Raw genomic sequence first — 72,089 nt, forward strand, 5'->3', positions numbered from 1 at the left:
AAGATCTATCTATCCAGCTCTTGTCTCTTTCCTGGGACTCAGTCTCACATCATCAACAGTGCACTGAATATTTTAAACTGGATGTCCCATGAGCATTTCAAACATGGCCAAAACAGAACTCATTTTTTTTCCCCTCCAAACCTGCCCCTCTTCCAGATTTCCTTATTTCTCATGATGGCCCCACTCTCCTTCTACTTCATAGAGGTTTGCAACCTCAGAATTGTCCTTGACTCTTTATTCTCACTCCCAAGAGCAAATAATACCTAAGTCTGGTTGGTTCCATCTCCAAAATATCACCTACGTCCATTCCTTCCTCTCCATTCACAAGGCCACATCCCTGGTTCAGACACTCATCACCTCTCACCTAAGATTTATCTCTCAAATTATTGCAAAACCTTCTTAATTGGTCTCCCTCCTTCAAATATCTCTCTGTAGAGTATGTATACTCATAAAATGAAGAAATAGGTGATAACAAGCCTGGCACAGAGGAATGATATAGTAGTAATGGAAAATGAAGATTGTGCAGACATCTTCTGAAGCATCCTCTCCCTGTGTCTCTCTGTCTTTCTCTGTCTCTGTCTTTCTGCCTCTATCTCTCTGTCTCTCTGTCTCTGTCTCTGTCTTGCTCTCTCTGTCTCTCTCTGTGTCTCTGTCTCTGTATGTTTGTCTCTCTTTCCAAATCAGAGGAGCTATTAAATCTTTAAATCACCTCAATGATGATTTCATCCTTCAGAAGGTAAAAAAAAAAAAGAGAGACAAAAATCCATAATGAATCTGATTTTCAGTAACAGGAAGGAATTGGTTGCTTGACTGGAAATAAAGGAAACCTAGGGTTTAAATAATTACTTACTACTAGCATTTGTGAAACAGAAGAGGAAAGTCAGATTTGGATGCAGATTCAGGGGATGTCAAAAGGGGATGTTGCTGTTATTCATGAGGAAAAAAGCCCAAAATCTGAAATAGTTTTAGAGAAAAACTGTGAGGTCATTTGGTAGAGGGGAGCAAGACAGAAAAAGAGGTGTGGCTCCTTCTTGTCCAGGATCTGGAAGGTTTACATTATATAGGATTTTTACAAGGGTACCCAGACATAGTCACATGTACACAGTTGATCAGTCTTACTGAGATGGCAATTTGGAGACAAAGTTAATTGAGTTGGATATCAGTAAATGTAAACATTAAGTCAAATTTGGGCAGAAGTCAAAACATAAGTTTAGGGGGACCTGAAACAAGACCTGGATGTGGGGACCCAAGATAAGAATTTTGGGGAATGCTTCCAGGACCTGGAGGAACTCTAAATTCCTTATAACCATTTCTGGCATTCATAAAGATTTACTGAGGCTAGGGCAACATTCTGGGTTAATACAATCTCTAATCACAAAGTTAGATTTAAACAGTATAATGATTGATAAATTTTTCAAACAATATAATAATTAATAAAATAAAAGCCAGGCAAACACTCTAGATTTGAACTGCAGAGTGGGGCAGGATAAGTCAAAAGTGGATACAACATAAGAAAACAATTCCTACTAGAGCTCTCAAAAAATAAACTGCCACTAGAATATAACGGGTTCCCCTTCACTACAGATCTGCAAACAAAAGCCAGATGTTAGCCAAGTAGGCTGTTGATGACTTCAAAGTTTCCTTCTAATCCTCAGATTCTGTTATCATTGAACTCTGCTCCATTCCCAGGTCTCCCTTTTTGGCAGTGGTGACATGGTGGATATAATCGGAAACTCATCATAGAAAATGACAAACTCAAACATGCACCACCACCTCCAGGAGGACTTCTTTTCACTATTAATGACAGTGCATCTAAAGTGCCATTGATAATCAATTTATCCCTCAATAATGGAATGATTACAAGTAGAACCACATAAAAATGTAACATACCCAGACAATATTTAACCAATCCGAGACTGTAATGTATTCTATTGAACCCAAAATATAAAACACATAAAAATTCAGAAAACATGATGACACTGGTAAAATTATGGTCCCATTGGAAACCAAGTTTAATTAGTGATATCTCACTTTTCTCTGGAAAGAGAAATATTAAAGCCAGACACTTGCTTCCTGATACACATATTTACCAGATCCATACAATCTTTCACTACAATTAATTTAGGGGCTGAAACATCATCCATTGTTAGCCCACTGTAAAAAGTTAAATGAACTGAAACTTTATAATCCGAAAACCAATTTCAGAGAAACAATGAATTCCCAATACAAATTCCTTTTCTCAGTTTTTCACTCTAGTACATTATTATTATGTGAAAATTTTTCCCCTGTTCAAAGTATCAGCAATTAACTTTTTCTTCATAAATGCAGTGATGAAAAGTTACATTTTCATATTTTCCCTGCCAAAGCATGACTAGATACTTTCTCCAAACTAAATTAACCTAGGCTATAGTGGTATATACATATCTAAACAGTAGACAACATCTATGTGTCTGAACCCACACAGATTTAGCAATGAACCACAAACATTTTTTAAACTCATCATTTCCCTTAGGAGAGGGTACAAATTCCTCACACAAACATAACTAAAGTGGTGGTCAATTTATACAACGCTACTGCATCTACACAAGTTTCTAAACATCCTCTTAGGATGAAGGAAGGAAGGAAGGAAGGAAGGAAGGAAGGAAGGAAGGAAGGAAGGAAGGAAGGAAGGAAGGAAGGAAGGAAGGAAGGAAGGAAGGAAGGAAGGAAGGAAGGAAGGAAGGAAGGAAGGAAGGAAGGAAGGAAGGAAGGAAGGAAGATAAATTCATTTAAGTAGAATTTGAGGAATATTTTATAGAAGTTATTATATTCTAGGAAATAATCTTAAATCTGACATATATGTCAACATAGATTATGACCATTTCCATTGTATTTATTAAAGGATTGCTCTGAAGAAATTGATCACATTTCTTCTCTGATTCAATGCATCTCTGTGAATGCTTTTGTCAAACACTCACATTAATGACATTGTAATTTACAATGCCCTATGGTAATCATAAAAAAGTATTATATCTCCTTCCTGTGTAAAAAATACACAGCAACATTTCATATGAGAAATAATAAGTATAATTATAATTTAAAATAGAAGGGTTATGCAGAAAACATCTCTTCTGATCTATTGGATTTACTATTGCCTCCAAGGAAGCAAAATTCCATTATACACCAAAATATTTATAATAGCATTTTTTGTAATAGCAAAGAATTGAAAACAAAGTAGACGTCCACCAATTGGGGAATGGACAAACAAATTATGATAAATGAATGAAATAAAATATAATTGTTCTGCAAGAAATTATGAATATGGGGGCAGCTAGGTGGTGCAGTGGATAAAGCACTGGCTTTGGATTCAGGAGGACCTGAGTTCAAATCCGGCCTCAGACACTGGACACTTACTAGCTGTGTGACCCTGGGCAAGTCACTTAACCTTTATTGCCCCGCAAAAAAAAAAAAAGAAAAGAAATTATGAATATAATGAACACAGAAAGGGAAGTATGGATTTACAAAAAGTGATGCAGAGTGAAGTAAGCAGAGCCAAGAAAACAACATATACAATGACTACAAAAATATAAATAGAAAGATGAACCACAATATAAAAACATAAATGTTGCTAAAGAATGAAGAACAAATGTTATTCTAAAGAAGAGATGTGACAATATATTTTCACCCTACCCCTTTGCAGAGGTGGGAAATCCACAAGCATGATACATTGCACATATTTTCAAACTATTTCAATGTTTTGATCAGTTTTGTTGTTTTTTTCCTTTCAAAAATATTATTTGTCACATAGGATGGTTCCCCGTGGATAAAAGAAAGGACATTGAGGGAAACAATGGTATGGAGATGAATGACATCAACAAAAACTTTTTTTAAGAAAATGCACCCAAAAAATCTGAAGATAGGGGAAGCTAAGTGGATAAAGCAATGGATAAAGCACCGGCCCTGAATTCAGGAGGACCTGAGTTCAAATCCGACTTCAGACACTTGACACTAGCTGTGTGACCCTGGGCAAGTCACTTAACCCTCATTGCCCTGCCCTGCCCCCCAAAAAATCTGAAGATAAAATATTCTCTCCTCTCAATCTCTTACTTTTAAAATAGTTTAAGTGATGGTCTTTAAAAGAATTTTAAAAGACAAGATTTTGCCTATGAAAGAAATAAATGCAAACTTTTTAAAAGTGTCAAATATGACTTTTTTTTGTGATGCTGAAAGGAGAACACAATGTAATTTTTAAATCTTGGCTTCCTAGCTATTGTAACAACCTCTTACCCTGCATAGTTTTATATCTCTCAAGTAACCTTACACTTAAAATTTACTTACTTATTTCAGTATTGAAAAATGTTTATTCTGGGAACTAAATCAAATTTATAAAAATCCAAGTCATTCCCCAATTGAGAAATGGTCAAAGGATATGAACAGGCAGTTTTCTGATGAAGAAATCAAAGCTATCTATTCCCAAATGAAAAAATGCTCTAAATCAGTATTGATTGGAGAAATGCAAATTAAAACAATTCTGAGGTACCACCTGACACCTGTCAGATTGGCTAATATGACAAAAAGGAAAATAATAAATGTTGGAGAAGCTGTGGAAAAATTGGAACACTAATGCATTGTTGGTGGAACTGTGAACTGATCCAACCATTCTGGATAGCAATTTGGAATTATGCCCAAAGGGCTATAAAGCTGTGCATACCCTTCGACCCAGCAATACCACTTTTGGGTCTTTTTCCCAAGGAGATCATAGAAAAGGGAAAACAACCCACATGTTCAAAAATATTTATGGCTGCTCTTTTTTGTGGTGGCAAGGAATTGGAAATTGAGGTGGTGCCCATCAGTTGGGGAATGGCTGAACAAGTTGTGGTATATGAATGTATCGTATTGCAAGAAACAATGAGCAGGAGGAGTTCAGAGAAACCTGGAAGGACTTGTATGAACTGATGATGAGTGAGATGAGCAGAACCAGAAGAAAATTATACACAGTATCAACATTATGTGTTGATCAACTGTGATAGACTGAATCCTTCTCACCAATACAATGGTACAAGAAAGTTCCAGGGGACTCATGATGGAAAAGGCTCTCCAAATCCAAAAAAACAAAAACTGTGGAATATGGATGCTGATTGAACCATACTATTTCTTTTGTTTTTGGTGCTGTTTTCTATTTTGAGGTTTTTCCTTATTGCTCTGATTCTTCTCTTATAGCATGACTGATGCAGAAATGTTTAATGTTGTTATGTATATGTATATGTATGTATGTGTGTGTGTGTATATATATATATATATATGTATATGTATATGTGTGTATGTGTATATATATAAAACCTATATCAGATTGCCTGCTGTCTGGAGGAGGGGGAAAGGGAGGGGAGGGAGGGAGAAAAATCTGAAATTGGAAATCTTATGTAAACAAATGCTGAAGGCTATCTTTACATGTAACTGGAAAATAGTAAAATGCTTTTATTTTTAAAAATGTTTATTCTAATAAACATAATAAATGTTTAGCAATATTGGAAAAGAGAAGCAAGTTATTCTTTTCAGTATTGTTTTTCTTTGAGGCAGCTAGGTGGCTCAATTGATAGAGTTGTAGGTCTAGAGTCAGAAAGACTGGCCTCAGACACTAGCTCTGTGACCCTTCACAAGTCACTTGACCTCTTTTCCCCCTTAATCCACTAGAGAAGGAAATGACAAACCTCTCCAGAATCTTTGCCAAGAAAATTCCATAGATAGTATTAGTGTACTGTGGTTCACAGGGTCATGTGCTGGACATGACAGAACAACTATTTTTCTTGACAACTTTAGTCAATTAGCTACTGTTGAAAAATTAATGGACATTGAAAATTTTCATTATATAAATTCCAAATCTGTTCAAGTATATTATATTGAGACTAAATTTTAAAATGCCCTCTTGCTTATTTGACTGGTTTTTGCCTCTTTTTGTATCTCTAGTGCTTGGCACATAGTAGGTGCTTAATAAATGTGTATTGATTGTTGATTGTCATCATCATATTTCTTGATTTTTGGTATTTATTAAAGGACAGTGGTGTTCCAAGTGCTAGACTGAGTATTAACAAGGTGAACCGAATTCACAAAGGCCCTATTTTCCGAGTTGATTAGAACAGTCGGTGCTAAAATCACGTGTGGTTGGACAAATTAAACATAAGTATATTTAAAACATTGGTGATCTCCTGAAGTGTGTGCTCTTGGCTCCATAGGGATGGACATCACTTTGCTATGATGACAGAGCAAAAATTGATTCCCATGTGACCAGGGGTTCAAAGATGAAGGTCAGCTGAGCCAGAGAAAGTCACCTCCCTGGTAGACTCTAAGAGCTGGAAAAGAAATAGTCTTTCTTTTGAGTGTGTTGTTTTGGGTACTCTACTGGCTCTTTCTTTACCTTCCAGTAATGGAAGCAAAGGGTTTCTCCCCAGCAATCATGGTGTCTCTGAACACATGGCAACTGAATATGGGCTTCCTATGCAATCCTGAGACTCGACTTCACACCCTGGCTGCTTCTTCTGTTCTTCTATCTTCCCTTCCCTAAGACCAGGCCATTGGAAGCAATCCTGGAAAATGGAGGTTTTGAGCCTTGGTAATAACCTCATGAATTGGAGATGTTGGGAGTTTCTGAGTCAGTACTATGCCAGTTTCCCAAGATGGTGGGGGAAGAACTTCCTTCATGACATCACTTCTCATTGAAGGTGACTAAAATCCAGGATGCTGAAAGTAGTAATAGATGTGTTTACTGAGCATCCATCAAGATATTTTGAAGTGTCAAAACTGGAAGTGGTATCAAAATACTGCAGAGGGGTCTCAATGTTATTCTGGGGTTTTTTCCCCCTTTGGGAAGAAGGTATATACTTCAAAGAATAGTCCAACAAGCTTAATTTTATGAATTTAAATAATAAATTTCTAGAATATATTATTAAAGGTATGGGTTGGGAGAACTTGGAATGAGAAGCACTGATGACTAAAAGCCAGCATAGCATGTTCAACCAAAAAGACATGCCAAGCTAAACTCATTTCATATTCTGACAGAATTACAGGAATGAGTAGATTGGCAGAATGCCATAGACAATGTACCTGAGATTCAGCAAACCATTTGTCTTGTCAGTTGGTCTGCCTGCCACAAGTCTCTTCCAACTCCCGTCTATGCTCCTACTCAACTGTCAAAGTAATTTTTCAAGCATACTTCTATGTTACTTCCCCTATGCAGTGCAGTAAATTACAGTGGCTCCCTGTTACCTCCAGGATCAGTCATAGAATTTTCTGTTTAGAGTTCAAAGCACTTAATGACCTGGCTTCCGACCTCCCGTCTTTCCATTCTGCTTCTACCTTATACGACACCATGTACGTTTCAATCCTATGATGCAGGCCTTGCTATTGCATGAAAGACACTTCATCTCCCTCCTCAGAGAATTTTTCTCTGGCTGTTTGCCATATGTGGAATGTTCTTTCTCTTTATCTCTGCCTCCTGACTTCTTTCAAGTCCCAGCTAAAATCCCATCTTCTACTGGAAACTTTTCCCAGTCCCTCCTAATTCTCCTGCCTTCCCCTCTGTTGATTATTTCCAATCATATATACATATATATGTGTATGTATATATATACACATACATATTCACATGTGTGATAAACATACATATGATAAATAGGAATATATATAGATATTTCCATAGCCTCCCACATTTGCTTGTGGGCAGAGGTGGTCTTTTTCCTTTCTTTGTATCCTTAGTACTTAGCATATTGCCAGATATATAGTACTTAGTAAATGTTGAACTGATTGACTGGGTGGACAGGGGTAGGTGGGTAATGGGATACGGTTGTTTCAACATTTGCTAAATGCCCATTGAACCCATAGGATCCAGGAGAGTCTTAGGGCAGACGAAGCCATGGGGAGTGGCTGCTGGCTGCTTAGGACCATCTACTAACATCTTTCTATTTCTATGTAACCTTCAATAAAACGAGTGTTATCAACATGACCCCTTCCTTGTCCCCTGCAAAAAATAAAAATAAGGCAAAACACATGCATAACCTATATCAGACCGCTTCCTGTCTTGGGAGGGGGAGGAGGGAGAGGAGAGGGAGGAAGATTTGGAATTCAAAGTCTTATAAAAATGAATGTTGATAACTATCTTTACCTGTAATTGGAAAAAAAAATACTATCGACATTTCAAAAAAAAAAAAAATAAAGCAAAACAAGAGACTGTTGGACAACTGAACTCAAAGAGCAGTGATTAATGAAGTGATGTCAGAATGTATGAATCTCTGGTAGAATGCCCCAGTGATGCGTCCTGGACTCTGCTAATCAACTATTTTTTTTTTAAATCAGTAACTTGGATGAAAGAATACATGAGATTCTTGTGAAATTCATGGATTAAACAAAGCTGTTGATACACATTAGATGGTTTTTGTGTTTTGTCTTATTTTTATTTTTTTCTGGGGACAAGGAAGGAGTCGTGTTAAGAACACTCGTTTTACTTAAGGTTACACGGAAATAGAGAGATGTTAGTAGATGGTCCTAATCAGGATCCAAAAAAGATGACGTTTGCACAATGGGCAAAATCCAACCAGCTGAAATCTTATAGGATAAATGTAAAATTCATGGAATCAACATGTACCCTGCGGAGGCATGGCGGGCTGAACAAGAGTGAATGTTGTTAAATCCCACACTCCCCTTCCCTTTATAGCCTCTGGAGCTAGAGAGTAAAAGCAGAGAACCCTGGATTTTTTGAGTACTTTCTTGAGCCAGTTAGAGCTCTAAGACAAGTCTATGTGTACACGTTCAAGTTGATCCAACTGAGCACCCTACCCCACCACACCACACTTCAACATCCCTTTGTAAGAAGCTATCTAGCCTCTCCCCAGACTGCCATGTTCCCACAATGCTTTGTTCATTCATGGAAAAATCATGTCCTGAATATCCTGTCCTAAGGGTATCATGGATGGATGTCTCTGAAGAAATTTCTGAAAATAGCTTAGAAAGGAGATCATGGGAGATTACCCTGATGCCACACCTTACCCCAATGAGGTTTGCCAACATTAACATTTTTCTCATCACCTTCTTCAGCATCATATTTTTTCACATTGAAGCAGCAAAGGCAAAAGGTCTGCCAAGATGCCAAGATACGGATTAGATTTCCTAACACACTCACATTGAGGGAATCAACACTGATCTCCACCATTATTTAGGTGTAGCATTAAGATGCCTACACACCCAAAGGAGATGGACTGCCACCCATACTAATCTTTTATTGTGCTGATGATGTCAAAGGAAAAGTAGAACCACACTCCATTTCCCTGATCCATTAGATTGAATGCTTTGTAAATATAGCAGCTCTGGAATGGAGACCATGGTCTTGTATTCTCAGTCATTTGTGGGCTGTGGGGTGGATTGCATTGAGAAATGGACATTTAGACTGAGTGTTTGTTGCTAAGGTATTTCTCCAATTTTATCCTGTTTCTATTTTATGTAAATTGTCCTTTTTCAACACTATAATGTAATGGTGTATAATTAATACAATTGTATGGGATGGGAATATTCAGAGAGTAAGAAAAGTTATGTCAGAACATTAATTTTAGTAGAAATGAACCCAATACAGATTGGAAGAACTTCAATGCACGGTATTAATGGGACTGTATATACCCTTATGTATATCAAGCCACTTTGAATACTCTATCAAGGAGACATTGTCATAATCATTCAAAATTGAGCAGCCTCCCTTCTCAAGAAAAGGAGAGCTTACAAAACTATAGTCCAAATGGTAAAGGATATAGACTTACCACCAAGAATAACTTACTCAGAAGAATTGATTATAATCCTACAGGGGAGAAAATGGATCTTTAATGAAATAGAAGATTTTTCATGGTGAAAAGACTAGAACTGTGTAAAAAACGTTGAAGTGCAAATGAAGATGTCAAGAGAAACATAAAAAGGTAAAGATGAGCGAGCTATTATAAGGGATTAAATGAGAATTAAAAAATTTCCTTATAGTGCACTTTATAGTACCTGGTACATATTAAGTGCTTTATAGCTGGTCAAGTTATGTATAACACTAGACTTGTAGTCAAGAAGACCCGAGTTAAAATTCAGCCTCAGAAACTTACTGGCTATATGACCCTGGGAAAGTCACTTGATCTATTTCCTCAACTGCAAAACGAGAATAATAAAATGAATGAATAACAAACAAATAAATAACTAAATAATAGTACATATCTCTCAGGGTGGTTGTGATGATCAAATTATATTTGTAAAGTGCTTGGCACAGTGCCTGGCTATGCACTAGGTGCGATATAAATGCGATATAAATCTCCTTGCTTCCTTCTTTCTTTTCCTTCCTCCCTCCCTCCCTCCCTCTTTTCCTTCCTCCCCTCAAGCTCACATTCTAGTGGAGACAATATGCAAATATCCCTCTCCACACACGACACATATACAGGGTTAACTAGAGGTAATCTTAAAGGGAATGGGAGAAACTGGGAAAGAGCTCTTATGGAAAGTGAGATTTTGGCTGACACCTAAAAGAACCCGGAGAAGTCAGGAGGTAGTTATGAGGAGAAAGAGTATTCCAGGGATGAGGGTCAGACAGTGAAAATGCAGAGGGCAGAGAGATGGAAGGTCTTCCTAGAGCAGGACTTCTTAAACTTTTTCCACTTCCAACTCCTTTTCACCTGAGAAATTTTTACATGACCCTGGGTACATAGGTATATTAAATGGGAAAACATAACCTTTTACTGTTGCCAAATTTTTTTTCCTCCAGCTACATATATATTCTAACAGACTGAACATCTTTTCATTCATTTGTGACAGTAGATTAAAAAGAAATCAAAAATTTTCTGACATCAAAAACAACTTTAGATTTAAAAAATATCCCAAGTTTTATTTAAAACCAACCAAAATTCAGTTTGGTTTAAAAATATGTCAGCCATTCAATTTCCTTTTCCCTGGCATAACTGCATTTGTTTCATAAAAAACAAATTTTCATATGCAAAGAACTTACTTTACATTAATGGTTACATTTAACAGATTAACTGTATGGAAGGATAATTGCACAAGTGATACAAAAAGTCTCTGAGCCAGAGTTCTGACATTTTAATCACCCCTAAGTACTCTTCTTACAGATTATATGCTTTTCCCCATATCTGAAATTACCATGGGTTTACAGGGCTCTCGAAGCAATACCCAAATCCACCAGGTAGAGATATTTACGTTCAAAGAGAAACATTAGTATACAACCTCCAGAGCAAATAGTTAGGGTTCTTCTCTGTTGAAAATCAACAGAATCATTAAAGGTCTACAGATGTACTACTCCCAAGAATAGTAAGAGATCCACCATATTTATGGTGGTGTTTATTCAGTATATGCATGCTGCTTGAGTTGCTTCTCAATTTTCAAACCAATATTCCAGCTCTAAGATGTCACACTTAATTTTTTAAAAAAAGACAACAGTTTAAATTCAATAGGGCATTTTTATCTTCTGTCTTTTGTACCAGATTTCCTCTTGCCAGACAATAAATGCTTTGGTTTCATATCAAACACATGTCTATCTGCTTCTCCCTTTCTCCCCAAGCGATTCATCTTCTTCTGAGCCTTCTTCATAATGGTTTTAGCTTTCTTCACCATCTATTAAGAAAATATAATATATTTTAGGATATTCCAAACTAAGACATAATTTAGCCTTTGATATACAGGAAAAATTTCAGAGTAATGTCAAACATCGGACAGAATCCATTAAATGGTACAAGGGTACATCAGTCTTCCTCTCTTTGCAAGAGAAAACTCCCCCGAAATTGATGTACATTCTTTTTTTCCTTTTTAATTCAATAAACACCTGCTCTGTGCAAGAAATTAGAAAAACAAAGATTTTAAAATTACAGTCCCTGTTTTCAAGAAGCTCACATTCTACTGTCTAGGAAAAGGAGGGGAGAAGGGGTGGGGGAGGTGGTTTCTGACTGCTAGTGACTGGTCTGTGTTCATGAATAAGGTATTTACTCCATGAGCAATATCTGTAAAATATAAGGGGAGAGTAGGAAGGATGAAACAATCTCTCAGTTCCGGATCAGTATTAACACGATTCCTCCTCTTCCACCCTCTGATAGTCTTTCTACTGAAAGCAATAAAGATAGGGTAGAACACAGGAAGAAGGACAACAGAAGCTTTCTTCCCCACCTCAAGACCTGCCATTTAAATTTCAGCTGTCTTTCTCTTTATATTTTCTCAATCTATGATGATTCACCTATGGCGCAGCTACCGGAATTTCATATTGTATTCTATAGTGCTGTGCACAGAACTTAAATTATACTCTTTTATTCCAATTACTAAACCCAAGAAGCCTCAAATCTTGCCTTTTAAGATGCAGCTACACAACAACCAACTCATGTCTCAGGGAACAGTCAACATTTACACTGAGATCTTTTTGCTTGGATCACAAGATTGTTCAGAGCCCATAATATTACATGCAAGACCTGTAAGTCTTCAATTAAAGCTGGGTCTGTGAAGTGAATAATTCCATGCTTGGTCCAAAACACTTGCCCTGGGGGCAGCTAGGTGGCGCAGTGGATAGAACACTGGCCCTGGAGTCAAGAGGACCTGAGTTCAAATCCGGCCTCAGACGCTTAACACTTACTAGCTATGTGACCCTGGGCAAGTCACTTAACCCCAACTGCCTCACTAAAAAAACAAACAAACAAAACACTTGCCCTGTACTGCCCCAAACCTTCCCTATATTTACTTTGTTGTACACTGGTGGTGTCCTCAATTCACTCAACCCACATCTCCATTCAATGCATCATCCAAGTCTGTGGTTTCTAGCTTCATCACTCTTACAGCAAATGCTTTCTTCCCACTCAATCAGCCATAACCCTTCATCACCTCTAACCTGCACCACTGCTAGAGTATTCTAATTGATCCCTCTGCCTCAAGTCTCTCTCTACTCCAATCCATGCTCCACTTTGGTGCCAAAAGGATTTTCTCAAGTCACTCCCTTCCTCCCCTCATAAACTCCAGTGGCTTCAATAGCAAATATAAAGTCTTCTGTATGTCATTTAAAGTTCCTCAAAACCCAGTCCCCTTCCTACATTTCCAATCGCCTCCATGAGCTCTATAGACTCCTAGTAACACTGGTTTGCCAGCAATTTTTCACAGAACACCTCATCTCCCAGGCCAGAGTGTCTGCACTAGCTGGGCCCACCCCGCTGCTTTCTTCAAGACTCAGTTCAGATTTCACCTTCTCCAGGAGGATGTTCCCTTGGCATGAAGGTGGGAAGGAAATTTTGCCATCTTTCTGGACAGCTTATTCCACTTTGGGACAAATCTAATTGTCTAATCTAAAAGTTTTTCCTGACATTGAGTCCAAATTTACAACTTCCATCCACTTCATCTGGATCAGCCCTGCTGGGGCCCTCTTCCACATGACAGCCCTTCAGAAAAGGCTACTGTCACTCCCACACTGCCCAAGTTTTCTCTTTTGTACATTAAACGCGCCTGATTTCTTCAACCCTATACTGAAGGCCCTTGACAGTGACTTGTTCAAGTCACGTAGAAAAAGTTAATTCTCTTTCCACTGCATCAAAAAGCTTTGCCAGTTTACTGTCTGCTAGATCTAAAGATTTGGATTAGGTTTCTTCCATAGAAGACACAATCATTATTTATAATGAAATGTATCTTATCTATGTTTTAATAACTGTTATTTATCACACCTACAATTTTTAAAATATAGAATAAAAAGACAAGAAAGAACTCTAATTATAATTCCCAAACACTAACCTGGGAACAGATGATGAAACACATACCTCTTCCTTCAGTAGAGAGATGGGAGACTACAATTATGGACTGTGGCATATAATGTCAGCCACAGCAGTTGTGACAGTAGTGGGGATTTACTTAACTATTTTTCTTCATTAAAAGAGAGGATTCAATGGTGATGGATGTATATCAAGAAAGAACTATAGTATAAAACAAGACATCAATACGACTTTAATAAATGACACCCACCTTGGCATCTCTGAGACCAGAAACATCACGAGGTGTGCGTGAGCAACTGCGACTTCGGCTTTTAGAAGTGGGAGGAACAGACTCTTCACGTTTGCGTTTCCTAGTAACGCTCCGAGATCTTCTTGCCTGGGTGGCATAGTGGCTCTGAAATTTATAAAAACCAAAAGACAGTTTAGAATTACATATACCCAGGCATAATCCAAACCATAAATCTTTCTTCAATAACCATGGAGGAAAATGCATTTCTAAAACCACATATTAAAGTTGATGACAGAAGAACAACAACAACTAAAAAAAACCACCCACATACCCATACTTGGTCAATTATTAAATAAATGTTTCAAATACTTTTCCATGCAACAGGTAACTATTATATAACTAAGCCCAGGCCTTTTCTGGTAATTTTGAGAAGAACCCACTCTTAACTAAAATTTTTATACATTATTTCCTTTACTTCAAGATTCTCTCTCCCTCTATTTTTTTTTTGCAGGGCAATGGGTATTAAGTGACTTGCCCAGGGTCACACAGCTAGTAAGTGTCCAGTGTCTGAGGCCGGATTTGAACTCAGGTCCTCCTGAATCCAGGGCTGGTGCTCTATCCACTGCACTACCTAGCTACCCAAGATTCTCTTTTATGTGAGCTAAATCATTCCAGTGATATAAGATCACAGGACTCTGATTGGAATGAAGTTTTCACCTCACACATATGAGAAACGAATGCATATACTTTTAAGTATAGGAACACCCATTAAAATTGAAGCTGAGGTTTTGACTCAAACACTAAGGGATACTTTTGGAGCTTAGGTTGAGTTCTTTGAGACTATTCATTCAAAAAACAATCATAACCCAAGTAATTCTTGAGGATATGTATGTTGTGGGTCAGGCACTGGATAGAGACTAGTGTGTGTGTCTATACTTTTTGGGGGGGGGGGCAGTAAGGGTTAAGAGGACCTTAAAACTATCTTACTCCAACGTCCTATTTTACAGAGGATAAAACTGACTGCCCCAGGTCACACAAGAACCAAGTAATCCAACCTTATTTGATTTCCACTACACAACTTTAAAATCTGCAACACAAGCTTCCTTCCTTGTCTGCTCATAGTAGGTCCTTGAAGCAGGCTCCTCCAGAAAGAGCCTAGCAGTCAATACTAACAGTAATTAAGTATAATAAGACCAAGTGATATTCAGATTAATTAGATTTTTTGCCATCACAAAGATATTTAAGTCTCAAGTACTACAATTGTCCCAATTTTGTTCTAAAGTAAAAGAAAACTTCGAGTTTAAACTTGAAGTTTGAAGAAAACTTTAAAATTAAACCAAAAGAAGGCAAAACATGCAGCAGCACTAAATTTGTGACTGTACATATTATTAAGGCTTGCAGAATATCTTCAAAATGAAATGCTAATGTGTTTTAGTTTATTTCCGCATTACTTCCAATTGGAGGAAAAAATGGTTGTTAAAAGGATCTTTTGAGAAAAAAACTGATTAAATAAATTTAATCCTAAGACTTGCATGTGATATTCTAAGAGAATTCAAACTCCAATACCAATAAATTACAAAATGAACCTTAAAAATATATTTAATCTATTTATTTCTTCAGATTAATGCTTTGCATACCCCCAATACGTGATCTGATCTACACTTATCTCTGCAGCAGTAAGGAAAACAAATGGTATTTTAAGTATTTATCAATTTCCTTTATGACTTTCCCAACACAGAGGATTTGAGTTAATCAATCAATAAACATTTATTAAGCACCTGTATGTGCCAGGCACTGTGCTAAGTGCTAAGCATACAAAAAGAAGGGGGTGGGGAAGGGCCCCTTCCCCCAAGAAGCTTATAATATAAATGGCAGAAGACTCACACTTAAATTCTGATTCTGGTTTTCTAACCATTTGATTGTACACTAAGAAGCCTACCAAACTAAAACAGAGTAAGTCACTATTGTTCAGCAAAACCATATAACATGGGGGCAACTAGGTGGTACAGTGGATAGAACACTGGCCCTGGATTCAGGAGGACCTGAGTTCAAATCTGGCTTCAGGCACTTGACACTTACTAGCTGTGTGACCCTGGGCAAGTGACTTAACCCTCATTGCCCCTCAAAAAAAAAACCATAACATAACCAACAAGCATTTCTTAAGTACCTACTAAGTACAGCCTGATGCCACAGTGAAGAGAGTGTTGAATTTAGAGGGGAATCCGAGGCTTGTTTGCAAGTTACTTAACAGGTCTCAACTTCAGTTTCCTCGTCTATCAAAAAAGGATATCACCTACCTCATGTTGTTGTGAGGACCTAGTGAGATAACCTATATAAAGCATATTGAAAACCTTCAAATGCTATGTAAATACTAGCTATGATTGTTGTTGTTGTGATGAGCATTATTGTTACTGTTTATTACTATATGCCAGGCATTGGGCATGCACAAACCAAAAAAGAATGAGTCCCTGTCCTCAGGTCCCTTGTACTGTATCAGGAAAATAATATGTATGTATATGTACATAACAAATAACAAATAAAAACGGTAATTTCAGGTGTCAGTGAGGCACAAAGCAGCTGGATTTCTAGGAAAGCCCCATGGGAGAATAGTATCAGCAGAAACAGGGAAGTTATAACATAGGTCTCAAAACAATTGTGAAAATTAATTAATAAGCATCTCTCTGCAAAGCTTAGAACACCTTAAGATCGGGGATCATAGATTTAAAGGCTGTGGGTTGTAGGTCAACCTCATCTTACATGTGAAAAAAAATTAAGCCAGAGTTGTTAAATGACTTAAAGGCCCAAGCAAAACTGGAATTTGAAACCAGGTCCTCTGGGTCTAGAACTCATGTTCTTTTTCTAACATTAAGATGCCTCACCTATAGAACGAGGACATTTTAGAATTTCCATTTAAAATAGCTAACAAAAATTGAGTGAGGAGCAATGTAAGCTGAATAGCATTTAAGTATTTAAAGAATGCATTTTTACTAAGGTCTTTAGAGGGAAGGATGTAAGAGTAAGAAATAGTATTTCGCAAAGGAAATAATGACAAACTTTTATGCTAGGGGTAGAAAGTTATTTTCTTTCATACCTGCCATCTTCCTCTTTTCAAAAAATAATATTTTATTTCCTCCCCAATTACATGCAAAAACAATTTTTAACATTCATTGTTTTAAAATTGTTGAGTTCCAAATTCTCTCCTTACTTCCCTCTCCTCCCCCTTCCATGGGATAGTAATCTGATATAGGTTATACATAGGAAATCATGTGAAACATTTCCATTTTAGTCATTTTGTGAAAGAAAACTTGAACAAAAGGGGGAAAGAAAGAAAGGAAGGGAGGGAGGGAAGAAGGAAGGAAGGAAGAGAAGGAAGGAGAGAAGAAAACGAGAGTGAAAAATAGCATGCTTTGGTTTGCACTCAGACTCTATCAGTTCTTTAATCTTTTGGGATTGTCTTCAATCATTGGATTGCTGAGAATAGCTAAGTCATTCACAGTTGTTCATTGTACAATATTGCTGTTACTACATATGATGACCTGCTTCTATTCACTTCACTCTGGAATGTATTCCAACTATCACTTGGGAACTGGGCTAGCTAAGCCCCAAGATGAAACAAAGGGGAGCTACAAAGCATGGAAGAGACACTATGATCTGCACCGGTGGAGGAAATACCCACACCAACGAAATCAGAAATTTGTATTACTGAGCAGATTTCAATATGAACACAAAGAGCTAAGAATCACAGAAAAATGTCATATCACGGAAGCAGCAATATGGAATATTTTTAAAGAAAATTTTAATAACACAAATATGGAAACCTTTTTATTATAATATAAAGGTTTAAACTATAGCCACTGGAAAATGAAGGTTCTAAAATGCACAAGTCTTCATACAATTGTAAACATTGGTTTCTGAAATCCTTGCTCTCCTAGATCTCTAGTATATATATATGATCCTCAAATTTGTTTGAGTAAACAGACCCTGAAAACTGTTAAATTAGGCCTATATTCTCTAAGAAAAACAGCAGTGTGATTAATATGTTTAAAACCAGTCATTTAATTTATTCAATGAGCTGTGAATAAAAGATGCAATCTCAAATTAGCATTATCTTTTAAGAGTTCTATACTTTAAGAGGTTCTATATTTAAAATCAATTTTGTGGGACTAACGGAAGATCATTTTCCTCTCTTTTTGTTCCCATTGAAAGAAAGAAAACACCTATATCTCATTCACATTACTCAAAACAATACTTGGCTTTTCATATAATTACATATTACCCACTCTCTATAAACCAAAACACCCATACGCTTACATCATCTTTATCATCCATGTCAATACCAAGGCTGCGCATTTCGTTCTCCAATGTTTTCCGCTGAACCTGGAAAATAAAGTAATTAATGACATCATGTTGCATATTTAAATCAATTTGGGGACAGCACAGAAGACAATGCTAACCTATTTCTGCAAATCAGAACATTTCCTCAAGGTCAATGGGGGGAAAGTATGTACCATTCTTTTAAAACAATTGATGAAATTAGTTCTTCTATATGTCTCTTTCTTATAAACAGCTAACATTTATAACAATTGTGAACTACTCATTTCCACAACTATTCACTTGTGAGGACTCACATGGGGACAAGTGTTATGGCAGAAAGGAAAACAAAGTATGGCCAATAAACATGAAGTACTGGCATTTTTGTCACAGTTGTAAATTGAAGACAGGGGTTTCAGAAAAGAAAAAGACTTACAGTTGAGGAAACTGAGGCCCAAAGAAGTTAGCCAATTTACCCAAAAATATATACATGATAATAAGTGACAGATACTTTTATCTGTCATTTATCTTTATACCAGGCCTTCCAATTTCCAAAATAGTGCTCTACCACAACACACAACAAGAGGTAAATGCAACCTGCTAAGTAAATTGGAAATTTGGAAGAATATGATTCATGACTGAAAGACAGCAAAAAAAAAGTATATGGGGTGAAGTACCATTTCATATCAGGAAGATAAATTTGTAAGAGGAAATCCATGAAATGAAATGAAGGGGCACCTGACTATGAAGATACAGACAGGGGTTTGGGAAACATATCATAAACCTGATTCCCAAGTAATAGGAAGCTTCAATTGCATCTGTGGTAGTGTGTACTCACTTTCTCAGCTAAAAGCAGATTCTTTACTTGTCTGAATGACTTCATTTCTCAACAGGTACAGGAAGTAACGAAGGATTGCTATTCGGGACCTGATTCTGACCAATAACAACTTGGCTGCTAAAGCAGACATAACAACCCTTAGGATTAAGTGATAACTCGATCTTAGAGTGTGTAAGAAAGATGAAAGGGAGTCCGACACGCCTGGTAGATATTGGGAGAAGAAACTTCGAGTGCTCAGAAACAGGACAGGTGTCATCCCACTAAAGAAAACTAAAGAATGGCACAGACCTCTAAGAAAAGCACCAGAGGCACTAACTGTCAGAGTGAGTCGAGTTTGGCAATGAAAGGCAGGGATTGCCAAGAGACATCTTTCAAGTGTTCCAGGGACCAAGAAGATGATCAAGGAAGAAAGAGGGCAGCTAAGTCCCACTAACAAATGATGAAAACCAAGTCAATGTCATCTATTCTTATTTTGATTCTCTTTTCTTTATCCAAGGAAATATTTCAGGTTGGAAAAGACAGAACAGCTGCTTAATTAGCAAGTTGGCCTGGGGTTATCTATGGACTAGGGAACAGGCCAGGAGAGTGAAGAACCTGCCCCTCCTGAAATCAGACCACCTGGGACCTCCTGAAGCTTGGGACAATGCAGCCTGGAAAAAGTGCCCCACTTTAACAAGCTAAAAGTCAAGTAAAAGACAGGCAAGATGAGCAGAGAAAGGTGAGGACCATAGAAAGCTTCTTTAGTAACAAGGAAGATCGAGGTGCACCCTCAGAAGAGGATAGCAACATCAGGACTCCTACATCTGAAGCTTCCAAGAAAAATATGAATTGGTCTTGGGCCACAGAGGTGCTCAAAAAGGACTTTGAAGATAAAGTAAGAGAGGTAGAGGAAAAAATGGAAAGAGAAATGAGAGTGATGCAGGAGGGTCATGAAAAAAGTCAACAGCTTGAAAAGCCAAATTGGCCAAATGGAAAAGGAGATGCAAAAGCTCTCTGAAGAAAACCATTGCTTAAAAATTAGGATTGAGCAAACAGAAGCTAATGACTTTATGAGAAATCAAGACACAACAAAACAAATCCAAATGAATAAAAAAATAGAGGTCAATATGAAATATCTCCTTGGAAAAACAGCTGGCCTGGAAAATAGATCCAGGAGAGAGAATTTGAAAATTGGAATACCTGAAAACCATGATCAAAGAAAGAGCTTAGACATCATCTTCCAGGAAATTGTCAGGGAAAATTGCCCTGTTTATATTAAGTTAAAGCCAACCTAAGTGAGGTGACAGTGAAAGAACATCCACTGGCCCTCAGTGAGTGAAATGTATCAGGCTAAACTGTGAGATTTAAAATTGGATATTAGATCATAAATCTCCCCTACTTAACCTTTCCCTTAATTTATCTCTCAGACTAGTAAATGGAAGAAGCTTTTGGTTTTCTAGATAGACCTTTTATTGTTATGGTAGTCACAAGGTGATGTTGATTAGAAGGATAGGAAAGTAGAAACACAATACAAATCGTCTTAAGTCTAAGCTTAGTCTATATTCCTTATAAAAACTCACCCAAACCGAAAGGCGACCTTTGGAAAGAGACCATCTGTGCCGCGCCTCAGTGAGTGAAATGTATCAGCCATCAATCAACAAACATCTTTACTAAGCACCTACCAGGTTCTAGACACTGCTAAGTGCTATGGGTACAATGAGAAAAAAAAAAAATCAAACAATCTATGCCCTCAAGGAGTTTCCTTTGTATCAGGGGAGACAGTAAGTGCATGCAAGTATGCAAAAAATTAACGGGAGGTAATTTTTGAGGGGTGGAGGAGGGCTGATTGTAACCTAGTGTATCAAGAAAGCCTTCACATAGAAGGCAGCACCAGAGCTGAATTCTAAAGGAAATATGGCGCTCTAGAAAGCAGAGGCAAAAAGGAAGGACATTCCAGGCAAGGGCACTGGCTAGTGGAGAGACAGGAGATGGAGGTCTGTCATGTGTGGTGACAAGCAAGAAAGACGGTCATCCTGGACCAGAGTGTGATAATAAAAACAACAAATAACAAGACTACAAAGTTCAGTTTGGACTGTACTGAGAAGGGTTTTAAGTGCCAAACAGCAGCTTTTACAATTGATCCTGGAAATAACAGAAAATAGGAGGCTACTGTATTAATGACTGTGATACAAGAGGTGCTGGACCAGTAAAAACAGCAAGATTTGGCAACTGACAGGAAATGTGGAATGAGGGAGAGAAGTTGAGGACAATGTGTTACTTGCAATAGGGGAAATTCAATTCAGAAGGGAACATTTGGGGAATTGGTTTGAACATGTTGAATTTCAGATGTCTAGCAAACATCCAGTTTGAAATATTCAGTAAGCATTTAACTAGAGCTCTAGGGCTAGAATATTAAGATCTGGAAGCCATCTGCACAGAGATGATGATGATAACTAAAAGCAAGGGAGCTTAATGAAGCCACCAAGTGAGAAAGTTTAAACTAAGAAGTTTGTCTTATTTCTTAAAGAATGCTTCCAGATGATGAAAAAAAATGTTATACTCTCGGAGGTGATTTATGTGAAATGTAGAATAAACTGTAGGGGTGACTTTGGAATCCAGTAAAAGACCAAAAAAAATCTAAAGGAATGAAGAATAAGTAACAGGATTGGCTATAAAGAACACAGAAAATAAAAGAGACCAATGAAATATCATAGCTTATTAACACAAATCGCCAATTCTCAACCATAAATACTAGACAAACTGTGAAATCTCACATCACTACAGAAAAGTATTTTATAATGTTAGAAGACAATCCACTAACAAGATACTTTTTATTTGAGTAAGACTTGCCTTTTTAGCAGTGCGAGGCATTCTGGGTCCTGATACATCTTTCTCTTTGGACTGTAGAATTTTCAGTTTCTTTTTCTCACGAATTTGTTTTGCCAACTGGTGGATTTCCATCATTTCCTCATCCTCAGTTTCTGATTCACTGTCATACTCCCCAGCAGCTTCTCTTAGTTCTTCCTCCTTCTCTAACTCTTTCAATTTCTTTGACAAACAAAAAATTAAATTTGCAGAAATTAAGATTTAAAATTCAAAAATAATGCCAGCAAATTTTGCTTCAGAACCATCTTCCCATATGTAAATATTTAAGAGAACACAAAGACCATGCATTATAGTCTAAGCTTATGACAACAGCCAAATCAGAATACTCTATGTTCAAAGGATGAAACTGAATTCCAAGTGTTTGACCACACACACACACACACACACACACACACACACACACACACACAGAGTCTCTCTCTCTCTCTCTCTCTCTCTCCTCCACCTCTTTTATACAAGTTACATAAAGTTCTACCAGAATATAATTAGACAATGTTACTACCCCTATTTTTTTACATTTCCTGAAAATCATTTATTTCAATAAGAGTATCAGTAAGCTCGGAATTCCTTTCCCCTTTTATCACCAGAATGGCTCCTGCTCATACTCTCTGCTTTACCATGGACATTTTAAACTACTGTAACAGAGGAGTACTTCTTTCAATTAGATCGATCTGAATTACAGCCCTTTAATTCAATATATTTTCTACTTCTTCCAATTTGATATGAAGATAATTTACATTTCAAATGATACTTAAAAAAAGGAAAATAATTTTTTTAGTCTAGAGCAACACTAAGACAGCACAATCAGACCAGAGGATCTGAGTCACCTATACCCAGTTCACATGGCACTATGAGCAACAGAGAGTAGGACTAATCTCTATTATGCATGAATTTTCATAACACTACAAATGATCAGAAAAAAATGACTATTCACAGCCAAAACTGCTGTACTCGTGTGGACATAGCTTTAGGGTAACTTCTCTAGAAAGATAAACTAATCCTGCAAAGTATATAGAGCAAAACAAAAACCAGTGTAAAATACTGTAATTATTACTATTTTACAGACAAGAAAATTAAAGCTCAGAAAGAAATTAAGTCACTTGTTTACAGTTAAAATGCTGGAGACAGTAATTTAGAAGTCTTTCCATTACATCATGATACTTCTTTTGTTAAACTAATTTTAAAATATCCGAGAATCTTATTTGCCATCAAATAAGGAAATACCAAGGGGAATATAACATGCCACATCAGAAAGTTACAAGCTTACCTCCATGATGTCTGGATCAATATAATCAGCTATGTTATGGCCTTCCCAGATTTCTGGTATTTTATCATATTTTTCAGATGAATTCATTAGATCCCAATATTCTAGAGAAAAATTTGGAGGGGAAAAAAAAAAACACCAAAAAATTTTGTAATACTGTCACCACTACATAAAAGTAGATGCTTAATATGAGTACGATTAGCATTTTGAGGGTTAAGTGACTTGCCCAAGGTCACATAGCTAGTAAATGTCAAGTGTCTATGATTAGCATTTTTAATGAAAATGAGATTATTTCTATTGTGAACAAACTCCCTGAGAGGTCTCACCTTTTCTACTAGTGCTCCTTCTTTCTTGTCTTACTGAAACCCTTCTCCTCCTGACAGTACTTCCCATGAAATCCTAAAGGAGAGTGACCAACCATCCCAATCACAAAGCAAGGTGGATGAGGTGGCATATTCAGTACTTGTTTCCAGTTCATATTTCACCATAATCTCAAGCTTTCCTCATCTAAGGGGCGGGAAACACCTATTTCTACCTTCCCTCATCTTCCTATAACTTTTGTCTATTATTCTCTTGAATATGCTCATTAATTCCATCTCCACTCCGCAAGCATCAAACATACCATCACTTAAAACTAAGTACCAAGACCTAGTCAGACATTTCCCTTCAGACAATTTCCTATCTATCTGCCTGATCTCATTCCTACTCAATATCTATCTTCTTGCTCTTCAAGACATCTTGGTTCTGGACCTTCCCTATTCTCCCAGTCTATCACTTCCCTGATTTGTTTTCGCCTGCCTCTACCCAGCTACAAAGGCCCCCACAAGCAAGAACTCAACTCTGTGCTCTCTGGTATGCTAACATTTCTCAGGCTCTTGCCTTTCCCCTCGTATCTACGTTGCCAATCCCCCAACTCCAAGTCCATCCATTGTATTTTTCTACTTCAGTTTCTTAACTGAGAGGCACTTCTGGACAAAATTACAAATCCTCCAATGTGTCCTAAATGATCCTGAGAAACAAAGACTTACTGACTCCAATATGCTAAAAACAACTTTTCCAAACCTTTTCTGCTTTCTTTCTCAATCCCCTAAACATGTCAAATGCTACCATCCCCCATCCCCATTGCCATTCTTCTCTTCAGAAGACCTCAACTATTCTCCTGGAATAAGGGCTTTCCAACTGAGCTTCCTCAAATGCTCTACTTCACCTCATATTTTAGTTTTTATCCATTTTAGGCCAAAAAAAGGTTCCCTTTACAAAATTCTATTTCACAATTTTACTTTGTCAGGCGTAACTCAAATTCCTTTTAGCATTTGCATTATGTCTTCTGTTACAAAGTATACTATACTTACTCTGAAGATCCAAAATGTAATCGTCTCCCATTTCCAACTCAAGATCTCGTTCCTAAAGTGAGAAAATACAATCGTCTTCTAAGTTGACTACAAAGGACAAATTCTTACAATCAGCCTTGATAAACAGCCTTATTTTCCTCTTTTAAGTGCAGAGAATTTTAGTTATGGTCCCAGAAGCTAAAATCAAAACCTCAAGCCTACCACTATGATAGTCTCTGCATTAATGAAACCAACAAAGTTTTTTATACAATATGTAACAAAACGTACCCTTTTCTTTTTGGGTGCATCAACTTCCATTCTTTTCTTTCGTGCTACTACACCCTCAGGAATGAATGGTGGCCTCTCCTGGAAACATAATTTTGAAGGATTATACTTAGAATGTTTTGAGGAATTGTAATTCCAGCAATGTGATGACACATTACTGCACCATAAGAATCAATGAATATATGGGGCAGCTAAGTGGCACAGAGGATAGAGCACCAGCCCTGGATTCAGGAGGACCTGAGTTCAAATCTGACCTCGGACACTTGACACTTACTAGCCGTGTGACCCTGGGCAAGTCACTTAACCCCACACTTGACACTTACTAGCCGTGTGACCCTGGGCAAGTCACTTAACCCCAATTGCCTCATCAAAAAAAAAAAAAAAAAAAGAATCAATGAATATGAAAAAGTAAGAAGCAGAGGAAGATGTAAAAATAGGCAGAACCAGAAAAATAAAACAGACACCTATAATAGCTATCAGTTTACAACACTTTTAAGATTTGCAAATTCTTTATATGGTCAGTCAATAAACAGTTTTAGGTGACTTCTATATGCCAGGAATATGCTCTTGTTACTGGTAATTGAGTCTGATTCTGTGACCCTACTTGGGATTTTCTTGGCAAAGATACTGGAATGGTTTGGTATTTCCTTCTCTAGCTCATTTTACAGATGAGGAAACGGAAGCAAACAGGGTCAAGTGACTTGTCCAGTGTCACACAGCAAGTGACTGAGGCCAAATTTGAACCCAGGTCCTAGTGACTCCAAGGCCAGCACTCTATCCACCTTGCTACTCCACGGGTGATATGAAAAGAGACAAAAGACAGTCCTTGTCTTCAAGGAGCTCACATTCTCATGGAAAAGCTCATTAATATCTTATCTCATTTGATCTTCACAACAATCCTGTGAGGTAGGTGCTACTATTATTTTCATTTTATAGATAAGAAAACTTGAGATGGTGTGTAAAATTAAGTTACCTGACTAGAGTCCACAGCTAGTAAGAATCTGAGGCAGGATTTAAACTAGGGTCTTTCAGACTCCAAGTCCAATATTCTTATCTACTATACTACCTACTACTTGCCAAAGGTTTGTCATGCCGGGGTGGGAGTGGGGATAAGCTCCCACTCTCTATAAAATGCTCCAATAGCGTGCGTCTCAAATAGCCTCTGACAACTGAAGCCCAATTCCTGGCCTTCTCCTGGCGGAACTGTTTCCACTAACAGGAGAAAGGGCGAAGGCGAGTCACTGGTGCCTTAAAACCAGTCGCTCCAGGCAGGTGGGGCTAGTTAGCCTTGGCAGGCAACCTGCCCGGGGGAAGGAAACCCTGATTTTAAACCTCTGCTGCCTTGCGGCTATACCCGTATATGGGAAAGGCTTGGGAGTTAACCCTGAGGAAAAATCAGGAGTGGAGTCCCTTAGGCAGTTGGATGTTGGACATCACATCCCTCTGGCAACTCCTGCAGCGGCACTGGTGCCAAATTGTACTGGCTCTGCCTCTCCTTTGGATCCACCAATGTCGTGGAGAGGGAAAACCCGCTGCATGGGCCACAGCTTGTTTTCCATATTGATCTGCCCAGGCCAGCGCCCTGGAGAGAACACTCCAGCTACTCCTCATGGGGCAGATACAACCATGGGATGTGGCAGTTACCGGTTATAAGTCACTCAGGAGCTGCGGCTCCCATATAGGACTGCACAGCCACACTGTGGCCTGTGGCTCTTCAAGGCTCTGATCCATGGTCATCTGTGACTGGTGGAGGCCTACTACCACTACTATGTAAATGAATGTAAATAAGAACTACAACCAACACAAAACAAAATCCAAATGCTGTGTAAACATAATGACCAAGGCTGCCTCCACCCCCAAAAACAAAACAAGTGAAGCTTCTTGCAGAGGTGAGGGGAGTATGGGTGGTAAACCCAAGATACACTTAGAAGTTTAATATGTATGGTTTTATGGAATCTTTTTTTCTATCTTAAAAAAAAATTTTTTGTTACAAGGGGTGGCATGCTGCATAGAGAAGGGAATATATTGGGAAATCCAGGTGATTTAAAAACAAAAGATATGAATAAAATCTTTTTAAAGAAATTCCTTGGGGCAGCTAGGTGGTACAGTGGATAGAGCACCAGTCCTGGAGTCAGGAGGACCTGAGTTCAAATCTGGCCTCATACACTTAATACTAGCTGTGTGACCCTGGGCAAGTCACTTAACCCCAATTGCCTCACACACAAAAAAGAACCCCTCCCCCCAAAAATTTCCTTGCTATATTTTCATAAATTTCTCCTCTACTGTATCAAGTACAATCCCAAAGTCAATTTTTGAACCTCTTTCTCAGGCCTTCAGATCTGAAATTATAAAATTTACATTATTTACCAAATCACCGCATACACCAATAATCATTTACTAAATCCAAGTCAACAGCTAACATGATAATCTTACTTTAAAGAAATAAGCTTACCTTATCATCTCTTTTGCTTGGTACTGCCAAATGCAATCTGTTCAGCACTTCATTCACTTTATTTCCTTTCATTTTGCTTTCAACTCGATGAGTCAAAAGTCTATCACAAGCCTAAAAACATATTGAGAAAACACAAAGTCCAAGCAAGAGGTAAAGTTAAAGGCTGTACAACAAAATACAGCTCAAATCTTCCACTAGAACAGGGCTTCTTAAACTTTTTCCACTCACTACTGCTTTTTTGCCTCAGAAATTTTTATGTGACCCTGGGTATATATAAAATAGGTATACATAAGCTCTTACCTGTTACCAAATTTTTCGCAACCCCCACATTCAGTTACCCAAAGAAGCTAGGCACTAGAGTTAAATCAATATACAAGCAGTCTACCTAGCTCATAAATAAAGTTGCTTTCAGAAGTTCACCTGTCAATTACTCACAACTCAGGGATGTGTCCCCTTAAAAATGTTATAAAATAGGGGCAGCTAGGTGGCTCAGTGGATAAAGTACCAGCCCTGGATTCAGGAGGACCTGAGTTCAAATCTGGCTTTACACTTGACACTTACTAGCTGTGTGACCTTGGGCAAGTCACTTAACCCTCACTGCCCCGCAAAAATTATAATAATCTCTCTCTCTCTCACACACATATACACACACACACACACACACACACACACACACACACACACACACACACACACACACAAAAAATAATGGTTAGAGCATAACCCACAAGATCCTGTTTAATGAATTCAGTTACTGAGCCATTAAGAGTGATATGTCGTTAGTTAAGGAAAGTGGGAGCTTATAATGTATAAGGGCAGTGGGGGAAAAGAAAACAAAAAGAGCAGCTTCTCCCTTCTGAGGATGAGGGACTACCTCAAGGCCAAAGTCTCGAAAAATGACAAGTGGGTTGGTGACATCTTCCCAGCTCTCTTTCCTTGCTCCTCTCACCAAGCCGCCGGGGTCCTCTTGCTGTACTAAGATGCCCAGCACAGCACTGGCCTGAGACCTCTCCATTCCCAAAGTGCTCTGTTGCACTGATGTTTCCCTACTTTACAATTAAAGCTTCCATTCCCTGCCTGAAGTTAAGGTACCAGAGAGAAAAAAAATCTAATTGAACTAATACTGTGCAAATAAATGGCAATCTCCTAGTCTTCCCAGAGCTTTTTAAGGGTAGGGCCCATAAAATGATTGTTAGATTCTTCCTTTCTTCCACCTGTTAAAAACCACCGTTTCTCTGAAAAGTTTTTCCCCCACCCCGACAACAAGAACTGTCATAGCAGAGCCTCCTAAGGCTAAGAGAACAGGATGGGAAGGTACAGACAAGCCATGTGTATCTACCGGGCCATTTGTAAAGCTGGAGAATACCTAGAGTTGAAATTACTCATCAGTCAATCAGAAAAAAATCCCAGGTCTTTTGGGTTCTTTCCTTGGTTCTTGATATTTTAGTGACTGAAATATCAAATTGCCATTAATGTCATTACTCTCTCCATGATATAAACCCTAGATCATTCCCTTCCCATTGATGAATATATCAATGGCCTCTGGATCTGGCTCCCACAGCAAGTTACAGCATAAAAGAGGTTCTAGAGACACTATGGAAAACTGCTGTTGCTCATTTATACTAAAACTGGCTAAAATTATCTGCTTGAACAACAGGACTTCTCACATACCTAAGAGACATCAGAGATGTGAGGATGCTTTAAAATATTAAAATAAGCTCACAGGTATTCGGTCAAACATCTTTAAGAGGTCCAGATACTAAGTTTATAAGTGATTTAAAACAAAACAAAACACATCTTTAAGAGGTCCAGATACTAAGTTTATAAGTGATTTAAAACAAAACAAAACACATCTTTAAGAGGTCCAGATACTAAGTTTATAAGTGATTTAAAACAAAACAAAATACTACTTTAAGAAGATACTAACCTCTGTTTTAACTTTAATAACACCTTCTTCAGTCAGGGTACTTGTCTCTATAACAGGAAGTCCTTCAGCTTCCAAATCTACAAATATTTTCTAGGAATATATAGAAAAACAGAATATCGGTTAAGTTATTTCTAATTTATTACCTAACACAGCAACTCTTAACTTGTCTTCAAAAATGTCAAGTGTTAATTATTCTAAAGGCCACATACCTATTAAAATACCAACTATTTTTAAAAGCAGAAAATTTCTAAGTATTCATTTATCAGCTTTTTTTTTTTTTACTAATTAAAACATAAATGATTAGGTTAGAATAAGATTCTCTAAATAAAAAGAAAAACAACATTCCATTAAAACCAACTCCAAGGCATTATCAGAGTAAGAAGTGAAAATGTTGTGAAAAATGAAACATGCCTCAAAACAGAAGACAGTTTTACTTACCTGGTTATCTTCTGGAAGTTCAGATATCCTCTTCACATCACATTTGTTTGCTACAATTATAAGAGGCTGGTAAGAAAAAATAATGAGATCATTTATCTTGTTATTTCATGTTATAAAATAACTTTACCCAACCTTAGTTATCAAACATACCTTATTAGCAAAAAGCGGCTTAATATTTTTAAAGAGTTCCACTTGTTCTTCCAGACTATGCCCACACTGTTCAGATACATCCATGACATACAGCACAGCAGCACGAAGGTGGGCCAATGCTGTGATAGCCTGCATTTCAATGGTGTTCCTATCTTCCAGAGGGTGATCCAGGATCCCTGGAGTGTCGACTACCTAAAAAGAAGATGTAATTGTTCCCAGACTTTCACAACCTTCTATGGTGTCTGTATTTTCAAATCACAGAATCTCAGATCTTAGAAGTCATTGAGTCCAACTTCCCATGCTATGCAAAAATTCCCTTTACAATATCCTTGATAGGTAGTCATACAACTTTTCTAAAACATAGCTAGTGAAAGGGATTTCACCTCAAAAGGCAGTCCATATTATGCTGATGATTTTAATGTAGTACTTAGTCAACAAAAATCCTTAAGAGTTTCTTTACACACAATCTGTCTCCCCAAACCCTGGTAAACTTGATTTTCCCCAATACTGCACAGCTGAGTTTCTTTTAAACCTAAGTATGAGATTCTACTTCAATTTAATCAAGATAAAATTTAATAAAGACTAGAGGTTTGTACAGAGCACTAACATATAAGCTGTCTTTTATTTAATAAGCCTTCTCACCTGCCAACGGAGATATCTGTAATCCATGTGCCCTACAAACAAAGATTTGGTTGTAAAGGCATAAGGCTGCACGTCCACATCTGCTCTTGTCACCTTAAAATAAAACACAATCAGAATTCCCCCAAGGAAGCCAGAATTATATACGTCGTTTGCTAATAAGTAACATAAATTATACATGCAAATTGCTGAATAACTATTTTATAAAGTGATAACAGGTATAATTATAGTAACTCTCTTTTCTTCCTACACTCAGGTTAATATCAGACATCATGTTCAAAGCAGTTATGCAGATACATCATGGATATATAATCAAGGTTGGCATGGCCCTAGTGTTCAAAACATTCATATATTAAACAATATACCAAGAACTTGAATTCCCTTCCCATAACTTTTATAAGAGCACTTGATCTGTCATGGGCCCAAGTTCTTTCAAATAAATTTTTTAAACAGTAGGTCACAAGAAATTTCTAAATTGTTATTTTCCTCTTGATGCCTGAACTATTTCATAGATTTTAAACTGTACACTCACTAAATCTACTCTTCTAAGACCACTGGAAGCTGCTTATTTATTATACTGAAATAGGATGACTAATGTCCAGACTGACTGTACATACTAGTAAATAGTATTCCATTAAGGAATTTTTAAGAACTTGGGTCACCGATTCACTACTTCAATGTACTAAAAAGCAATCAAGTAACATGCAGTCAAGGTAAAAGAATGAAGACAAAAATGTAATTCAGAACCTGGTAGGATTTACTTCAATAACTACAATATTTAAAGTAAAAGAGCCCACTATGATGTTGTTGAAAGATTGTATTAGTTTGAATTATTTCATTACAAGCAAAATAAAAGGCTACTAATATAATTCTGCTGAGACAAAAGTTGTTTCGCTATAATTCTGTTGAGGCAAAAGTTGTTTCTCTATAATGTCATTAGCTCAGTTTAAGCATATCCCACTAAAATTCTGAAAAACAAATAGCGCTGAACTCACAACCAGGAACCAGGTTCAAACTGCAACTCTGACAGTTCCTAGCTAAGTAAGTCATTAAGGGCAAGACATTTAACTTCTCTGAGATTTTTTTTTAGTATTGGTAAAAGTTGTTATGATAAAAGCACTTTTTTTGTTTGTTTATTTGTTTTTTAGTGAGGCAATTGGGTTTGTGACTTGCCCAGGGTCACACAGCTAGTAAATGTTAAGTGTCTGAGGCCAGATTTGAACTCAGGTCCTCCTGTCTCCAGGGTCCATGCTCTATCCACTGCGCCACCTAGCTGTCCCTGATAAAAGCACTTTTTAAACCAAAACATCCTGTTTAAGTGAGAGGTATCCATATCATACTGTTTGTCTTGGCAATAATTTCAGTGGGTACTTGAGCATTAGAAGCATTAAGTGCCTATGTATCCTTCGTTTTACTTATAGTCTCATTTACAATTCTTTTTAAGGAGCTAGCTGCCCCTAGCTGTGTGACCTTGGGCAAGTCACTTAACCCTCATTGCCCCATGCCCCCCCACACACACACACAAAAGGAACTAGCTGCCCTCTGTAGTACCACATTGCTTACCTTCATGTTACTTGAAACCAAATGTGTCACAGAATCATAGGACATTACAACTGAAAACCTTGGAGATCAACTGAGAGCACAACCTTCTTTAAACAGGGAAGGACACTACGGCCCAGCAGGCTACTGTTTTGCTCAAAGCCACATGAAAGAAAGGTGACAACTGAATTACCCCATACACTCTTTGGAAAGATTCAGCCTCAACCACAGGGATAAAAACCTCTTGCCAGCCCATTGCCTTTTTTTTTTTTTTTTTTAGTGAGGCAATTGGGGTTAAGTGACTTGCCCAGGGTCACACAGCTAGCAAGTGTCAAGTGTCTGAGGCCGGATTTGAATTCAGGTACTCCTGAATCCAGGGCCGGTGCTTTAACCACTGCGCCATCTAGCTGCCCCAACCCATTGCCTTTTAATAAGACATGTGTGATGAGGGTTATTTAAGAAAATACAAAGAACTGGAGATCTGACAGCTGAAGAGGCAAGGTGTGCTAAGATCTCCTTAGCCCTAACAGATCTTGTAGGCACACTTAGGTCACATATGGAATAAAGAATGAGATACGCACAGAGACGAGCCCACAGAAAACTAGAAGACATTAGATGTAAGCCCCCTGAAATGTACTTAGATCCAGCTCCCTCACTTTCTTCCTCTCCACACACAGGCTTTTTCACTTACACGTGTGATTAGCAGAGGAAAAACTGAAAGCTTCAATCCTCTGCTAGGACCACCATTATTTCCTCAAAGTATAGATTCATATGAAGCACAAAAACAACAAAATAACTGATCTTCACTTAGCACATCATAGTTTATGAAAGCAGTTTTCTCATATTCATCTAATAAAACAGGTAATAAAAACATTCTTAACCCCATTTTTAGATATGAAATAACAAGTCTGACTAATGTCACACTTGTAAAATCATAGAGCGATTTCAAACCTAGATTCTCCAATTCCAAAGCTCTTTCCACTATCCCACACTGCTTAATTAAAATATTGAGAAATATAATATTAAGTGAGGATCGAGTGAGTGATTAATTACTCCTCTATAAATCAGGTTTGTTGATGCTTGTCCTTTGTTCTCAAAGAGACAAAATGACACCAGGAGGGTGACATCTTGACTTGAAAATTAATCAGATTTAGGTGAGGCAGAGGCAGAGTTGTGTGAAGTCATCAGCCTCACTCTCTCCTCCAGAATTATTGGAGTCCAGTGGCTCTAAGAAATAGGTCAGGATAAATGGAAAAATCAGGTTTAATGAAAATTTTCCATACTGCTAGGAGTAATATTAAACAATAATGTTCTAGTGCCCTGGTAGGACTTCTTTAGCTAATATAACAGGGACTTGGGGGCAGCTAGGTGGCGCAGTAGATAGAGCACCGGCCCTGAAGTCAGGAGTACCTGAGTTCAAATCCGGCCTCAGACACTTAACACTTACTAGCTGTGTGACCCTGGGCAAGTCACTTAACCCCAATTGCCTCACTTAAAAAATTATATATAACAGGGACTTTATTTTTCTATTTAAAACAACATAAATAAATAAATAAATAGATAGATAAACAGATAAATAAGTAACAGACCAACCTTATTGATGAAACTAGATTTTCCAACATTTGGATATCCACACAGAAGCAGAGTACGGGTATTTGGGTCAATAGTTGGCAGACGGGATAAATGCTGACGCACTATTAAAAGTTCAAATTGATGTCATTAACACATGAAATAATTCCTGTAAAAAGTATCAAAACTATACAGCTTTGAAAAACAATTAAACCCCAAGTTATGTTATTGTAACAGCCAAATTTAAGAGAAAACTACTATATATTAAACAGCATAAATGATAAATTGGAAAACTTATATTTACTAGAAAATCACATGTAGCATTTTTTAAACTTAGATATAATAATGGGAAAAACAAATTACATGTTTTTAAATAATTTGGTTGTAAAGGCCAAGAACAGAGTTTTCATGAATCCAATTAACTTTTCACTAATTAGAAGGTGTGTAATTAATTTATAAAATCAAAACCAAAAAAATTTATGTAAACAGGAGGCAGCTAGGTGGCGCAATGGATAAAGCAATGGCCCTGAATTCAGTAGTACCTGAGTTCAAATATGGCCTCAGACATTTGACACTTACTAGCTGTGTGACCCTCGGCAAGTCACTTAACCCCTCATTGCCTTGCCTCCCCCCTCCAAAAAAAGAAAAGAAAAATTTATGAAAACATTAAACTCTGATACCAGTCTTTAGCAAATACTGTAAAAACATCAAAGACAAATGGATAAGATCCATATATCCCAAAAAAGATCCCCACAAAAAGTAGCGTTTTTTACTGTAGGCAAAAAATTAAAGGCAAACTTAGTGCCCATAAACTGGGGAATAGCTAAACTATGGTATGTGAATGTAACAGAAATTTACCATGCCCAAAGAAGTAACAGAAGGGACAGATTCAGAGACTCCATATGATTAAGACAGAAAAATTAATAAAATAAACAGAATCAGGAGAATACCTTATACAATGGCTACAATCCTGTAAAGTAAAACAAGTCTGAAAGACTAAGAACTCTAACCAATGAAGTAACTAATCAATGACTGCAGAAGGCTGATGAGGAAAGTGTGCTTTCCATATAGCAGAAGTGATGGATTATAGCTGCAAAATGAGACATACATTTTAGATATGAACACTACATGAATTTGTCTTGCTTTCCTATGTTTATTTGCTACAAGGGAGGGAGAAATTGAGGGGAAGACTTGAGGGTTAGTGATAGAGATGCTTAAAAAAAGGGATAAATTGAACATTTTTAAAACACACAGAAGAGAGCAGAATGAAATTCTGAGACAAAGACAAGCAAAGCAGTGAATAACTGAAATGCAGATTCAGTTTCATATAAAAAGCCTATTTTCTATATCCCTAGTACATGGAAATTTTTGTTGATAAATGTTAAGAGCATAATAAAAAAGGAAAAATTGTAAATATAGTATTTTAAGATTTTTATGAGTGTTAACCACTTTATCAGAGTATTTGAACAAGAACTCTCAGAGAAATATTTTTACATCTAATCTCTATTATAAAGTCCTCCTCCAGGGGCAGCTAGGTGGCGCAGTGGATAGAGCACCAGCCCTGGAGTCAGGAGGACCCGAGTTCAAATGCGGCCTCAGACACTTGACACTTACTAGCTGTGTGACCCTGGGCAAGTCACTTAACCCCAACTGCCTCACACAAAAAAATAATAATAAAATAAAATAAAATAAAGTCCTCCTCCAGTGCCTCACTGTGACAAAGAGGTGGCCCCAGGGTTCTCAAAAGTTCTGCCATCTCAGCACAAGTTCTGAGGGTCCTGCAGTTCATCGTGACCCCAAAAGGCCAAAAACCCTTGAAAAGCATGAAGTATGATAGGCCCAGCAGTGGGGTTATTTGTTACTGAAAGAGCAACCTAAGTCAGAAAAGGTTCTACGGGGCAGCTAGGTGGTGAAGTGGATAGAGCACTGGCCCTGGAGTCAGGAGTACCTGAGTTCAAATCTGGCCTCAGACATTTAACACTTACTAGCTGTGTGACCCTGGGCAAGTCACTTAACCCCAATTGCCTCACAAAAAAAAAAAAAGAAAAGAAAAGGTTCTACTAGGCTGAGCGTAGGATCATTTTTTTGGGCCACATTAACTTTCAAGACCATCAACAAAGCTATATATAGAAACAGGGAGTTCTGGTATAACATGGCATATGCTTTCCTAAAACTCACAGCACAATGCCAAATCATGCAATTAAAACAACAAAGCTTATGGGGAAAACAGGGTTGGGTCACAACACTCAAACTGTCCCAGTGGAAGCCACCATAGTCATGAACTAAGGAACTACAACCATGGGATTCCAGTCGCCATAAGGGATCACCCTATGACCAGGAACACACAAAAGCAGTGCAATGTGACCATCACCAACTTAAATTTCATCTGTGAGGGTGCCTTGGGGGTGGGGTCAAAGAGGCCAGGTCATCTTCAAGTCTGATCTGGGGTTAGTCTATCAATAAACACTTATTAATTTCCTACTATGTAGCAAGCACTATGCTAAGCATTAGGGATACAAAGAGGCAAAAGACAGTTCAAGGAACTCTTAATCTACTGTGGGGTTGAGGCTTAGTCCTGGTGAGGGGGCTCCCTGTCTTCCCTTCCATACTTGCCTCTCCCCACCCTCAACTTTCACTGAGTGTTATTCTCCCCCACTCCCAGTAAATCTCTACTCATCCTGAGTCAAGGAAGATAACTGCTGCTACACTTTCCTAAAGTTAGAGCCAGATATCTCCTCTTCCAACAGGCCCCCATGATGGTATCCCTCCCCCAGTCTATCTATATTGGTCCCATTCTAATCCAACCCCCAGCCTATATATGTCCCATGACTAGGGCGATTTTCCTTAATCACAAAATCACACATAACCAAAATCAAAATCAAAATTCATGTTATATTCAAACTGTTCTCTAATATGTCAATTGCAATGCAACAAACTCACTTTTTCAAAACAAATGTTATAGTAGAACTGCTTATATTATAATCTGTATTAGGAATAGCCACCAATGAAACATAAAATAGTGAACTGTTGAAAAACATGAAATACTAAAAGTAGTCACTGAAACAAGACAAGCAAAAACTTATATCAGTAACCAATATTTTAATATAACTATTTCATCAGTGCATGTATTCCCTTGACTGAAGTAGATCACATCCTTCTATACACAAATGCAGATGGTCTGATGAGCCACTGCATTCAACCTTCCTGTGTGATACGATCTGCAAACTGAGCAATTATCTGGTCTTCAGGGGAAAAAAGACAATTTATGAAAAGGAATATGGTCTAAGATTTTCCAGCTTGGTGGGACCCACCAAAGCTCTTTAAGAACCCCAAATCACTCGACACAATGAGGATCAGAGAAGGATTCTAGATGAAGACTAATAATTAATAAAATTATGAATGAGCTCTCAGCATATTATTTATATTTCACCATGACAAGCATCTCTAATTTTGTCACTGTGTGTACCCCCCTGCATCAATGCAAACTGCAATACTTCTATGATTCAGTAGAAGGCTTTTGAAAGTGGCTGTGGTTAAAAAAAAAAAACAACCCACAGCCAACCAGGAAAAGAGCTTCTGAATTTAGGTAGGCTAGTCCTCAGATATTTAAAGTACTTGCAGCCCAATGGCATACCCATATAGGGCTTTGTTGGAGACAGTTCAAATTCATGAAATTTAATTTAAACATGAAGATTAAGTTTAAATAAAAACTGGTAGTTTACCTATGTATAACACATACCTTGTTCCAGATATTCCAGACTCTGTTTCTGTCTCTTGATAATTGTACACATACGCCCCAGGGCTGCACGTTTGAGCTGCTTGCAACGGTACAAAGAATCCCCATATTTCATAAGCCGTACGTAATCTTTGGCAACACTTTGCAAAGGAAAAAAAAAGGATGCGTAAGATTTTTCACTTGATAATGGTTTTCTATAAATACTAAAAAATACTAAGAAAATAAAATGCCTTACTTGTCCACTAGATTTTTAGCAATATTAATTTGTCCTAAGGCCAACTTGTAGTGATCCTTGTCATAGAGAACATTCATCAAATCAGCATAAAATGGGTGGATATCCTATAACATAAATTTTCAAAAATTAACTGTCATTTTGAAAAATGGTTAAAGTGTGAGTCTCACCATTCACATTGTTAAGAAAGTTGTTTGCTTTAGTAAACCAAGCTTGCGATATGACTGTCAGTCATAACAAAAGAGACTGTCTGAGCATTAATGGTGATCAAATAGTAATCCAACTTTCTATGTGTCTGTCCATTTCTGGCCTAGCAAAAATTCAGACTTTCTGGCTCAACACCTCAAAATACGAGTAGTAGGAGGAAGTAGGTTAGACTTTTACCTCAAATACCTATTACCTCTACCTCAGCTGTAAGAAAAAAGTAGTAACAGTACCACTTATCTCAGAGTTGTCCTGAGAGTCAGATAAAAATGTACATAAAACGCTTTGCAAATATTAAAGTAATCTGTGTCAGCCATTCTTAACACATGCCAGTTAAACACTTTTTTAAACTTTAAGACTTATACTTTCGCAAGTTGTTTCTTAACCAAGTAACAAGCAAACTTTATCCTACATTTCTATCAGACTTTACAAAACCACATTAAAAAAAGTAATTATACATTATCATAAACCAAAAAAAGAGAGAAAAGAAAAAAGAAAAGAAACTACAGAATTACTTACATCCAATTTGGGGAAGTCAGTTAAAATCTGGGAGAGTCTATCATGGTAATTCTGCTGAGTATATTTAACTTTCCTCATGTAAAAATGTCTAATGCGGTGAATTTGGTAATGTTTATGAATGACCGTTGGAGTCTTTCGTTGAGTCTTCGATAATGTCAGGTCTATAAAGTCCTGTAATTAAAGAATTTACAGGACAAACTTAGGCTTAAAACTCTTAAAATAGTATACATCTTTCTAATCTCTTTTAAAAGAAAAATACTTCATAGGTAAACAGTTCAAAAAATTAAAAATATTCATTTAATCCAATATTTATAAACAAATTACATTACTGATTTGTCAATTACAAACCTTACATAATATATCATAAATATTCTGGATCTAGAAAAAGAAAGTTGAAACAAGTTACAATACTTTAATTCCCCCTTTAATATATTACTTTTCTTTTGGCAGTAGAATACAATGCAATATTTTCATAAACATGAATTAGGATACATCCTTTCCTCCTGTCTATGGCTTTTATTCTTAAGAATATGTTTGATGACATAAATTTAAGTATACCCTCTCAGTACAATGGGTAGAGTGCCAGACCAGGAATCAGGAAAACTTGAGTTTAAATCTAGCCTAAGACACCCTGTTTGCCTCAGTTTCCTTTTCTGTATGATACGAGGTTTTGTAAAGTACTTTCTTTGAAAACCTTAGAACTCTATGTAAATGCTAACTAATCTAATCCCATATCCAACAAAATGCAGTTTAAAGAAAAAACATCCATTCTTTGAATCTGTTTCCACATCTGTAAAATGAGGATAACACCTATAGTACCCAAATGTGATAATGTATGTAAAGCACTTTCTAAACCTTAGTGCATTGTATATAAACTATTGGGGGGGGGGGGGAGGCGGCTCAGCGTGGGACAATGAGGATTAAGTGATTTGCCCAGGGTCACACAGCTAAGTAAGTAAGTGTCAAGTGTCTGAGACTGGATTTGAACTCAGGTCCTCCTGAATCCAGAGCCAGTGCTTTATCCACTGTGCTATCTAGCTGCCCCCATAAACTATTAATTTTGATCTCATAGCTTCCTAATCTTTTATGCCTAAATGTCTAAGCAATGTAGCATACATTTAAAAAACACAATCACTCTCAGTTGTCATATTGGTTTCATGAGAAAAGGTCTAGAAATAGAGGGATGCCAATAAATTTGACTTAGGAATTATAGCTGAATTAAGGAAGACAGCATAAAGAGTGTAAAATGCACTGGGACAGGAGTAAAGAGACATGGGTTCAAATCTCATCTCTGCTACTTGCTACAACATATGTGACCTCAGGTAAGTAACTTAGGGTCCCTGGGTCACCTTTTCCTTAGCTGCAAACTGAGGAGCTTGGATGAGACAGTCTCTCAGGTGTCTTCCAGCTCTAGGTCCTATCAGCAAGTCCAAAGTGGATAAATGTACAACAAAAAAATAATGCAAGTCTTACTCAAATTAATACAAGCATTATGTCCATAATAGTTTCTCTCTCATGGTTAGACCACATTTTAAGAGGATCACTGATAAAATTCGGCAAGACCCAAGGAAGGAAAGATGGCAAAAGGGCCTCTGTTCCATGACATAAAAGATAAATAGCTGAAAGAAATAGGGATGTTTATTGTAGAGAAAGTTGTCATCTCCTTCCCAAATGGACAGAAAGACTAGGAAAATGAAAGCTGCTTTATTAAAGCTTTTGGAGTATAGAGAAGTTTGACTTAACAACAGAAAAATGTGAGAGGCCTCAAAATTTTAATGGAGGGGCAGTTACATGGCACAGTGGATAAAGCACCGACCCTGGATTCAGAAGGTCCTGAGTTCAAATTCAGCCCAAACACTTGATACTAACTGTGTGACCCTGGGCAAGTCACTTAACCTTCACTGCCCCACCCCCCAAAAAAATTTAATGGAGTTTCAGGGTGACTTTATTAAAAAAATAATTATGCTTTTAGAAAACTGCCCTGGGGGCAGTTTGGTGGCAAAGCACCTGCCCTGGATTCAGGAGGGCCTGAGTTCAAATCTGACCTCAGACACCTGACACTTACTAGCTGTGTGACCCTGAGAAAGTCACTTAACCCTCATTCCCCCTGCAAAAAAAAAAAGTTAAAATTTTTAAAAAAGAAAGAAAACTGCCCTGGTAGAGTTTCCCTATAATTAAAAAAAAGAAACCCAAAAGGTGAACAATGGCTACAATAACTATTTCAAAATCACTATGAGAATTTCTTTTTTGTGCTGTGCACATATTTTTGTCACAAATAGACACTCAAAATTCATTCGATATTGCTAATTTTACCACAAAGAACTAATCTGTGTTATTAACATGAAAGAAACTATGTTCCCTGTTCCAAACATGTAAATTAAAGAGATAATGATGCTTAAGTGGTGAGTATAAAGTGTTAACATGTTCACTTAGAGGAAAGCACACTGGACAAAAAAATGACCTAAATCCTTAGGTCAATGTCATAAAACAGCTATGGCTGTAAAATGAGAATAATGCCAACCCTACCCAGGTTCAAATGTACATATGCTTTGACAAGCATAAGTGCTCCAAAAAGATAGTCACAGGATCACAAATTTAGAGATAGGAGGAATGTTTGCATAGAACCCCCTCCCTCATTTACAGATGTGGCTACTGAGGCCCAGAAAGGCACATTGCCGTAGTGTCTAATATTCATTAGGTATGTGCTCCATGCACAGAATTCTTCACACATGAGCTACCTACTGTAGGCCATGAAACATGACAAATGCTGAAGATACAAAAATGGAAATAGTCCCTGGAATAAATATGTTCAATGAAGTCAAGAAGTCATGAATCAAACATAAATTTCCCCTTGAGTATTTTGTGATGTGTATAAAATGTTAGTGCTGGCTGAATCCTCTTCCACACTGGTACGCTCACACATGTTGTGGTATGTGGTTTTTCCTCCTGACTGGCTCTTAAGAATTTCTCTGAAAGAAGATTTGGGCCATACTAACTAGAATGATGGGGTTTCTGCGCTTTATGTTTAAACAGCGAGCTCCAAAAAGCAGAGCTTTTTTCTCTCTTGTCGCCTTACTCTAGGTGCCTGACACACAGCAAGTGTGGAATAACTACTTGCTCACCGGCAGCAAATCATCCCTCAAATTCACCCATCAAGTAAATCTGTGGAATGAGGGGGTCACTAGATTGGTGGATCTCCGAGCTCCACTCCAGACCTCATCTTGTCCTTAATTTCTTATAAAACACAGCTTTTCCACAGAATGGTACTGTGAAAAGAGAGCTGCATTTGGAAAGAGGGAGACTGGGCATGCATCCCAGTTCTGCCACCGATACCTAGGTGAGCTTGGGCAAATCACTTCAGCTCTCCTGGCCTCAGTTTCCTCTTCTGTATGATGGAGTTAATCTACATCAAAGGTTCCGTCACAGACCTCTCTGAAAGTCTGATGAAACCATGGCCCCCTCCCCAGAATGTAGTCTACATTCAAAACTGGAGGAAGCGCTAACGCTCAGTCAGGGTAATGAAAATAAAGATTTGGTTTCTCCCATCCACGTCTGGAGATCCCCTGAAATCTACCCACGGACGCCTTCCGTGGACCGCAGATTAATTACAACTCCGGGTCTACACAATCTCTAAGGTCCCTGCCACTTTTAAGACTATGATCAAAACACCCATAAACAACAGGCCCAAAACACATCAGCCCAGGTCCAGCACTGCGCCAATTCTCCCCCAACTCCGACAAAAATCAGGAAGAAGTTTAGAGCAGTAGCCCATCCGGTGCAACACCCAAAAGCCGCTTAGGCGAGGGGGGCCAGGGGAGCAAAGGAGCACAAGGTGCCCCCGGGGGAGCCCACAGGAAAAGGGGCAGGCAGAGAGCGGGCAGCGGCTCACAGAAGAAAACGAAGCCTTTCACGGTCCGACCCGGCCGGCCCAGCCCGGCGGCAGGATCCGGCTCTAGGTCTCACTAGCATCGGCCTTCCCCGTCTCTCCCCTCCCCTGGCGGTCAGAGCCCCGGAGCAGGGCCGCCGCGCACGTGTCACCCACGAGAGCCCAGGAGACGCGCGCAGGCGCCCGCGGCTCCTCTCCTGTAATCAGCAGAGCTAGCGCAAAAGAACAACCGCCAAAGAGGACGCGAAGCAGGGAGACGAGGAAGAAGAACGCGCAATTAGTCGTTACCTTGGCGGTGGGGACCACCATAATTTTCTTGAAGTTGTACAGCGCCATGGTGCCAGCCGGCTCGCAGCCTGAGGAGCCGGAAGTAGGTCCCACGGGAAATGAACACAGAGGCAAGAAGGTACTTCCGCTGACGTAGAGGATGTGTCGGGAAGAGGAGGCAGCCGTGTGATCGAAAGCAAAAAGTACTTCCGGCCGAGCGGGAGCTGCCTCCCTCAAATCAGCTACTTGGCTTTCCGGGGCTGCGGCGCCACCTCGTGCTTGGTGGCTGACCCGGCGTGATTCTGGAACCGCAGAAAGACAGGGTCGGGACCGATTAATGAAGATACCTCCCTGTCCGTGGAGCCTTGGTTAGAGAAGGCGGCCGAGCCTTAAGAGGTGCCCCGGAGAGCCCCACCTCCGCCTTCCGGGAGGGGGAAGGGTCCCTTCCCCAGATACCCTGAGACCTCAGCTATCCCCGAGCGGAGCAGAAGTCGCCCCGCTGACGAGAATTCAGATTTAACAGAAGTTTATTGGGAGCTTTTTGTGTGCAAGACTCCAAGAAAACAAAGTTGGGGGAAAAAGGAATTCCCTAGAAGCTTATATCTAATTCTGTGATTCTGGGGGAGGTGGAGCACCATAATACAACGCTTTAAAAACAAATGAATGGGGGCAGCTAGGTGGCGCAGTGGATAGAGCACCGGCCCTGGAGTCAGGAGTACCTGAGTTCAAATTTGGCCTCAAACACTTAACACTTACTAGCTGTGTGACCCTGGGCAAGTCACTTAACCCCAATTGCCTCACTTAAAAAAAAAGAAAGAATGAATGAATGAATGAGTAAGTAGATAGATGATGGATAGATATCTGATAGATTAGATAGAGATAGATAGATAGACAGACAGACAGACAGGCTAACTAGTATTTTCAGCGTTGTAGGGAATGCGCTTGGGGCGGAGCTTAGACACGTGGTTCTAGAATCCTAATGAGCCGCCTGGGAGTTCTGAGATGAAATAATTTGCTTAGTGCCACACAGTATGGTCAGTGGCAGGACTTGAATTTAGGTTTTCTTGACTCAGGCCAGCCCCCTACCTCCTGGGGCATTGCTGCCTTTCACACTTGAAATAACCTAGATAAACATAATTCAAAATAGGAACAAAGCCAAAAGAGAGATCCAAATTTGTCCTAGAATATAGGGACATTTGGAAGGGACACAAACATATTCACACACATGTATGTATGTGCATATACATGTATCAATATACACACATAATTTAGATATAAACTCCGGAAGAGGAAACTAAGCTGAGATCAAGGAAAGCAAAACAGGAGATATTTAAGCTTTAGAGATAAGAAGAAAGATAAATGGGACATATAATAGGTACTTCATATGGAATCAAACTAAGTGAATTCCATATCTGGAAGACAAATTTGCTGCAATGCTTGAAGGTGCCTAAAGTGTGGAATGATGCTGGGAAGAGTCTAGTCCATTTTGGCTTTGACAAGCACAATTGACTGCGAACTGTTTCATTCCAAGCTAATGAATTGCCTGGGGCTGACCCAACATTAAATTCCAGCTTCTGATTATTTTGTAAAAAACCCCAAAACTCTTCTCTTCCTAAGATTCCCAAAGTTTTTTCCTGATCTTTAGCTTGTTATATAAATGAACCTGCCTGGTGAAAATGTGAGAAACTTAATCTTCCCAAAGACAACCTTGTTCTCTCTCTGTTCTGGTATCCCATATAAACCCTGTCCCCATTACCCATTTTGGGGTACCCTACCACCTGCTGTGTGGTATCATGGAGCAGCAACTCTTCTGCCCCGATTAAAGAACTTAATTTTATTGTATTAATTGTTTTCATTCATTTCTTCAGGCCCTTCCAACTCTAGATCTATGATTCTAAGAAACTGAAGTTGAGAAAGAGGCAATGATAGGTAATACTAGTTCCCAGAGTAGATAGAAGGGAATCAGATAAAGGGCATTCCTCTGAGTTTGAAGCAAATGAATGTTTGGATTTTAGACATAGAAGTTTTGAGATAAGGAGAAAGGAAGATAATAGAGCTCATGAGGTGTCTTCTCAATAGAGGAGACAAAAGTCAGGTAGAAGGGGAGAAACATGGGACTTGAGAGACGAAGATTTGAAATAACCACAGTGAGGCAGATGACCTGTTAAATCTGAATTTGCATTGCACCCAATCATCCTGTTTGGGATGGGGTATGTTAGGAAGGAAAGGAGCTAACAATTGAATGGATCAAAGAAGTTTTCATGGAAAAGTTAGTACTTGAACTGCATCTTCAAGGAAGAGGAGGATTCTGTGAGGAGAAGGGAGATTGCATTCCAGCTATAAGGGATAGCCAGTGCAAGTCCTAGGTTGTAAAGGACAAGAAGGAAAATAATGTAAAATAAAACTGGAAAGACAGGTGGGGGTGAGTTGTGAAGGGTGTTAAGAGCTATGAGTATGCATGATGCAAAGATGTATAAGAAACTGGTTAGGGTGTTTAAGAAGCTTACAGTGTAGTGGAAAATTATTTTCCAGGTAGGGCAAATGGGATAACTAAAATAGAAAAGCAAAAAGCTTTGTTCCGAGAGCAGTCAACAAATCAGTCTAGCTGAGGAAAATGTGTCATAGGGGAGTACTGGCTGATAATCTTGAAAAGGCAGATTGGGAGTAGATTGTGGAAGAACTCAAAAGTCAGGTATTAAAATTTGGAATTTATTTTGGTCATTGAAGGTAATTAAAGAGAGGAGTGATGTGTTCAAAATGATATTTTAACAAAATTCCAGTGGCAATGTGCAGGATTTTTAAGGCAAGAGAATCAGGAGGCAGGGAGGCTAATTGTGAAGCAATTACAATAGTACAATGGCAAATTAATAAGGATCTGAAATGGGAGCGGCTAGGTGGCGCAGTGGATAAAGCACCGGTCCTGGATTCAGGAGTACCTGAGTTCAAATCCAGCCTCAGACACTTGACACTTACTAGCTGTGTGACCCTGGGCAAGTCACTTAACCCCCATTGCCCCGCCAAAAAAAATAAATAAATAAGGATCTGAAGTAGGATGGTAGGAGTGAAAATGGAGAGGACAAATGTTAGAGACATTAATTAATCTTCCAGTGTAGGGATGACAGTGGGGCTAAATCTTAGTGGTCACATTTCAGAACAATAATCAAAAATAAATGGACTTTGGAAGTTGGTTAGAATCAAGTAACCCCCATTTTACACCTAAGAAAACTGAGGCCTAAAGTTGTGATTCCCAAGGTTATACAGCTAGAAAGACAGAAAGAAAACCAAAACCTTAACCCCAGCCTTCTAATGTAGTATTTTTTCTAGTATAGCATACTGTATTTTTGTAGTGTCATGTACTATATATACTAATTACTGTGGAGAGATGCAATACAATTCCATAAACATTTATTGAGCACCTAATGGGCAGCTAGATGGCTCAGTGGCTAGAGCACTGGACCTAGACTCGGCAAGACCTGAGTTCAAACCCAGCCTTAGACACTAGCAGTGTGACCCTGAACAAGTTACTTAAACTGTGATTGCCTTAGTCCACTGGAGGAGGAAATGACAAACCACTCCAGTATCCTTACCAAGAAAACCCCATGGATAGTAGAATCCATGGTGCCACAAAAAGTTGGACATAACTGAACAATATCTCCTCTGTCATCCTTACTTTCACTTATTTTGAACCTCCCTCTGTCTTCTGGCTCATTCCCTACTGACTGCAAACATGCAAACATCCTTAAAAAAAAACAACTTGATCCTTCCATCGCCTTCAACCCCAGCTTTTGCTTATCTTTTCTTCCCTTTGAGCTAAACTTGAAAAGGCCATCTTACAGTCTGGCTTCTACCCTTATTCCATCGAAACTGCTCTCTCCAGAGTTTCTAACAATTTTTTAGAGGCCAAATTGAATGGTCTTTTCTCAATTTCCATTCTCTTTGACCTCTCTGCAGCCTTTGACAATAATGATTACCCTCTTCTTGATATCTTCTTCTCTCTAGGTTTTTGGGACACCATTTTCTCCTAGTTCTTCCACCTATCTGACTACTCCTCTGTTTCCTTTGCTGGATCCTTTTCCAGATCACTGAAGATGTCTCTCAGGGTTCTGTCCTGGGCCTTCTTTACCGTCTCTACTACTTCACTTTGTGATCTCATCAGCTTCCATGGATGTAATTATCTCTATGCTGATGATTCTCCTGCTCCAAACTTTCTGCTAACCTCTAAATTCATATCTCCAACTGCCTTTGAGACATCTTAAACTGGATGTCCACTTGGCATCTTAAACTGAATGTGACTGAAATGGAACTCATTATCTTTCCCCCTAAATTGTCCTCCTCCCCCCCCCCCTCCACCTTCCTTATTACTGTTGAAGGCAACACCATCCTCCCAGTTTCTCAGGTTCACAACCGAGGAGTCACCTTGGATTCCTGATTCCCCGCCTCCCCCATCCAATCTGTTGCCAAGGCCTGTCAATTTCACCACTGCAACATCTTTCATGTATGCCCCATCTCTCCTCTGGCGGCACCACCACCACTATAGTACAGGCCCCCATCACCTCGTGCCTTGATTAATACAATAGGCTGATGGTGGGTTTGCCGGCCTCGTTTCTCCCTACTCCAATCCATCCTCCATTCAGTCACTAAAGTGATTTTCTTAAAGTGTAGATCCAATCATGACACACACACACACACACACACGTGCACACACACACACACACACACACACACACACACACACACACACACCACCCCCATTCAAGAAACTCCAGTGATTCCCTATTACCTCTAGGATCAAATACAAAATGTTCTGTTTGGCATTCAAAATCCTTTATAAACTAAGACCTTACTTCCTGGATACATACTTTTTGACCCAGTGACACTGGCCTCCTGGCTGTTCCAGGAACAAGACCTCTACCTCTCTACTCTGGGTATTTTCTTTGGCTATCCCCCCTACCTGAAATGGCCTCCCTTTTCTACTCCAATTACTGACCTCCCTGGCTTCTGTTAAGTCGTAACTAAAATCCCATCATTTGCTGGAAGCCTTCCCCGACCTCTCTTAATTCTAGTGCCTTCCCTCTCTCTGTTAAGTATATCCTACTTATCCTTTGTACATATTTACTTGCATGTTGTTTCTTCCATTATACTGTAAGTTCCTTGAGGGCAAGACTGTCTTTTGCCTCTTTTTGGTATCCCCTGTGCTTAGCACGGTGCCTGGCACATAGTAGGACCTTAATAAATGTTTATTGCTTGGGTGAAAAGTGCCAGGCACTGTGTATATATACAAAGATGAAAGGAAACAGCCCCTACCCTCAAGTAGCTTTCATTCTACTATACAAAAGAACTAAAAGACAGACTCCTCTGTCCCTTTCTCTAGTCTGTCATCTAGAAGCAGACACACACACACACACACACACACACACACACACGAACTGGAGAACAATTTTCCAAAATATGTAAGGGTAGAGGAGGTAGGAGGTAGTCTATCCGTAGGAGCACTTGCTTTATATTGGTTCTAGAGGCAGAAAGGCAGGGATGTCATAAGCAGGCTTGGAAAGGAACCTCTTTGAGAGAAGAGAAGGGTAATGGAAAGGAAGGCCTAGTCATCACTCTGGTACAATTTCTGCATAAGCTATCGCATGGTACTTCTAACATAACCAGCTCCTGTCCCCTCCCTTTGTTCCCTTTCAGGCTCTTATGCACATATTCAAAGAGAGTTCACCTGGGTCCCAAAGCTCCCAGTGCCCTATCCTGGGTTTCTCTCTATAGTATGAAGATTCCAGTCAGTAATTAACGATTTATCAAAATAACAGTGATAACCCTATTGAGAATCTAATCTTCCCAATTTTGTGCAACCTAAAGGATTAATGCTATATAAATTACAATACATTTAACAAATGGGATACAAAGGGAAAGGTGCTACACTAAATCTTCACAGTAGCTGGAGTTTGGTGAGGTCCATATGTTAAATTCCCCTAATGGTTCCTTTGGGCCTCGTTAATCATGACGTTAGGCAAGTACTCTGAAGCTTTAAAATCTCATGGGGGAGGCTCTTGTAATAACGACTTCCATGCTCAAGGAGATTGCATTCTAATCGGGGAGACAACATTCAAAGAACTGTGTTTATACGAGATAGAAGGTAATCTGAAAGGGGAGTCATTGGCAGCTGAAATGGCACTGACTATTCCTGATGCAGCGAGGGGGGATTCCATTGGCAAACCAAGAGTTGAGAGTTGTTATAGGACATGAAATGATTTTTCCTTCCCCCATGAGCTTCAGAGTACTTGCCTAAAAAAGTTCTTAGCACAGTAACTGGTCTATAGTAAATGCTTAGTGAATGATGATTTATTGATTGATTTCTATCTCCTCCCAAAATTCTATAGCATATTTTTATGTGTTTCTCCTCTGACATCTGGCATTTTTTTTTGTCTTAAAACATACAGACTCTTATCTTACCCTAGAACCACATTAGACATGATTTAGGCTAATCTCATGTCTACTCAGTCATACACCATTCATCCTTTTGGTCTCTTCAGGATGAAAACAGTACAGGGGAATGCAGAGAAGAAGAAAAATTTGGCCTAGTGAAAGTTACAAACATCAATAGGTACAAAATAATTTTTCTGGCATCCCCTGAGCCTGGAATAATACTTTCATAAAATAGTTAAAGCAACATTTGAGCATATGCAAGTAGATATGTCCAATATGCAAATGAAGATAAATTGAGGGGAAAAAGTGATAGAGCAGGGATGGATACATATGAATATGGTTTATGAATATAAATGTGTATACGTGTATATGTGTGTGCATATATGTGTATGTGTGTGTGTACATCCATCCCTGCTCTATCACCTTTTCTCTCCAGTCCTTTCTCCAATCTTATATATCTGGCAGTCATCTATAAGCCATATTAAAAAGTAGGCTCCTAAGGAAATGATTGAAGGGGAACTTAGAATGATGTTAATCCCCAAACATCCTATTTCCTCCTCTTCCTTCTACGGGCAAATTTCTGGAATTAGTGATCTATACATATTGTTTCCATTGTCCTAACAACAGTTCATCTCAACAAGTAAATATTTAGGATTTGGAATGTACTGTACTAGCTATACTTTCTTGTAATCTCTTTGACTTCTGCTCCACTCAGTCCACTGGAAAAGCATCCTCAGAGGTCACCATTGACTTCTTAATTGCTCAATTCAGTTTTCTTTTCTCAGTACTCTTTCACCTTGACCTTTCTGCTATGTGTAACACTTTTGATTTCCTCCACCTTTTTGAAATTCTCTTCTCTCCTAACTTCTGTGACATTGCACCATCCAGGTTATACTTCTACCTCTCCAACAGCTTCTGTTAACTTTGCTGTCTCCTCTTCTAAAATTTGTGCATTCCCCTAAATTCTTTTCTCTGCCCTTTGTATTTCTATTTCTAAACTCTCTTCTTTGTACATCTCATCCTCTGATAGCCTCGAATATCAATTCTGTGCCAGTTTACATCACAATACTTGAGCTCTTTCTCTAGTTCCAACCCAACATTTCTAATTATCTGCTCTACATTTCTATCAGCATGATCTGTTTTCACCTCATAGTATGTTAAAAAAAAACCACAACTAGATTCATTATCTTCACCAACAACTCAACTTCTATTCCTGCATTCTGTTTTTATCAATGTTACCATCCTTCTCGCAAAAACCCAGATTCAAATCCTTATAGTCATCTTCAGCTTTTCTTTCTCTCTCATCCCCCAGCCAGCAAGCCATAAAAATTCTGCTTTCACAATATCTCTCGCATCCATCCCTTCCATTCTCACTGCCACCACCCTCCATTAGACTCTGAAAACTTACTCTGTAACCATTACAACAAACCTCTTACTTTATTGATCTTCCTACTTCTAGTCTTCCCCATTCTAATCCAGCTTGAACCCAGCTGTTAGAGCTTTCTAAAATATTCTTCCTATAATGTCACTTTTTCATAATGAACTTGTGCTGGTGATTTTTTAAACTTGTTTTTAATATTTTTATATTTATTTCTATTTAAGTTTTCTCTATTCTGACTTGTCAGGATCACCTTGAATAGTGATTTTGTTATTTTTCATGCAATTGATTAAAAACCATTCTTTAAAGGATATACATTCAACAAATATTTATGAAATACTTGCTATGTGCAAGGCATTATGCTAGATACTAGGAATATAGAGATAGAAATGAACAAGACTTCTGCCCAGAAAGTTCACATTAAATATGTGAATGTTTGAGGAAAAGGACAAGTACAAGTATAATACAAGAAAGAGTAAGTTAAGTGCAAAGGAAAGATACTAGGAGAACTCTGAACACAGAGAGTTATATTTCCACTAGAGAGGGACTGAGGAAAAGTCAGCTAAGTATTCATGTAGATGGGCGGTATCCGATTTGGGCCTTGGAAGAAATGAGACATTAACAGACAGAGATGGCAGGGATGGAAAATATATAAACACATATTTATACACATATATAAATACATACATACGTATATAACATATGTGAGGGATAGTGTGAGCAAAGGTAAGGAGATAGAAGAGGGTAGCTGGAGACTAACTCCTTTGGACTGGAACATAGTACCAAAGGGAATACATAGAGTGTGAGAAAAGAAGGCTGGACAAGTAGGTTGAAATGATATTGAGTAGGATTTTGAATGCCCAAATCAGAAGGTTATATCTCAATAGTGAAACAGTGAAGTTTTTCAAGGAATAGGCATGCCACGGTCAGAGCTGTGATTTTTAAAAAGCAGTATAATGTATTGTACAATGGATAGAGACCCGGCCTTGGAATCCATAAGACCTGGGCTTAAGTCTCACTTCATATGGACACTCTAAAACACCCTAACCTCATGGTTCTCAACTTAGTCATTTCATATTACTTACTCTTCCACCCCAGCTCGGCCACCCATAAATATGGTCATGTTCTTGATCTTGCTCTCACCCACAAATTCACCGCCTCCATATTTATGAACTCTGAAATTCCCTGATCTAATCACAATCCATTGTTATTTTACTTCTCTCTCTGCCTTGCAACCCCAAACTCTATTCTTCCACTCTATGACCTCCAGTTTCTCAACCCTTCAGTTCTTTCCCAGCCTGTTACCCCTTCATTGGCTACCTTCTCCTCCTTTCCTGACCTTGGTGAACCAGTTCATCTCTACACTGCCCTCTTAAGTCCCTTGCCTCGTTATTGTACTACTGATCTTGCCCTGACAAGTATCAGCCTTAGACCACTCTCCTCAGCCACTCCTACACTTGTGCTACTGAAGAAAGCTAGAGAAGAATCACAAAGCTGTGCTGATTGGACCCAATGCAGATTTCTGTTACCTAACCTCACCTGGGCCCTCACTGATACGAGGATATTCTTTTCTACTTTCCCCATTAACTCTCTGTCATACTCACCACAGTGGTCCTTCTTATCACTTCCCCTGGATCTCCTTCCCTCTTTCCTTTCACGTCTTACTGAAAGGACTTTGTGTCTACAGGATCCCACCATTTTAATAAAGGCTACGCAATAAACTTTTAATGCCATGTTCCTTGTTAGAGACTGCTAATTTTTCATATGTGACTAAGTTAATGCCTATCTTAAGAGAGTTTGGAACCTGAATCATTAGCCAGCTCTTCAGTGAAGAACCACTTTCACATGAAAAGAAAAAAAAATCACCAAAAAAAGAGACTCTTTTATCAGTATTTATATGTGTGGAGGAAACTGAAAATGGGGCATTTGAGAATAAGACCACTTTCCGGGCCACTTGCTTTTAAATTGTGCAGCCAGAAAAGTATGCCTGTGAATGTATGAGTCATGACTCATCTCTGACCACTTAGCTATAACCTCAGTGATGAGGTACTAAGCACTAGACACCATCTGCATGTTGATGAGAGTCAGCATTCTTCTCCATTCTACTCGTGCTTATGCCATTCCTGTGTGAGGCTTTTCCAGGAGCAGGTGTTTACAGTGTGCATCTCAGATCTGCAGGAAACAATCTTCCTTCTGGACATACAACTGACACCATCTATCTCTTGGGAAGTTTGGGTTGTTGAATACCCTTTCAAGAAGAACAGCTGGAAGAGATCCATGCAGCTGAAGCTGGATTGCTAGTATGTGGCCTATTGGGGACCATTTCCTGGAAATATCCTGTTACCAGGAATCTTAACACGAAGTTTCTTGAGACAGTCAAAGGTAAGACTTGCTTAATGGGACACGTTCCTTTATGACTTTTTCTTAAAATTGCTCTCTGTAAGAGCTATCCAACCGCAAACATACAACTTATTTTTCAGGATTCTTTAAATTTTAGGATTGGGCTTCTATTTACTTCCACACACATGCACACACTCCCTTTATTCTGCTCTGTAGTGGATGAATATGTGAATAGATAGCATCTGAATTTCTTGCCTAAAAGGAAGCTTTGTTTTAGGATTAGTAATGTAATCAGAGGCTAGTTTTCAGGTGTTAAAAGGTGTGAAGCCTTCACTGACTGACTTCTGGAGCCTATGCAGTTGTGCCTTTAAAAAAGTTTATAGGCACTTAGAGTCATTACCACTTACTTTGATGTATAAATCATATGTTGTCTTATGTTTCCTACTTGTTTCACATGCCTGTCTTGAATCCCAGAAGAGATTCTTTATATTTGAGAGCAGAACTATGTCTTATACATCTTCATATTCTATTCAGCACATAGGATTGGAGAGCACACAGTAGGTATTTAAAATGGGTTTATATCTGGTTTGAGTAAATTGTTGCACAGACATTACCTTCATACACAGGAATAAGGTTAATACCTGTGATTTTATTGGTAAATACTGAGGAAACAGTGCCTTCTCTGCAATGTATGGTCATAAAAAGTTGGCTAGAGCACTGAAGAATGACTTGTCCAGAAACACAATATGGGTCAAACACAGCACCTGAACCCAGATTCCCCTGGCTAGCATTCAGCCTACCATACTGCCTTTTACCTGATTTTTAATAATCATTTGGAATTTGAGATGGCCTAGGCTCCTAAAGAGTCCTTTAGGGTCCAAGCTAAAATTGGACCCATCTGGTTCTCTGGCTGCAAGTAGATTAGAACCCTGAGATGGACCACAAAATAACATGGCTTTCTTAATCTTAGGGATTCTCAATACTTACAACTCAGATCTTTAACAGAGTAGGTCTCTTGGGCCTGTTCCAGGCTGGCAGGTCTCCCCCTGTGCTGTCCTTCTTAATCTAAAGGCTTCAGAATTCTTTGAATTCCAAGGGTGCAGGATAGGGATTCCCTAAAGGGCAGTATATACTCAATTAAGCTTGTACCAAGTCACGAATAGCCCCTAACAAGCAGACATATTTCACTCATGTTTGTGTTTCAGGCTAATGAACTTACAGAGCTGGTTTGATAACATTTCATCAGCCTACAATGTTTATGCACCTCACTAAGTTTTTCCCATCAGCCTGTTCAGGACTGAAGTAGAACAGGTCTATTTTTATCTTAGACTTTTGACCCATTATTAGCTTGCACATCATATACAATGACATCTCAGCCCCTGGCACCCAGCAGTGTAAGCTGTACATACAATCTGATTTGTACATTTCCATATAACAGCTTTTAAAATTCAAGGGTCAAAGAAAATTCACTAATAATCATGACTGTATGGTTACCCTAGGATAATTTTCTTAAATAACTAATCAGTATGTTTTTTTGACCTAGTACAGTATTTGGGTGCCAAGGTCACAACTAGTTCGAAATCTTTTAAGCATCATCTCCATTTTTTAAAGGAGAAAATGGAAGTAAGCTAGACATAGGACCCACAAGTAGTAGTATCTTTCTCCTTAGTGTATTCATAATTTGCCTTGTTCTATTTACTTCCCTGAACTTTCCAATGTGACAGAGAAGTTAACTTGCTTCTTGTCCACTGCTTTTTGCTTTCAGACCCCTGCTTTGCTGCCATCACTCAACAACCTCTTCTCTACTACATCACCCTACTCCATTATCACTATTATCTACCAACCTTCTCTTCCTCATTACTCTTGGAAACAGGCTCATGGTTTTCCCTTTAATACATTTCCTTTGCCATTATCTTTAACAACTTTAACATCTATTTTTATGACCTTTGTAAATCCTGACCTCATAGATTCATGACCTCTTCAGCTCCAGTGCTGGGGAAAAAAAAATCACAAAATCACAGATTTTATCCATTATTTATTTATGCTCAGATGAAATCTCATTGATATTCTGCTTTCTTTTTACCTTTTCCAAACATTTCCTGGAGCTTCTAAAGCCTTTCTTTGTGTGCTCTCAAAGGATGACCTCAGCAACTACTTTACTGAAATCAGGGCAATCTGAAGCATACTTGTTCAATTCCCCTCTTCCTCACCTGCTTCTTTTTACCTATGCCTTCACCTGTCCTGAATCCAGGGAAAAGATGGCTTTTCCAGAAAAGGCCAGCCCCCTGATCTATGCATTTAACCCCAGTCCACTTCTGACACCTACTAGGTATATAAACTTAAGTGAGATGTCAAATGGAGATAATATTCATTCTACCTACAAAGTTGGTGTGAAGAAAATTCTTTGTAAGCTTTAAAGCACTAAATAAATAACACATGATTGTATCATTACATTTCAACTCATTGTGATGGTAATAATCCACTCCAGCCTCCCAGGGGACCTTTCTCTATCAATTTTCTCTTCACTTTCTTGCATCTTCAATTTCTGCCTTTCCTTCCCTTCTATATCTATCTCTATATATAGACATAGGCATAGACATAGGCTTAGGTCTCCCTACCCTAAAAGACATTACTGTTTCTTAACAAGCTCACTTCCTTCTCAAGCTATTATTACAAATCAATAACTCTCTTCAACTGACAATGCTTTCTAAAATGTCTGCAATGGCCTCTGAATTTAAAATTCTAATGAATAACCTTTTCTCAATCTTCATCTTCCTTTATTTTCTTTGCAGCCATTGACACTGTAGGCCACCACTATTCCTTGATGTTTCCTAATCCTTTATCAACTTGTTCTTCTACCTAATTACTACTTTATTTATTTATTTTTTAATTTAAAAAATTTTTTTATTGAGGCAATTGGGGTTAAGTGACTTGCCCAGGGTCACATAGCTAGTAAGTGTTAAGTGTCTGAGGCTGGATTTGAACTCAGGTACTCCTGACTCGAGGGCCGGTGCTCTATCCACTGCACCACCTAGCTACCCCTAATTACTACTTTAGTTGGTTCTGTCCTTAGCTTTCCTCATTTTTCTTTTTCTACCCATTACCTTGGTGATGTCTTCTGCTACCATAATTTCAACTATCACCCCAGATGGACAACTCCAACTGCCAAGGAAAGTCTTTAAGCAGTTGTTGTTCTTGTTATTGTTGTTCAGTCATTTTCAGTTGCGTCCAACCCTTTGTGACCCCATTTGGGGTTTTCTTGGCAAGGATGCTGGAGTGGTTTGCCATTTCCTTCTGAAGCTCGTTTTACAGGTGAAGAACTGAGACAAATGGAGTTCAGTGACTTGTTCAGGGTTTCATAGCTAGTAAGTATCTGAGGCCAGATTTGAACTCAGGAAGATGAGTCTTCCTGACTCCAGGACTGGTCCTCTATCCATTGTGGCACCTCACTGCCTTCTTTAAGCAATGGCTTGATGCAATTTTACCTGTGTACCGGGAAGACCAATCTAGAAGTTAAATGCAGGATGGATTGGTGGGGGAAAACAGTGATGGTACATTAAGCTCTATGTGTCTATGATTAAGCTCTTTTTTCTCCCCCAATCCCTACCAGAATGCTGTTCTATCCCTAACTTTTCTATCTCTGTCAATGACACCATCATCCCACCAGTCATCCATGTTTATAAACCCAGGGTGATCCTTGATTCCTCTCTGTGCATTATCATCTTGCATATTCTATCATTTGTCAAATTCTATCGCTTCTTTTCTTCTACCATCTCTCTCTTATATCTATTCCTTCATTACCATCCTGACTGCTGCTACACTAGTTCATTTATACTGCTGAAAAAGTTTTCTACCAGGTTTCTCTTCCTAATACATCCTACATGTTACTGCCAGATCAGGTTTTCTAATAAGCAGATAAAATTGCATCAGTCCATTGCTTAAAAACTTTCTATGTCTTCCTTTTACCTTCCAAATTGATAGCAAACAGCCAACTTGATTTTTACAGTATGCCACAATCTAGTTCCAACCTGTCTTCCTAGCTTTATCTCATCCTACTCCCCTTCACATATTCTATACTCCAGACACCTGGATTACTCATAACATCCTTAACATATATAATGGTTTTTCACCTCTGCTCATTCTGTTTACTATGCATAAGTAGCTAAGTAGTTAGTAGATAGAGTACTACATCTGAAGTCAGGAAGATCTGAGTACATTTTGTGAGTTCAAATCCAGCCTCAAATACATACTAGCTGTATGATACTGTGCATATTTCTTAACTTTTGCCTGCCTCAGTTTTCTCATCTGTGAAATGTGTCTAATAATATTACCTCCCTCCAAGGGTTGTTATGAGGAAAAAATGAAATACTATTTGTAAAGTGCTTCACAAACCTTAAAGCAACATATAAATGATAGGTGTTATTAAAGATGGATATTAGAATGTCCTCTCATTTCATTCCCATCTCTTGATATCTTACACATTTTTCTGTCAGAGTTCCATAACTTCTGATAGAGTTATTCTAAGAATGATGTTGCCCAGTCATTTCAGTCATGTCTGACTTCATGACCTCATTGGAGTTTTCTTGGCAAAGATACTGGAGTGGTTTGCTATTTCCTTATGCAGTTCATTTTACAGATGAGGAAACTGAGGAAAACAGGGTTAAGTGACTTTCCCAGGATCACATAGCTAATAAGAGTCTGTGGCCAGATTTAAACTCAGGAAGATGAGTCTTTCTGACTCTTGGCCAGGTACTATCCATTGTGCTACCTAGCTGCCCCACATTCTAAGGATGAGGCTATGGCTTACAAACTACTATCAATGATTTCATTCTATTGACTTTCTGATGCAGATTCATTATTTCCTTCGTGTTTCCCAAAGATTTTAGCAGTATGTACAAGTACACAAGACTCACTACCAAAGGAAATACAATAGTAGACACATTTAAAAGACACCACAGTACATCTGACTCCCAAAGCTGCACGGGATCCATTGCAGCTGTTGTGCTGGGGACTCCAGTTTGGCCTCCTACAAAATGCCATATGCAAGGCATGTTGTGTCCCAGACACCAACAGTGGAAATCCTATTTCTCTCTGCTTATATGGGCTGGCTGGAGGCTGCACTAGAGTAGGAAGAGTGGTGCACTTGAGAATAGTGAGTACAATTGCTTCTTCTGACCATTGGATTATCTCCTCGGCTCCATTATTACATTCAAGGCACTGCTCAAATTCCATCTTTTTCAAGAATCTTACCTGAACACCTCAACCAGAATTAATTTCTTCCTCATCTAATCTCATAGTCTTTATACTCCTATTCTGCACTTAGCATATTCTTCCTTGTATTCTAAGTGCTTATGTAGTTCTTATATTGTTAGTAAACTCTTTGGAGATAAAGATAATTTCTTTTCTCTTTGTCCTTTCCCTAACACGTAGTACAGTGTGTCTCATGCAATAACTATTTAACAAATGTTTGTTGTGTGAATAAAGAAATGAATAAGTCTATAAATGAAGCCATCAAAGCAGCCAGGTATTTAAATCTTAATGATTTAAAATTTAATAAAGCTTTTAAAGCTCTTGATTTCATTTTCTTCAAGCTACTGAATTTATTCAGTAAATTAAAAACGTTGACTTGGTTGTTTTGGCCCGTTTCAGTGTCATTTTTTTTTTTATAGTCCAAGGAAAGTGATAAGGCAGATTCTGAAGGAGGATCTACACTGTGAAGAATTGCATTGAAACAGATTTATTGCTGTAGTCATAATAATTATAGTAGCATAAATAACATACATATATGAAGATTATCCTTTCTGTGAGTAAAGACTTTTGTTTTATACTAGAAACCCCCCATAGAGGACAGTTCTTTCCCATACTCAAAAAATTACTAATCACGGCCAGGTCAGTAGCTAATCAATAAGCGACATTTTCGTATGTCCATTCAAATAACAGAGATATAGTCTTAATATTTGTATTAACACAAACATATTGGTATATTAAACACTATAACTGTTTTACAGCTCCTCCGTGATCTCAGGATATGCTGTTCTAATAACTTCTTAATGAAAGTGCTGCAATCCTTTTCCTTAGAGTCTTTTTGGAATAGTAAAGGTGCTGAGGTCCATGTATTTCCATTTGTAGGAATAGTTTCCAAATTGTCTCAAATATCTAGAGCAAGTAAGTTTAGAATTTCTATTACATACTTTAATTAAGAAAAAAAATCAACTACCCACTTAATTGGCAAATATACAGAATAAACAGTCTCCAACCAACAAATAATCTTTTTTTTTTTTTAAGTGAGGCAATTGGGGTTAAGCGACTTGCCCAGGGTCACACAGCTAGTAAGTATTAAGTGTCTGAGGCCAGATTTGAACTCAGGTACTCCTGACTCCAGGGCCGGTGCTCTATCCACTGCGCCATCTAGCTGCCCCCAACAAATAATCTTAATAAATAATTCATGGAAGTCACTGCTTCCCATGTCCCACTTCTGCTATAGTTTAAGGTGTTACTTTGCAGTACTCAGTTGAAACCCAGCTACAAGAGTCCTCATTTATTCCCTTTTGAAATGATGTTTTTATTCCAATCCTAGGAAGCCCTACTAACAAATCTCTCTTTTCTTGAGCCTTCAGTTTCAAATAAGCTTGGTAACATAAGTAGAAAGGATTCTTATATTCTTATTATTGGGGTTGCAGCACAGGGGAGAGCTGTGTTCCTAGGATACTGAGCTATAACTCAGTGATTTTCTCATAGAAAAAAAAATGTTATAAAGGATTTTAGGTTCTGTGGTACTTAAAATATAGATAAGCTACACTTGATCTGTTGATGTAGAATGGAAAAGTAGTTAGAGCTCTGGTCTCGAAGTTAGGACAGTTTTAATCCACCTGCAGATATCTTCTAGCTATTTAATCATAGACTATTCACTTTACCTCTCAAAAATCTCAGTTTCTTCATTGGTTGAATGAAAATAATCAGATTTACAGTAACTTTCTCAGAGTTGATGTGATAAACAAGTCCTTTACAAATCTTGAAGTACTTTTTTAAAAAAATTCAGTTTTGTTTTATTTTCAGTTTTGAATTCTCTCTTCCTCCCCTCCCCCTCCTCCCACCCTATCCATTGAGAAGGCAAGAAAAACAAAATCCATTACAAATATGTATGGTCAAGCGAAATAAATCCCCACATTGCCCATGTTCAAAAAGAAAGAAAAGAAAACATGCTTCAACCTGAGTTTTTAATCCACCAGCTCTCTGGCTGGAGGTGGATAGCATGTTTCATCATGAGATCTTTGAAACTGTAGTTAGTTATCATGTTGAACAGAGTTTCCAAAGTTCTTCAAAGTTGTTTATATTTACAATTTTGTTGTTATTGTGTAAATTGTTCTCCTGGTTCTGCTCACTTCACTGTGCATTAGTTCATGCAAGTTTTCTTAGTTTTTTTTTTTTAACCCTCCCCTTTTTAAGTACTATGTACATAAGCAAATTATGATTATTACTTCATCAAAGTGGGTATTTCCTCTACCATTTACAGATTGTAAGCCATCTACTCTTCATCCTGTTTGATTTTTGTCAGTCTTTCTCCTCCATAGTTTTCATAAAGGGCCTATCCAACTCTTTAAAAGTCTTTTTCTAGTCATTTAATATTTTAATATCAACCTTCACTAAGGTTACAAGTGAAAAACTTAGGCTGTCCACTTTAATCACGCATGACTAGTTCATCTCTTTTTTTCAGTCTTTCATACCTTTGTTGCTGTTTATTTACATGTTACTTCTTACAAGCAGTTCACTGTTGTTATTTAGTAATATGTTGTTGACTATTTATACTTTTTCTTTCTCCCCATGAGGAGGAAAGGACAGAAAGTGGAGGTGGTACAAAAGGTCTATCTAGTATAGTTCTTTTGGAATTATGTTAGCCAATTCAGATGCTTCTGGCTGCAGTAGCAGGAGCAGATTCCCCTGTTCAATCTCTTTAACCCTAATGGGAAAGAGTGCAAAGTGATTATGGAAGAAAAGCTTAGTTAAAGGGGACTCCTGCTCTTAAATAGTAGCACCATTGACTTGTTAGATAAAAGATAAACATCAGTACTGAAATAGAAGAAGTGATAAAGGAAGATATGATGAGCAATTACAGCAGTATCAACCTGACCCGTTCAAATGGGCATCAACTCTCTGAGCCCAGCAGGGCATGGCACCTGAGGGGAACTTCAGTGATGACTCCATGAAAGAAGAAAAGGACTTTCAATAATGAAGAATTTTAAGTCATTTTTTGCCACATGTTCTCTCTAAGCTTGATCCCACTCTCCCCAGTAATCTTAGGTGTATAAGGGGAGAATATACTTGCAGATTGGAGGGATCTTTCTCCAATAGCTATCCTTGCTATACCTACTTAGTAAATGCCCCTTTCTAAAAGCTAATTTAAAAAAAAATTTAAAGCTAATTAACTCTGGCTGACTAATGGATAATCAGTGGAGAGCATACCAGACAGAACTCATGAGGAAGTGATAGATCCTCTCTCTGCCTTGCCCCAGAAACTGTGAAGGATACTCCTAGGATCATTAGAGAAGTAGTCAGCCATTCTTTGGGGACCAGCTCACCAATGTGAGTAGGAGTTAGGAAAAGTAGCCCAGGAGAGAGTACAACATTAAGATCATATGAGATTCTTTGATAGATGCAACAAGAGATAACTTATACATATTATTTATTTGTTTATTTATTATTTCTTTGGGGGGGGGCAATGAGGGTTAAGTGACTTGCCCAGGGTCACACAGCTAGTAAGTGTCAAGTGTCTGAAGCCGAATTTGAACTCAGGTCTTCCTGAATCCAGAGCCGATGCTTTATCCACTGCACCACCTAGCTGCCCTTATTTATTTATTTATTTATTTATTTACTCATTTATTCATTTATTCATTCATTTATTTATTTATTTATTTATTTATTTATTTATTTATTTATTTATTTATTTATTTATTTATAAGGAACAAAAGTGTTTGCCACTTTCATGGAGGATGTCCATAGCAGATTACAAATGAAAAAGGGATTCCCCATAGATGTGAAGTTCTCCTCATATATGGGTTTGTGGGTTGCATTGGCTGACTGCATCAAGTCCCCAAATTCTAGAATCTTTTAAGTAGTTGTTATTTCACTAAAAAGAGTTTAGTCTGACAATCCTCATAGGAAAAAGTAAATGGATGATAAGTTGCTTAGGATGAGAAGGCATGGGTGAATTGTATTCTGTACCACTAGAAGATAACGCACATCAATAAGATCATGAATTGATTAAAGCACTGAAATGGGAACTACAGATTACATAGTAACATCAAGGTTCTAGGACTAAAGCTCATATTCATCTCTTTACAAGGAAAGTATTATGGAAAACTACACAGATGACCCCTAAATCTGTATTTCCACCTTTAACATCTTTCCAAAGCAACTGACTTGCATTTTCAATTAGCTGCTTAATCAGGCTTAGTGCCTGCTGACAATTCAAAATCAACACTTGCCAAAACAGAACTTGTCATCTTCCCTCCAAACCAAGTCTTCCTTCTGGCTTTCCTATTTCTGTCAATGACACCATCATTCACCCACGCTTGAAAACTGAGTATTACTTTTACTCTTCTCTCTCTTTTACCCCCCACCAATATCCTACCACTTAGCAATTTTTATATCTCTCATATCTGTCCTCTCCTTTCCCCCAGTACACACTCTCATGGATTATGTGCAGCCTAGAACAGGCTCTCATTACCACCTACTCTGCTACCTACAATAGTCTTTTAACTGGTCTCCCTACTTCCATTTTATTACCTCAGATTCATCCTTTATACTGCTGCCAGATTAATCTTCTTCATTCACAGATCCAATCATACTGCTCCTCTGCCCAAAACTTTTCCATGTTTCCCTGTTGCTTACCAAGTAAAGCCACACTCCTCAGGGTGACATTCAAGGCCTACCACAACATGATATCTCTTTACATTTGTGGCTTTGACTCTTTCTATACTTTATGTACATGTTTTGTTGCAAATTGCAGTATAACCTTTGTACGTACCCGAGGTCTCCTACTTCTGTGCCTTTTCTCACACTATTCCCCATTCCTGAATACCCTTTCCTGCTGCTGCTGCCTTATGATCTCATGCATCATTCTAGACTTTGCTTATTTGTCACCTCCTTAGGAAAGCTTTCCCTGATCCCCCAGGGAGACACTTTCTTTCTTCTGACTTTAGGTAGTATTTTCTTCCTATCTGGTGTTCTTATTATATTCTAAACTGCTCCATAGTTATTGTACAGAAATAGTATATTGTCTATTATTACGTTTGTCTGTATAGCATAGACCCTGCTAAATTGTAAGCTTTTTGGGAAGAGGGACCAGGTCTTAATTAGTATATCTCCCCCAGGACTTGGCATGGTCCTCTGTACATAGTAGCTGCTTAATCAGTGACCATTGGATGGATTAGTAAAAAAAAAAAGAAAAGAAAAGAAAAGAAAAGGATCTCCCATCCATTCAATAATTATTTGGACTATCTTATGTGTGTAAAAGCATGGGAAATGATAGAACTTAGGACAAAAGAAAGAATGTAAAACGTTATTACAAAATTGAGAGTCCTTATCTAGAGAGTTGGCATTTTCAGGACATAAAATACTCCATTTAAATGAAATGGAAAGTATAATATAATACTAAGAGTATAAGAGATGGCAAATATATTGATTGTTGTGTTACATTACTAAAATCCATGATAATACTCATTCTACAAAATATTCCTTAAGGACAAGAATTATGACTGCTTGCATTACACACATATATATACATACATAAATACACATATATTATATAATACATTTAATTGCATGAAATTATATATTAATTTACATTGATAAATACCCCTGCTGGAGTACTAAATACTAAAAGAGCCAAGAGGAAAATCTTTAAGGTTGATTATAATGTTTTAAAAATGGGGTTCTATGAAGCATATTCATTTGGTCAAAAGGTCCTGAACATGATGTCAAGGGAACCCTAAGAGTATTAGTTATCTGCTAAAGAACAGCAGGTGGTGCTTTTGAGTCAGAACACTTCACTCACTTTGCTAAATTACATCACAGCTTTAGAAAGTATAGCAAGTTTAGGATCAAAACATCATAGGTTTTGTGCTGGAAGAGATTTCAAGATTCATCTAAACAAGCATCTTTATGTTACAGGGGAAGAAACAGTCTCACAGTGGGAAGTCACTTGTACAAGGTTGCGCAGCCCTAAGGGCTTTGACCTAAGGCTCTTTGATTCCCTGTACAGCACTGGCTTTCTCTGATAACAGTTCAAAACATTACAGTCTGTACCAATGGCAAATGACAATAGAGCGGTACTGCTGTTATAACTTTTTTTTGAAATCAACAGCTCCTTTCACAGGCTAGAAATAGAATCTTCAGAAGGCAAACAGTGAATGGAGTATTTCATTGATAGAAGCCATGTCAGTGGCTACCACCCCTCTCTGACAAAAGGGTGGAGCCATGAACTCCAAAACGTCCACTTCAGGAGGAAGCTCAGCTCAGCATATCTCATTTCTCACCCAGCTGCAGCACTCAGGGACATCTCTGCACCTCTCCACCATGCCACAAAGCCGGGCACCTTCCCCCTCCACTAGCCCTGCTTTTCTCCTTTCTTTTGTGTGTTGTTTTCTCCCATTATATTGTAAACTGCTTGAGGTCAGGGACTGTTTTTCTTTTCCTTATTTGTATCTCCATGTGTCTTTACTATGACTATGATCAACATGGCTCATTTTAAGTTTGGCAATACAAGGGGCAGCTAAGTGGTGAAGTGATAAAGCACCGGCCCTGGATTCAGGAGTACCTGAGTTCAAATCCAGCCTCAGACACTTGACACTTACTAGCTGTGTGACCCTAGACAAGTCACTTAACTCTCATTGCCCCTCAAAAAAAGAAGTTTAGCAATATATGTGGATTTGTCATGTACTTACTCTTTTCAATTATAGGATAGTTAAGTATAAATTATTTAGAGTGAAAGGGAGCTCAAAGAATTTGTGATATCACTTATTCATTATTCAAATGCTAATGGCTCATTAAGCGAAGCAAAGGGTTGGGTTTTTTCCTCCCAGTAAGCATGGATGTTCATCTCCTATCTGATAGCCATTTCTGACAGTGCCTTGCATAAAGTATGCACTTCATAAATGTTTTTGAGATTGAATTGAATGTCAGATGCTAAGTATGTGGTTAACTCTCATTTCCTATTATATGGGCAAGTGCCACACTCATGAATACTCATAATATTGAGAATACTCATAAAATGAAATGTAAAATGATTGAAACATTCTGATATATCTACCTGAATTCACAAGACTGGTATTTAGCCAGTACTTGGAAGTTAGGATAGCAAGAATTAGGGCTGGAAAAAATCAGGGAATCACGTATTTAGAACTGAAAGGGACCTTCGTGCCATCAAATCCAACTTCCTCATTTTATAGATGAGGAAACTGAAGCAAAGACTTTATGATTTGCCCAGGATCACATAGCTAGTAAGTGTCTGAGATGATATTTTAATCTATGCCTTCCTGATTCTAGTCTAGTGTTCAATCACTATGCCATGCTTAGGACCTATTTAATCCAACCTCTCCCTTGCTAGTGATAAAAGTACAGAGAATACATGAGGCTTTTCCCCAACTAGTTATCCATAAACCAGGGATTAGAATCCAGATTGCATGACTCCAACTTAATGTCCTTTCTAATACGACATGCTGCCTTAGTCCTGCTACCTCCATCCTCAAGGTTTGGTAACCATCTATATTAATACATGACTTCGGGAGCAGCTAGATGGCACAGTGGATAGAGCACTGGCCCTGGAGTCAGGAGGACCTGAGTTCAAACCTGGTCTCAGACACTTGACACTTACTAGCTGTGTGACCCTGGGCAAGTCACTTAACCCCAATTGCCTCAACAAAACAAAACAAAACAAACAAACAACAATAACAAAAAAATACATGACTTCTATTACCTAGTAAGATAATTGATAACTTATTTTATTTTTTAATTTTCTACATAAGAGCAGAAATGACCTCATATATCCTTAATGCTAAAGCTCTTGTATTTTAGTGAAGAGACTCTCCCATGAAAGACATGTTTCACTTATCTTCTTAGCCCACATAAAATTTGTCCTTATAACACTCTGCTATCCCATTCTAACTCATGGCATAGCACACACATAGTCTTGGAAGAATTAAAGGTATAGTTCAGTCAAAGGTCAATATGGTGGGTATAAATAAGTTGCACTCCATTACCACTAAAGAACTGTGCATAGAAGTAGCAAAAATATGTCATCAAAGAGATGTATGTTCAGAAAAGAAAGCATGTCAGTCATGTACCAAGAGCAAGGGACAACAGCTGGAAGTCCATGGGTTTCACCGGTAACATAAAGAGAGCCCCTAACATAGTAGGTAGAACCCACTGTAGATGATTTATGGAAGTACATGGACAAAAGTTGGATAGATAGCACAGTGGATAGAGAGAAAGGCAGCTCCTTTTCCTGTTTAAATCAGACCTCAGATACTTACTAGCTGTGTGACCCTGGGCAAGTTACATAACCCTGTTTGCCCCAGTTCCTCATCTGTAAAATGAGCTGGAGAAGGAAATGGCAAACCACTCCAGTATCTTTTCCAAGAAAATCCAAAATGGGGTCACAAAGAGTCAGACACAACTGAAAAATGACACAATAAAACAAAAATGGACACGTTACACAGGATGAAAATAAAGTCACAGAAGGGTTATCATCTGCTCTAGTGGAGGGAATATGTACTTTTGTGAAGTCCACTAAAGTATTAAAGCATTCTATCACCTATAAGAAATGAGAGGAAATGAGTCAATAAACAACATTTTCTCATTTCTTCTTAAACATAAGGCCTTAGTAGGTTTTTTACATCAGCGGCATCAAACTCAAATAGAAAGGGTCCCTAAAACTTACATAAGTATAATTGAAGACTGCATATTGACTTAGAAAATTGCATAGTGACATAATCTGTATTCTATTATATTTTTAATTTAGTTTATTAAATATTTCCCAATTACATTTTAATCTGGTTCTAACTAAACTCCAGTGATGAAGCTATAATATGGCCTGCTGGCCATATACCTCTTCTTTACATATTGAGATTGGAAAAGGACCTTCTACTGTCAGTCATTATTAATCTAAACATGGGAAGATTCCATACCTAATGGATCTGCAGCACAATTAAAGATGGCTTCTAAAATAGCTTATTTTTGTTTCTAAACCAGAATACCAACCAAGTTGATAAATCAAAGAACTGCTTTATTTTGAAGAACAATAGTTTGTTAGTTTAAATGAGGCTGTGTGCCTTATAAATATCAGTATGTAGAGAATATTGACCAGGCCTACACTCAGGCAGTGTGGTATGAAGGAAAGAGCTTGAGCCCTGGAGTCAGATTTGGTTTTAAATCCTTCCTGTTTGCTACCTGTGCAACTTTAGCAAGTCACTTAATCTCTCTGGGCCTCAGTTTCCTCCTTTGTAAAATAAAAAGGTTGAACTGGCTAGCCTTTGAGGTCCCTTCTGGATCTACACTCCTGTGCATTCTGAAATGTGCAAAAACCATACATTTTTATGAATTTAAGCACATTATTATTTACACACAGGCAATACTAACAAAGGTTGAAGACTTGAATTTTTAAAAACACAGTTTCCATTATCTCCCTGTCTATATTTTTATAGTAATTGTTGTGGGTGGTATTTTTTAAGTTAATATTTATCTGCTAAAGGTTGTAGTATGGTTGAATAGGTACCATCTTGGCACTTGGAGCCTAAAAAATTATTTTAAACCACTCCCTCTTCTCTCTCTCTCTCTCTCTCTCTCTCACACACACACACACACACACACACACACACACACACCCTAATGAATCTCTGCTTAAAAATTATGTCCACCTTCTATGTTGTTTAGATTAAAGTTTGTATAACTTTGAGTAATAGATTAATATTTTGAGAATGAAGTTATTACTTATTCGATAAAAGATGGGTAAAGGGTCACAAGCCTTAGGAGAGTAAGATTTCATCTCTACAGTGTATCTATCCACTTAACAGTAGGGGAGAGAACTTACAAGTAATAAACCACTTCTATCAAATATATCCAGATATTCTTGACAATATGCTTGCAAGATGAATTTAATGTAAGCTGATTTGCCTTTATCCAGAGCTTGAAAAAAGTTTAAGAGCCAGTTAGAAGATGAATTACTTTAATATTTCTTATGTAAGGTTTAATAGTTGCTCAGTTAGAAAAAGCATTAGAAACATGTGAAGGTGGTCTAGGTCCTAGCTTCTTAAACTGTGGGTTGCAGCTCCTATGGGGTTATGTAATTGAATGTGGGGGTTGTGAAAAATTTGGAACAGTACAAGGTTATATACACCTGTTCTATATACCTATATACCCAGGGTCACAGAAAAATTTCTCCTGTAAAAAAGGTGTCTCGAGTGGAAAAAAAAATTTTTTTGGTAGGGCAATGAGGGTTAGGGTTACAGCTAGTAAGTGTCAAGTGTCTGAGTCTGGATTTGAACTCAGGTCCTCCTGAATCCAAGGCCCATGCTTTATCCACTGCACCACCTAGCCGCCCCCATCGAGTGGAAGAATTTTAAGAAGCTGTGATATAGGTGAAAGAACCTGGTCTTTACTGCATGTTTTCAGTCAATGTGTAATCACTTGTATTTTGTCCTTTGTAACTTTGACCCATCAGGATACTGTATTACTCATTAGCATGTATATACTAATTAGCACATTTTGACTTTTACATGCCTGAGAAATTCTTTTAAACTCTTTCTTGATTGAAGTACCCTGCTTTCATATTTTAGACTTAACCTTTTTATTCTTCTTTTTTAAATGAATTCTACATTACCTTCCATTTATAGATACCAAAAAATCTAATAGGAGATTACAATCTTACACTTTGGTTACTGAATGAATCTCTGCTTAAAAATTAGGTCTACCTCCTATGTTGTTTAGATTAAAGTTTGTATAACTTTGAGTAATGGATTAATATTTTGAGAATGAAGTTATTACTTATTCAATAAAAGATATGTGAAAGGGCACAAGCCTTAGGAGAGTACATGAGAGCGACTGGAGATGGACAGAGTAAGTGAAGATTTTTTTGAAGCTGAGGAAATTTGAATATATTTATAAGCAACAGGGAAGCAGCCAGTAGACAGAAAAGACTGAAGATTAGTGAGATAATAAGGTGACATATAAGGTGATCAGCTGGAGAAGATGGGATGGAACAGTTTGCCTTTGCAAGAAGAAGGGACACACCTCTTGTGAGACAGAAGTGAAGGAGGAGACAGTGGGGGAAGGCATCTGAGTGATGTGAGATGAGGAACACACAGCAATGCCTGGCATATAAAATGCTTGTTGATTTGACTGCCTCATCTTGGGAAAGCCACTTTACCCCTCTAAGCCTCCAATTTCCTCATCTGTAAAATGAGTTGGACTACAGATGACCTCTCACGTCCCTTATGGCTTAAACTATGGTCTTAGTTTGTTGTCAGTTCTTTGCTATGATGGTTCTAACATGTCCTTTCCTTACCCTTTCCCCAATCTAAACTTATGAGAAAACGTTCTTTGAAATCACGTTGGTCTCTTTAGAAGCTTCATTTTTGCTTCCTTATTAAGATAATTCACAATAGTATCATTGTGACTTTCATTTCTGAAAACCATCTGTCTTACATAGTCTTCCCTTTTTTAGTTTCAGGACAAAGGATTATACATCTTTTTCCTCTGAACCCTTTGAAACTGACTTTTCTAAAGTCTGTGGTATCTATTTGGCCATACCTGCATTCCCTTCCATGGTCATCACAAACTACAAGATGATGTGGTCACTCTTTCTCATAATTCCAGTCATATTCACTTCCCACATAAATGTTTGCTGATTGATTTCAATTCTACTTTACAAACCAGTTCCTATGTATTGATTAGAATTAGATGGGGAGTGCTAGTTCTTCTTTTCTGCTTCCTCTATTTTCAGTAAAGCAAGCCAATTTTTCAGAAGTTATGCTTCCTATCAAAATTAAATTTCTGATAGAAGTAAAGGTAGGTGAAGTTCTCCCATCATTACTGTCTTACCTCAGCAAATTGTATTCTTTGTCTAAGGAACTTATACATTTTTTTCCTTCTGACTGGATGATATGTAGTATATACCTAGAATAATATTATTCTTAATTTTTCTTCCTTTTGTTCATTATCCAAGTGCTCACTACCATGTTTTAGACACTTTTGAAGTCTCAATTGGACATTCAGGTGCCTAGGAACTATACCCCTTACCCTAACTGCCCATATTATAAATGTATACCATTAGTCAGAAATGGAACAGGGCAAGTGACTGTGGATAGATTATGACCAAAAAATCCATCTCTATTGCTTAATAAACAACCCAAATTTCACCCCCTCTTTAGGGTCAATCAGTAGTGTTATCCTTGTATGGGATAGAAAGATTATTTTCAGTTTTTACTCAAAATGAGATCCCAAAGATCCCTTTTGTTCATACTCTGGTTTTCCCAAATTTCCTGTCACCACAGGAAACGTCTTCCTTATTGAGCACTGGACTTCAGGTAGGATCTAACCCTTAGCCAATTGTGAGGGCCAAAATGTGATATATGAAGCATTATTTTGGTGACTCGCCTTAATATTGGGGTCCCAGAAATATAAGGGACCTTTTAGGTTTACCCTCCCCTCTGAACTGCCCTTTTTAGATATTTCTCCCAGGTCAATAAGAAAGGAACCTCTAAGCTTTAGTTCCCTAAAGGATCAGATTTTATCTCTTATGTCATAGTCTTCCATTTAAGTGCTGAGTCATCAGAAATTTGGAACCTGCTGTTCCCTGTCAGATTGATAGTAGCAATTTTGGGGAGCCATGCTAAATTTCCCCCCACAATCCCAGCTGCATATTAGAGAATAGCATCAACATAATTATGATTTATTTTGCTATGGTACTCATGATCACTTTTGGGAGGTGATTTTTATTGAAAAGGAAATGTTAGTGGGGCAGCGAGGTGATGCAGTGGATAAAGCACGGGCCCTGGATTCAGGAGGACCTGAGTTCAAATCCAGTCCCAGACACTTGACACTTGCTAGCTGTGTGACCTTGGGCAAGTCACTTAACCCTCATTGCCCTGCAAGAGAGAGAGAGAGAGAGAGAGAGAGAGAGAGAGAGAGAGAGAGAGAGAGAGGAAAAAAGAAAAGGAAATGTTAGTAAGTATGATGTGACACTATGCTTCAAAGGGAATGTGGTCAATTCTGGATAAACTAAAATAGTTTGTATGGTTCAAGGGATAAGTACAAGAGAGCAGCTAATTGGAAGGTCTGGAAATGAAACATTCTTCAGTCTTAGAAAAATACAAGAAAGCACTATCTGAGTATGGATTTCAACCTGTTTCACACTTCGTATCAACATTGAGACCCCAAAATTAATTGCCTCAAGTACTAAGATGTTGAGTGGTTATGAATTGCCTCATGAGTTATCTAAAGCAATCTTCAGGATCTGGCTTTTAATACATAGCCAACCCTAGCTTACTCAGCATGATAGGCAGGCTGCAGAGCAATTTCTTTTCCCAGAAAAAAAAGTATGTTTATGCTCTTTGTAATGATGAAAACAGAGGGGAGAGTTTTTCTGCCAGCGTCTCTGTTGTAATAGCATTGTGTGTTCCAAGGAAGTGTGACACTGGCTACTTGCAAAATGATAGTAAATTGCCAGTTTAAATAGCAACAGAAACATTCTAAAAAGATTATGGCAGCCAACCAAATATGCAAAAATATTAGAACTTCTTCAGACAAGTTTTTTTTCCTTTTTTACATAAAATTATTTCACTTCTTCCCTTTATTCTTATTACTTTGGTCCCTGCTATAAATTAAACAATGTCAATTCTTAACGTTATTGAAAATGTGGGATTTTCTCCTTTTCTCTCCTGAGAATCTTTGCTTTCTACTTGAAGATTCTGGAATGACAAAATGAAATGTTTGATAAAATATTTCATACTAAATACATATAATGGCAGGCTATATATATGAATGTAGTTCATTTATAATCTACCTTTAAGATAAGTCTTCTCTGACAGACAGCTGTCAAATGTAGATATAATTTTTTTCCAGTAATATCACATACTGGTAGCCTTTTTTTCTATACTCTCCCCCCAATAATTATCTGATATTCTGCAACTTGCCCATCTCTAAGTCTTCTTCTGTAACTCCTACACCCAAAGAATTACAGCATCATCCAAAGGACAGCATTCCAGAAATGCTTTTAATAGTATGTTAAGTTTTCAGGTGTTCTAAACCTGAATCCTTAGAACCAGAGGTATGCTAATAAATGTGGTTTTTGTGTGTTTTTTTTTTTTTTTAGTGAGGCAATTGGGGTTAAGTGACTTGCCCAGGGTCACACAGCTAGTAAGTGTTAAGTGTCTGAGGCTGGATTTGAACTCAGGTACTCCTGATTCCAGGGCCGGTGCTCTATCCACTGTGCCACCTAGCTGCCCCTGCTAATAAATGTTTAACAACCTAGCTCTCCAGG

At 38.2% G+C, this 72,089-nt stretch overlaps 1 protein-coding gene across 1 annotated transcript; it reads right to left on the reverse strand.

Moving 5' to 3' along the window:
• Positions 1-10,843: 10,843 nt before the first annotated feature.
• On the reverse strand, positions 10,844-42,556 carry GTPBP4 (GTP binding protein 4). The gene is made up of 17 exons (XM_043968857.1): positions 42,436-42,556; positions 38,262-38,432; positions 37,542-37,645; positions 37,310-37,446; positions 33,595-33,695; positions 30,466-30,558; positions 29,824-30,015; positions 29,674-29,739; positions 29,236-29,325; positions 27,309-27,419; positions 24,860-24,937; positions 24,593-24,644; positions 23,244-23,344; positions 21,941-22,138; positions 18,274-18,339; positions 13,984-14,127; positions 10,844-11,613 (listed from the first exon to the last, which is right to left on the reverse strand). The coding sequence occupies exons 1-17, from the start codon at positions 42,481-42,483 to the stop codon at positions 11,461-11,463; spliced, it is 1,905 nt and encodes a 634-aa protein (XP_043824792.1). The 5' UTR covers positions 42,484-42,556; the 3' UTR covers positions 10,844-11,460.
• Positions 42,557-72,089: the final 29,533 nt, after the last annotated feature.

The sequence above is a fragment of the Dromiciops gliroides genome, chromosome 5 (genome assembly GCF_019393635.1).
Source record: "Dromiciops gliroides isolate mDroGli1 chromosome 5, mDroGli1.pri, whole genome shotgun sequence".
Lineage (NCBI taxonomy): Eukaryota > Metazoa > Chordata > Mammalia > Microbiotheria > Microbiotheriidae > Dromiciops > Dromiciops gliroides.

Bases quoted from the DNA above. Each gene is read 5' to 3' on its own strand.
- GTPBP4 (XM_043968857.1), bottom strand. From the start codon at position 42,483: ATGGCGCTGTACAACTTCAAGAAAATTATGGTGGTCCCCACCGCCAAG. The intron at 29,326-29,673 runs GTAAGTAAAACT...ATATATTCCTAG, and splicing joins AACTTCCAGAAGATAACCAG to AAAATATTTGTAGATTTGGA. The intron at 18,340-21,940 runs GCAAGTCTTACT...TTTATTTTCCAG, and splicing joins TGCCTCGCACTGCTAAAAAG to GTTCAGCGGAAAACATTGGA.